Source organism: Polyodon spathula, chromosome 4 (assembly GCF_017654505.1).
Source record: "Polyodon spathula isolate WHYD16114869_AA chromosome 4, ASM1765450v1, whole genome shotgun sequence".
In the NCBI taxonomy this organism is placed as follows: Eukaryota; Metazoa; Chordata; class Actinopteri; order Acipenseriformes; family Polyodontidae; genus Polyodon; species Polyodon spathula.
Genome location: NC_054537.1, coordinates 27,369,163 through 27,441,251, shown reverse-complemented (window position 1 = coordinate 27,441,251; position 72,089 = coordinate 27,369,163). Strand labels below are relative to the sequence as shown.

Here is a 72,089-nt window from a genome sequence, read left to right as displayed (position 1 = left end):
AACATTGTGAAAATAAATTTAAACGAGAAGCTATAAAACAAGACAAACTTGCTGACTCAAAAATAATAAACATTATATAGCGTTTTCGCACCAGTGTAGCATGCATGTTTACAAACGTTAAAACTAATTAAATACCCGATCCTTCATGGAAACTGAAAGTATAACACACTTATCCCACAAAGAATTTGGTACTAAAAGACGTACAATAGAAAATATGTTGTGCTTTAAATATAAATTTAAAAAATATATATACAATAAGTAAAATTTCCTTCGAGCCGGATTTGAACCAGCGACCTAAGGATGTCTATGCATTTCCACTACAGTCCTCCGCTCTACCAACTGAGCTATCGAAGGCACACTAGATCTGTAAAAACTCTCGTATTCACCGTGAGTCTCCCATATTTGGACCCTTCTCCCAGGACAGATTTTGCTTAAAATTCTACTGTTAAACCTCCTGTCAGCAAACCTTTAATGTCTGCAGGTCATAGCCGTGGTTACTGCAATCCCAGGCTATACCTCGCAGGGTTTAGGACCCAGGGGAGCCCTGGGGCAGGGAGGCATTCATTACGCGAAGCTCCGGATTGCACTCCCCATAATAGTAGATATTGCGATTTCAACCTGCAAATAATAATAATTTTAAAAAAAAATCAATATATACTTAAAAGTATTCCTGGATAGTCATTTCTCAGTGTTATTGTTCACATTTAAAGTATATTGGAAAGTAGATAATGTACTCCACTTGCTGAAGGCACGCTTTTAACCTTTTCCTTCCAGTTTAATTTTCTGCTAAATCTGTGCGCCAGAGAGGGGGCACAGTGTCCTCTTTAAAATTCTCCCGGTCGTTTCAGATATATCTGCCCCACCAGTGGTACTTAAAAATGATGCCTATTAAAGAAAGACAAAATATTCAACAGTTGTGTAAATGTATTCTTGTTCACATCAATTCTTGTACTTATACAAACCCAGCACAACCTGATCTATTAAAACAATACTACTACTAATTGTGTGTGTGTGTGTGTGTGTGTGTGTGTGTGTGTGTGTGTGTGTGTGTACATTCCGAATATTAGCTAAAAAAAAAAAAGCAACAAAACAAAACAAAAAACAAACAAAATAAACCAGCGGTTCTGTTATTGTAAGTTGTGAGGACAAGGACGACAAAATCAGACGACTGTGCTTCAGATTGGACTACAAACATTTAAAATGCGCTATCAAAAGAAGAGATAAATGCCCAATTGGCAGAACTGTGCGAGATGCTATGTATTCCACAATAACAGAACACTTAATGGTGTTCTGCGTAATAAAAAGCAAGTGGTGGCTAGATTCTATCTGTATGTCTTCCAGTCTTTTCATTAGTCTACTGTGATATTCAGAAAGTACAGTAAAAAAAAATGTCACGCATACCACTACAGTTACCAAAGGCATCATTGCTTTGATCATGGTACTGAACACTAGCAAATTATGTTAATGCGAGTCTGTGTAAATGTGGTAAGCCGCCAAATTGCCGGCACTGAACTGGCAATATGGTCGTGTGTAAAAGGTTAATTTAAAAAAAAAAAAACGAAATGCGGCAACAGTGTTGGCACGAATCCTGCATTTTCTGTGAGAATAATCCAAGATAAAGAAAGCAGCGTGGGTTCGGTGCAGTGTTGACGTACTGCCCAGGTGACCGTGATGTCAGGGGCTTCTGTGGTTCTGGATTCGGCTGGACAAGATGGCGGCCTCCACAGGTCTGAGTTGTTTCTGAATTATTTAAAGAAAAAAGAAAGCCTAGCTTTAACAGCATTTTCTCTGTCATTTTATTTTTAATTTCCAGAAAATTGGGAATTCCTTATACAAACGGGGTTTTATGGCGTGTTTCTGCTATATCAAACAAGAAAAGATAAGAGTCTTTCAATGCACAGTCACTCATCACGCTGTGAATGAAACGGTGACAAAATCGTGAAAGGGTGCTGCCTAAATTATCTAAAACGATTAGAGACGCTAGAAGTACAAGTCGACATCTAATTGTTATTTTTTGGTTGTGGTTGTTTTATTTTTGCTTAATATTTAGGCGCGTTTGCGTGTGCAGTACCCGTTTTGTTGTTCAGGAAGTAGTTTTTCCTCGGGCCTGGCAAATTCAGTCAGACAAGGGGGAACAAAATACATATCGGCAAAACAATGTGAATTAGAGGTCTAATATTTATATATTAACTTAATGTGAAAAACAGTGTTTAAAAACAGAGTACATGCTTTCTTTCTTTTTTTTTATGTAATTGAACTCGTTACACAGGAAGTATCGGGGGACTTGTGTGGGTGTGACGGCTCTTGTCTGCATGTTTATTAAATTATAAAATTGCAAGGCAGTCTTCATTTTGTCAGCATTTAATTTATTTTTAATATTAAAACATCTTTTAATTCACTCGGTTTCATAGCGCTGTTCAAAATCTTTTGTAAACATGGTAGTGTTCTTTTTTTTATTACCATATTATACGTGGTAATGAATGATTAGTGATTAGCTATATATATATATATATATATATATATATATATATATATATATATATATATATATATATATAAATAAAATATGTGTGTATTATGCAGTGGCATTTACAAATGTAGTATCTGTTAATATGCAAAAATAAGCATTGCTAAAAAAAAATAGTTTTTATTTACAAAAAAATGTCATTTGTGAAATAGTCTTGCCATTTGTCTGCGACAGTATTTAAAATTCGAATCACATCCCTCAAAATCGAATTAAAATAATTTGTATTGTTGGTGAATGTGGTTGTTGAGTTTGTAATAACACTGAATAAAAATATTTTAATGGTTTTTTAAACTCAACACTAAAAGTTCTTTAACAACAGTAATGCTTCCAAATCGTAATAACGTTTCCCGTTACGTTATCTAGTTAGCACTTTGATTTTTTAACCATGAGTTCAACAATCGTAATGTTGTAGTAATACTGTACTATAATAAACTAGGCTTCTGTTACATTTTTCTTTCTGCAGGAATTAAAGTTCCTCGTAATTTCTGCTTGTTGGAAGAGCTTGAAGATGGACAGAAAGGAGTAGGTGATGGTACTGTCAGTTGGGGCCTTGAAGATGATGAAGATATGACACTTACCAGATGGACAGGAATGATCATTGGACCACCAAGGGTAAGCACACACACACGCACGCACTCTCAACCTGCCCTGTAAGACTTATAAAGGATTGCTTCTGGGTGTGTCAAAAAGGCAGAATTATTGAACAGGTAATGCCATACCACAATCCACACAATGCAATAAAATCCCTCGACCCACTCGTGTGTAGATGGTCTTTATAACCTTTTCATTGCCACATTCCCAAGATTAAAAACAGTGCATTGTTTTCAGAAACTCCTATTTCTAGTCCTGTATGCATTATTATATTTTACATTCATTTTTAAATGCAGTGTTTAATTTCAGTGGTATCAATGTTTTTCGTTAAATTTTGTAAAATATTTTACTGTTCATGATTTTTGCTTTGGCTTTCTGTTTAAATATTTGTTGATAGATGAAATGGTAACCATATTAGTCTGGAGCTGATAGACAAAGAATGAGATGTGGTGCCTTTTTATTGAACTAAACAAAACATAGTCCAATAACATAGAAAAGCGCTACTGCACTGTTTTAATCAACAAAAAGTAAATACAAATTTAAAAAATCAAAACAAACACTGCTCACAGAGCCAAAATAATAGGATTAAACAAAAAAAACTGTTCAGGCTGGGCAGAGCCTTTACTGAACTTCGTACCACACAACACAGAAACATTCACCCCAAAGCACCACCACCAAACAAAGTAATTTCCCCCTTTTATATAGCATGTGGCTGGAGCCTAATTATTAATTATTCAATTAGCTCCAGCCACATTTTCACATGTATTTTGGCAGGGATAGGAAATTAACCCCATCCCTGCCAACCACCACCAAATCACCACAGCACAATATTTACAGACAGGGCCCTGTCCTGCCACATTTACGCATTAGAATAATATTTTACTCACAGTTCATTGTTGGATTTAATGTAGGATCAAGTCTGTTCTGCTACACACAACTCGCTATCATATTGTCTTCGGATATAAAAAAAAAAAAAAAAAATCTAAACATCACTCTTTTGAAACATATTTACGATGATCGCAGGTTACACAGCACTGGGAACATTACTGTGTCAGTGATCATGCGTCGTTAATAAGCGTGCCTGACCAAATATTAAATTCTGTGCTGGAAGAAATTCAAGCATGAATATCGGTGTATGTTATCGGCTGAAATAACACAAACTGCCGATAGCCGATTGTGTTTTTATCTTTCTACCGGTGCCATGCCAATAAGCTACTGTTTATCGGTGCACTCCTAAAAAATATATATATATATATATATATATATATATATATATATATATATATATATATATATATATATATGAGAGGCATGTAAAATTCAATTTGAAGTATCATGCCATTCCTGCTACCCGCTGAGTAAACGCAGAGGTGTATTCTACAGTAACCTTTGTCAAATTCCTCTTACCCCTGCTAAATAACCTGCTCTCGGATGGGACCAATTTACACGTAGGTTTCTTTAATGTCAGTTCTCTGTCTAAAGGCTCTGTTAATTAGTGATTTTATTCAAGATTACAACATTCAGTACGGTTGCATGACAAAGTGTTTTCCGAAAACTAATGTTTTTGAAAAACTGAATCAGAAAACTGATTCTTAAAATGTCACTTCTGTGTTTACATGGTTAACGATAGAAAATCTAATTAGAATTCAGCTGTATACATGGATTGAAGTTTTCAGAAAATACAGGATATTTTCACATGCAAAGTACAGTAGTAGCCTAAGTACGATTTGAAGACTGGACATTTATCCATTATAGTGCTTTATCGAAGAGTCAGGTCTTAAATTCAAAGATTAGTATCGTATACCTCTGTTCAGATTCCCCACTATGTGTAATCAGCCTTTCCAACAGCTAATCTTGTTCTATATTACTGTTTCTTTTGCAGACATTATTTTAAATGATCCTGTCATTTTAAAGCTGGAAAACATTTGCTGCTTCAGTATGGGCTATTAACAAATACATACAGACTTTAACAAATGTATTACTTCATCCCTAACTAGACAAATGGATGCCTGCTGACTAACTACAGATTATTATGTTCTCTTGTCTAAACCACGTGCAGGAATGAAGGTTAAAGTTTGCACATGTGCAGTACACTATTAGAATAAGTTTTCGGAAAAACGTGTTTACATGATACATTTTATTAACTTTCGGAATTTAATCTGGAAATTTATAGGTGCTATTTTCCAAAAACTGACTCTCAGAATATTCCGATACATTTTCCGAAAATTGTGTTTACATGACTTTTGATATCGGAATTACTTTTCTGAAAAATATCGGAATTCTTATGCTCATGTAAACACACTGATTTATATTCACTCTAACTGAAAGTTGGCTTGGACAGAAAGTCAATGTTTCCTTGAGGCTTCTCCATCTAACTATTTTTTTTTTTCCGGAAAGCTCGCTCTACTGCTGCTTGCTACTTGCTCCATAGTGAACTTAGAATCAAACAGGATATTGTTGCAGGTTATTCATCTTTTGAAGTTTTAACCTTGACTTAAACAGTGCATTACCTGTTCATATTGTAATTATTTATCGATCACCTAAGTCAAACCCACTTTCTGACAGAATTTGGGGATCTGCTGTGTTGACAGTCAAATGTGACAGGATTCTTTTATTGTGTGATTTTAACCTTCATGCTGACATTGATTCTGATTCGAAGTCCTTGGAATTCTTGAGGCTACTGGATTCCTTAGATTATATCCTGCATGTCAAAGGTCCTACGCATAATCGTGGCCGTACTTTTGATCGGGTAATTTCTCACGGTTTAGCTGTTAAGAAAGTCTTAACCCTAGATCTTACTATTTCTGATCATCTTGCCATTCTTTTTTAGTTTAATCTGCCAGTCTACAAAGACTGGACCGTACCTTTAAATCCCAGGTAATTAATTCAAATGCTGTTAAGCTTTCTGGTGTATTGAGCTCATTACAGCTCTCTGAGTACTCATCATTAGATGAGCTGGTTAATACCTACAGCACCACCTTGACTGGTATCTTAGATACTGTAGTGCCAGTCAAAACTCAGAGTGTCTTTTTAAAAAAAGCTGACCGTGGTTTAACCCTTAGCGGTCCAATTTATTTTTACACACGTTGTTTATTCGTTAAAAATTCACAGTAAAACAGGTTTAAAAGGCACTGCATATCAAAAGGACACTCAGTACTGTGTCTCCAGCCAAGCCCCACCCCTTGTTCGCTGTATTTTTCACATACCTCTTCATGGTCGTGTATACTGATAAATCCTCTTCTAATCACTTGTTTTATCACCAAACTCCTCAATAATGTGATCCAAGTAATTTATTTTATTACTATAACATCTCAAACTCTGCAAATGTCTGTGATATTCTTTGAGCGCTGGATGCGGAAGCAGCTATCTTCTTTGTGTCCGCGTTATCTCTGTGGTGCAGGGGCTATGTGTATTGCTCAGATATGCTCCTTTTCTTTTTTTCGGCTCCTGTCTGTCTCACTCGACCATTGAAAGGTTTTCTCTGCTTTTTCTGGAGAAGAAACGACTAGAGACCAGTGCTTGACGTCTTTTTAATGTCGGACAGGGTTCGACATCGGACTGGAAAGAGAAAATTGTAATATAGGACCGCAAAGGGTTAAACAAAGATACAAAATGGAAGTACAGGCTGCTATACTCTGCTCACCAAGGTTCACATTTTATCTTGTTACCTTTTTTAAATCGTTAGTGTTATTTCCCAACCCAGGAAAAAAAAACAGAATATGATAGTTATCACTGTGGATTTAAAAAAAAATAACTTTTCTGTAACCCCTTTCTAAGGTCAAATGTAAAACTAGCTTACAACTCCTTACAGTGGACATAGGGTTATGGTTACTATACAGCACATTTAGGAACCCATATATGCTCTATTATAAAATTACGTTTATCGTAACCTCTCTAAGGTTAAATGTAAAATGAGCATATAACTCCTTAGTGTGTAGATAGGATCATGGTTACTGTGGTGTTTAACGTTATAAAGCATCGTGAGAATGAACTATTGCAGTATTTTGAATTGAAACTGATCTGTTGCTGACAACCTTTCCAGTTGGTATCAGCCTTCTCAATTCCAGCCGGCTGCCGCCTAAATTGCTGTCTACTTTGTCAGATGAGCCGACTAAAACAGTTATTTCAAAAAGAAAAAAAATAGTAGTTTACAGTGCTTGTATATTCCTGTGAATACTATTAAAAATATTTATTTTGTTCCAGTAAAATAGCGGTAATTTGCACAATTCATTACCTATATAAGTCTAGTAAAACATTCTTCTATGAGGACCTTTCATTTCCGGGCATATGTTTCCATACACACCATGAATCACAATGGACCAATCAGTTGTGAGCTTACAAGCGATGTTGGTGATGAAGGCTGACTGTTAGTCATATACGGAACAGCACAGTTATGAAATTGTATAACTTTTTTTAAAACAAACCACCTATGTTTTCTGAGTGTCATCTTTTTTTACTAACAAAATACAGTGAGTATATGTTATAGCATTGTAAAATGTCTTATGCATTGACTTAGAAGATTGATCTGAAACCTAGCATGTACAGTTAATTCAGGAAATGATATTCACATTGCACAGTTAATGAATATGACTGAGTATTTTATTTTTATGTGCTTTGTTTTGCTGATTCAGTCATTATTAAACAACAAATATCACTGTATGAGCTTTAAGATGTACCAGTCAGATCTTTTGCTGCAATCAGTTGCTGTAAAACTGTGATCAAGTAATATTATTGACAGTTTACAAACAAAATGCAGATATTTTCGCGCAAAAGTATTTTTATTTTTATTTTTTTTAACCCAGAAAAGGGAATTGACACTTGGGTATAGACGCGCTGGTGTGGCACTGTTCTACTGGCCGTCAAAAAAACCCCCCAAAAAAACACAAAGTACTGTTGTGTCCATGCCTTTAGGGTGCTAAAAGGCATGGTGCAAACACAGATACACAGTATAAATGAGGCATTAGTGGATGGGTGAACTCTGCGTTTGCTTCACTTTTAAACTTTTTACTCCTACACACTCACCAGCTGTATAGTTGGCTCATCGATCTGAGAGGCTCTCGTGGTGACACGTTCTGGCAAAATTGGGCTACAACAGTATTACGTTGAAAGTCTTAAATAGTGTATACAATCTACGTTAATAACTTACCTTTGTCCAGGGTACTACATAAACATTAATATGATTTCTAGTAAGCCATGTACTGCAGTGTTTTGTGGCAGACTGCAAGCACCAGCCAAAAAGGGAAGCCGCTTGCTATTTCCTATAGTAGCTCATGCTAATCTCCTAAGGAAGTGGTATGTTGGTTTGTACTAATCCTGTATTAATAAAAATTAATAACAAATATGTCATTTTACACCAAAGTGATTTTCCGTTTCAACATTACTCTTTTTTTCCATCTGAAGTAGTTTCCATGTTTTTTAATTTCATATACCTATAACTTGATATTTATGTACTGAGCTTTTACTTTCAAGCTACATTGTTCAAGTAAATGCCAATGCATTATTTGTTATTTGTATTTATTTTAATCAAGCAACAGTTAACAGAATTAAAAAAAATAAAAATAAACATTTTCCTTGTGGAAGTGATTTTGTATGAAGTAACTCGACAGCCTATTTTTTTTTCTTTTTCTTTTTAATAAATTAGGCATTCTTCTAAGGGGAGCTTGTATGAGTTTCAAACCAACCACTGCAGCATCTCCTGCTGCATATAGGCCTATTTAAGCCAGAAGAAACAAAACCCTTTTGTGACAGTTTTTTTGCAAAGCTGTCTCCACCTCAGTGTCAAAGTCTCATATCTCGGAAACTATTTGAGTTAATGACTTCATATTTTCAGGGTTATATAAATCTTAGCCCTGTTTCCACTGATGGTATAGCGGTGTTCCAAACTGGATTATCTGTACATTTTTGTGATTTATTGGCCAAATAACTAAAACATAAAAAGTTATTGTAATTTATCAGATTTATACTTGAGCAGCATGACAACTACCAGTCTAAGTCACTGAGTTTAGAAGAAAAAAAAGTAGACCGTATATGTGACGAGTTTCTAAATTTCTCAAAGTTGCCCACCAACAAATCTGAGTTAAAATTAAATTTTAATAAAAATATATATATATATATATATATATATATATATATATATATATATATATATATATATATATATATATATATATATATATATATATATATATATATATATATATATATATATATATATATTATATATATATATATATATATGTACATTGTTTGTTTGGGTAAATGCTTTAATTGGTACAATCGCACAATATCAATAAACACGTACATTCACCCTCAGTCACTTCCTGGTTTTGTCATTACTTACTACAGTGCATTGTGGGAGATTGCTTTGGAATAAGTGGCGCGCTTCAGTTTGCCAGTATGAAATCGTTTGGTTCATGGAACACAGTGAAGTGCAGCTCTGACACGTACTTCAATTCAATTTGGCACCCGCTGGAGCATCAGTGGTGTTGGACGCATATTGTGTTAACCAGGTCATTGATCTCTGACCAAATATGGCTGCCATTGATGTCATGTGACCTGAAATTACAGCTGTATGGAAACAGCTGTATTTGATTTTATTACTTGAGTTCTATTAACAGTGTAACCCCTTTAAAATGAACCCTTTCACTTTTGCATTGCTTTAACCTCTGACCATAACAGTGATACAGACGATGTGCTTTGTTGGTTCACAGTTCTAATCTCTCAATAACGTTCTACTCTAGGTGATGTTCAGTGAACATTAACCATTTCACTACCCACATTGTTTAAACTCTGAACCTCTCTACATTTTACTTCATGTTTAAGAACCATTTGATCTGATCTCTCATCTATTACACTAAACAGGGATGCTTTGTTATTGTTCACAAAACTTCTGTTTCTAGTTTAATCTTTTTTCTTTTCAGATTTATATATATTATACTTACAGAAAATGATATTATATAATATATATTATATATAATATATATATATATAATAGATATAATATATATATATATATATATATATATATGGTATATATATATATACATACACACATAATATATGTATATATAGATATAATATATATATATATATATATATATATATATTATATATATATATATATATTATATATGTATATATAATTCATTATTCTTTTATACCAAATTTTACAGAATGTAGGTACTGATACTTTTTTGTTTTTTTCCCTAGACTAACTATGAAAACAGAATATACAGTCTCAAAGTAGAGTGCGGACCTAAATATCCAGAAGTACCACCAACTCTTAGATTTGTAACAAAAATTAGTATGAATGGAATAAACAATTCCAATGGAATGGTAAGTGTATTTTATTATTTGTTTATCTTTTTAATCTTCAATGATCTATTCAGCTGGAACTCCCATACTACAACTCGCAGCTTGACAAGAGATGCCCACTAAGAAGAGGCACAGATCTATGTGTTTAATAGGGATACACTGGTTCTAAAAATTCTGCAGATACTGTTGATGATAATAGGATTTCTTTAAACATAAAACAAATATTTTACATTCTGACAAATTGGTAAGCCCATCTCAATTTAAGAGGGGGGAAAAAAGTGAAATAAAGATGTATTTACAAAGATACAACCTCAGTAAAGTACGTGAGCCATTTATACAAAAGCATTCTCCACTCTTTGCAATAAAATTCCACAAACTCATCAAGGCATATTGGTAAAGCATATTTTATATTGGTAAATTACCATGACTGTAACCACAACAAATTTCTCAAGCCACTTTCACATTGGCATGCTCTTCCCGGATCGGAGCCTACCCGCGTCAGGACCCTGTATCATGCGGGTCAGCTATGCGAAACGTAAATATTTATCGCATTAACGTCGGTTTTAAAACCCAACCAATTGTTCTCTATGGCATGGTTTCCATGAAAAAAGTCTCACCTTTTTCTCACGCTATTTTAGTAGTACCTATATGCATAATTCCCAACCCGTAATTTTCAAACAACCGTTAAAGGCAAGATAACGTATAGATTACAATAAATACATAAATCATGCCCTCATTGGACAACTGTAAAATATAATTAAATGTTTACATTGTAACATCATGTTAAATACAGCACATGCATCCTGGTATACATTCTGCTACAGTATGCCTTATAAAAAATGTAGTACAGAGTAGACATTACATAATTTAATGTCATTAACTGTAGAGTTAAAACTACTTTATTTAACCCTTTTTTTTTGTATATTGTTTTTTTTTTCTGTCAGGAGCTTGTAATTTTAGAGCCATAAAAAAAAGTTATTTAATATTTGTAGTACTACGCAGCAGATGAGATACGATTTTTCATTGTGCAACAAGATACTTTCGCAGCTACATGACCTTACATACCTGAAGCAACAGTTGCAATGTGACACATTTGAAAACTGGCAGATCTGTTAAATTACTGATCAAGACTGATACATGTTTGACAGCATGATGTGGAAATTAGGTGTCTTCTCCGATGGTGTTTCAACATATATGGCAGTAAATCATACATAGGGGTCTACTTAAATCGCGATTTTGCGGAAATCGTGAAATTAAGGGGTCACCGCAAAATTCACCTCTTTTAGGGGCCAATGCATACAAACAAGTATGGAGAGGAAAAAAAAACTACTGCACAACGCAAGCGACGCAAACTACGTATCTTCCTTCTGATAGGCCTTTTTTATTCCTTTGCTGTCCTGTGTGCATTGCACTTAAGCAAAAAACAAACAACAAAAAACACCCACAAATAACATTTACAAAAAAAATTCTCCCAAGTGGTTAACGTTGTTGTTTACTATTCAAATGACAACAAAGTTTTAATCAGCTAATCGGTGCGTCTGTACTGCTTTTCTGTGACCTGTAATGTGCAGTAGGGGGCGGGACAAAGTTGGTGCTGCATTGTTTTTATTTACTGTAGGTTGCTAAAATCTTATTTTCAGCATTGGAAGGTAAAATAGTAGAAGTGGACGTCAAAAAAACAAAGTATATTTCGGCTGATGATCATTTCAAGATATTTCCCAAAGAAACTGTACACGCAGATTGAGGTAATTATTTTGCATATCTTAATGTGTCTTTGGAGAAAATACGATAGATCGCTATTTAGCTTCAAAATCACACATTAAACAAAAGGCTGCTAAAGAGGCTGCTGAACAGAACGTAAAATTAAACAGCTTTCAGAAACCAAACTGCAAAGTTCCTGTCTGCAAGTTAAATCAGTACTAAAACAATCTAGCAGAGCCACCTCGCCTCAACCTGCTGCTTACTTTTTAGCAGTTGAAATTTTAGGCCCGAATAGCCACGTTCTCTATCTTTCTCTATGTAATAAAATAAATTATTGGATGGGACAAATAACATGACAACGAACATGCTGCATATATTGCCTTTTATTAAAGTATGCCAGATACCCTTTGGTAACCGAGTTTGGGGCTGTTTCTAATCGATTTCCACATCTGTATAACTTGGCAAAGCTTTGCCTTAACTTCCAACCAATTCAGTGGATGCAGAACGTGCAGTCTCAATGTATGGGCAACTCAACTGCAGGGGAATGCTGCATGCGTGCCTTTAACAAATGGCAGCATTCTATTTTAGTTAGGAAGCAAGTACCACTATTTTTAGGCTTTATAGTGTTCTGAAATACTGTCTACTTAGGTTTATTTAATGTTTAAACATGTCTGCGAAATGTCCGCAAAATCCTAATTTTATTCCGTAACCCACATTTTGTTTAATTTAAATGCCCGTTGAATTCACTGCAACTTAATTAACCCCTATGGTCCAAATAGGTCAAGGAAACTTTACCTGAGGGTATATAACAGAAAGTAGAGATAAAATATTAACACCACTAGAACAGTATTTCGAGACCCATAAAAAGTTATATAAAAAGGTACGTAACTTCGACAATGCATTAACGAACTTAAGAATCAACAGTATGGTCTTATGCTAAGTTAGGATACATAAAACGCAACGGGCAGGCAGGCAGGCAGCGGACAGCACTGTCGGACACCATACTTTCTACGAAGAGTTTTCATATCGAAGACAATTAAAACAACGAGCGACGCCTGTAAAAGTGACGCCCTTAGTGACAGATGAAAATCGCCGGAAATCACACCAAGTATAGACATTGTCATGTTTGTTGAAATGTGCAATTGTTCAGTTGCATAATTGTTGATTTTGCGCCTTTAGTGTGGTTTATCGATCTGTAACGTACAATACTCGCGGTTACAATTAACAATTTTCTGTATTAACAACTTTCGTAATTTTGCTGTATTGTACTGTCTAATTATTATACGTTTACTAAACTAAAAATAGGGTTTGTTTTCAAAGCAAAATTCCCTTTAAACGTTACGATTAATCCTGTCCAATTGATTTTGAATCTATAAGTAACGTAGTCTTTCTACAGTATTCCTAGTGTATGGCAAAGTCGATAAAGGACAGGTTACATTAACTTATTTTTCAATTGCATCAGTAAGTTGGTTGACCACATTTTAATTTCAGCTAAAAACTTAATGTTTTATAAATGTAATACCAGTCATGCAAACCCATGTACCTGAAACAATTTGCAAAATTACAACTAATTTACCGGAGATGGATGACAGTTTTCCGTCAAAATGGCCTCTCTAAAGTCCATCCTATGATTTTTTTACAGAAAAGCCCCCCCAGGGGGGTGGCGCTCTGCAGCAGAGGCATCGCAGAATGTGCAAAGTGCCAACGTGGAGCAAATTTTCCAACTTTCGAAGCTCCGTCACCGATCTAAATGTTTAGATCTATTTTTCAGCAAGCTCCGTCTATCGAAATGCAGCCGGTTTATAACACAGGTGTGCTGTTATTTACGACATCTGATTGAATTAAGCATAATTGTATGTGAGGTAAGTCACTTGGGCTGTGCTTTCACTTTGCAGGGGTCGCGGAGATGCTGTACAAAAAACTATCTGCATCCGTGCGACTAACTTTATCTGATCCGCTCTCTGCACTCCACCTGAGAGATCCATCCGCAGTAATGTGCACAAATTGCAAAAATATGTTTGAAGGTATTGGGAGCGTGTTAAGGCCAGTTTGCCTGCATGTGTATGCACAAAAAACGACAAATTTGGATAGCCTAGCTGTAATTTTGTAAATGTTTTATAGCTGTGTTTTCACCTATGTTAGTAACTGTATAGCTTGTTAATTAACAATTTCCGTACACAAGTAATTCCATTTATATCAGGAAGACATTTTACGACAATTTTAACCAGTCTTATAAGGACACTATCTCAAGAAAGAACAGTGACATGCGTCAGAACAATTAACATTTTGTGTTACAAAAAAATAAACAGGCAAATAATCAAGGCAGTAATACTTTCGGTAGCCACAAAGCTGAGCTACAACAAAAAATAAACTGATGGCTTGACAAGGCAAGATAAACACAAGCACATTGTGGTGACGAATATAAAATATTTTGTTAGTGCTGAAAATAAAATTAAAGTAACCAAAACGTTTTATTCTGGGGCCGGTTGCACTAAAAAGGTGTTGACTTAAGTCTCAGACTCCAGTTAACTTATCTAAGGTAAGAACTTGTGATAAGACTGTTGCACAAAGCAAAGCCTTGAAAAAATAAATGTTAAATTGACAGTGTTACCATGGATTACAAATCACAATGATCTGACTGGAAAACTACAAAGCATGATGGTTGATTAAATGTAATGTGGCCAGTGAACTAAATACATTTATTGCCAATACTGTTCAAATCTTTATGGGTCTAAACTTCCAACCATTTTCATTTGTACTAGGATGAGATCATGTACAACCCCAGATCTTGGGCCAAAAGATTTGTTTTGCAGGAGTTTGTGAAAATGATCATTGGCCACTTTCACCCATGTAGAAATTTGACGTTATTTATGCCATGGCTGTTTTCTGGCATTTTATTTATTTATTTATTTATTTATTGTAATTGTATTTTATCGTCCCATATTTTGATGGAATATAATTAGGCTTGCTGCTGTTTGATTTAAAAAAAAAAAAAAGTTTTGCTAAACCGACAATTAATATCGCTGTTTATTTTAGAAAGAATTTACCATTTTTTTCGATCTTTATTTTTCAATTCAAGCAGAGAATGGGTGAAATCGACCTTTATCTGTTCAGCATGCAACAAAACCATGGTTACCAACATTCTGATTGAAATAACGTTTGGTCACAGCTGAGCTATACATTTAAAAAATGTCTCAAATAAACTAGTAAATGCAGCATATGAAAGTGTATTACCCAGACTTTTATAGCATACATTTACAAGTAAAAATATGCACAGAACAAAACATGAGATAGTTGAACAGAACTAACTTATTATTCTGAGTCTGAGCTCCCCTCCCCCACCTCCTGCTTTAGCACAGCCGGACAGTTACAGGCAAGGCAGATGGGCCCGCTTCGTCCTGCTGCAGAGACTTCAGCAGTCGGGCAGGGTATTGTGCACAATATTCATTAAGTGTTTTTCTCTTGTGCCCTGTTTTCAAATCAAACTAGTAATTGTCACCGTATACATAAAGCAAAAGCTTACATACACCACAACCCGCTAATGTCAAAATAGGCGTTTTGAATGACAGGCGCTGTAGCTGGCAAATGAGAGTATTCTAGTACTGCTTCAGTCAGTGAGGTCTGACCGCTGAGATGACTGACAGCGACCCCCAGGCATTCAGAGCGGAACGGAGTCGGGACATTCAGCAAGTATATACATTTATTTGTCGAACTGATATTTTTGGGGAATTCAACGTTTAACGAGCTTTACTGATTTTAATATCAAAGTAGAAATTCTAAATATAATTGATAAAAAGCAGGGAATTTTTAGTATGATTACAGATTGTGAACATTTAAGAGTGATTTTCCAGCTCCATCTGACCTTTAGGGAGCGTAGGATTTTGTTGGGTTTGTCTACTGCTACCAATGTTAATTTTACAGGGTTGGATTAATCCTTAGATACCGCCAGGCTGCATGCGGTTACATTCCTTTAGAGACATTGAAGCGAACAGCCAGGTTTGCAATGCCAGTGCTAAGACCATTTCAGTTACAGTACCAAAGTAAATCGAATCAACCAACTATATTATCTCATTTAGTTGATGGTACGTTAGATTAAATCAGTAATCTAATTTTTAAAATAGCCAAGAAAACAGTACTTTTTGCTGCAGTGTTTGTTTCACATTGAATTGTTTTTTTATTGTATTTTTTTCATTACAGGTGGATTCACGTAGCATACCAGTTCTAGCTAAATGGCAAAACTCCTATAGTATTAAAGTTGTACTTCAAGAGCTAAGGCGTCTAATGATGTCCAAAGAGAATATGAAGCTTCCGCAGCCACCTGAAGGACAGACGTACAGCAATTAATTCTAATAGATTGTTATAACCCTCTGTCTTAAAACCTTATTCTCCTAAAATGACATGTACATTTTCACAATGCTTACCACCCACACACAATTTCATTAGGGGGTGCAGGAGTGGGACATTTGAAAAAGTGAAAGTATTTGACATTATGTGAGGCATAGTTTAAAGTAAAAAAATTAGAACGGCACAAATTTATTATTTTTCTTTAATCAAGGCACTGTTTGTGGAACATAAGCTTGAAGTATGTTGTATGTGAAAACTTAAGTCAGGCTTTTACTAGGAGAAAAAGTGTGATCTGAAAGTTTAAGGTCATTGCAGAGCTGTATATATATATTAAGTTAAAAATACTGGTAAACAGAAATAGGATGTGTAATATATAATGGCATGCTTAAAAAAAACATCTTAATAAAATAGAGCTGCAAAAAAAAAAAAATTGTTGGTGAAATCTAGCAGGTACACTGAAATATGTTGCTGATATTGTTAATTAATATTAGAAGTGTGGGTGTAGACTACTAGTAGTGTCACAATGTTTTAAGGGTTGTTTTTGATACCTTTATTCATGACAATTAATTTCTGTAAAGCAACTCTTGTGTGACATGTAATAGACATTGCAAATATTTGTTTACAGTCTTTGTTCTACTAAAACTTGCATTTAACTTTTTGTGAAAAAAAGTAATAAAGACAATAGGTGTATGGAACTGTGATTTTTCTGAGATGCAAGTATGGATGTTCTTTTTGACACCTCGTTCAGATTCTGAGAATTCCTTTTTCTACATTTCTGAAAGACTTGTAGACCAGGAAGATGTTTTTGTTGCAATTGTAATGCATCCAGCTTCAAGTTCAGCTGCATGCAGTATTGTCATGGAGATGTAGTGAAAATGTGGAAGTTGAACCTACAATTGCCAGACTGACACATTTCCCCTAGTATATTGACTCCCAGAGATCAAACATAATAAATAAAATATATACCGGTAAATGCATTAGTCTGGCTCTGATATGAAATGTAAGATAATAATGATACACATTTTATTATGTGCCGTTCAGGTTTTTTGTTTTTAGTCGTGTCCCCCCCCCCCCACCACACACACACAAACACAATTTATTTGTTTTTTAATCTTGTCTATTGTAACAAAAATAAAGCAAATTCTGACATGTGGAAAATGTGTTAAGAAATGTAAAATACAATTACAAGTGCAATTTGAGGTTTCTAATCACGTAAAGTGAAAATGGGCCTGGATTCATTTGTTTGTTTGTATTTTACTGTTGGGTCACCCACATTAATGTCTGTATGGTAGTTGAATTTATGGTAGCTTTTATTTATTTATTTTTTTCTTATCTCCGTTATGATTGCCCTGATTTTGTGGAATACAGCTAGATCTGGTATTTTACTTTCAGATATTTTAGTACAACACAAATGTGTTTGAGAGACAGAATGTGTGGGTTTGCTGGAATGTATCACTGGTCTACAATTCCTAAATTGTTTTGCTGAAATTTAGGACTGAATAGCACATGAATTTAGTTTTAACCTTTAAATGTTTTTGTGCATCTTAATTCCAAGCTATATTTACGTAAACATTGGCATTTTTGGTTAACTTGAGCATCTGCTGCCTTTGGTATTCCAAATCATAAAATGTGTTCAGTCAGCACATTTGTTAGTAAATTTAGATAAATATTTAAATTCATTTTATATAGTGCCTTTCATAGTCGACCACCATCGCAAAGCACTTTAAAAGATAGTGAGGAACAATGCATAATACATTAAATACAGTGAAATACAGGGCATAGTACATTAAATACAAACAGTAAATAGCAATTAAGCAGCTAGTAACAGATAGGGGGCTTAAAAAACATTGAAAGCAAGAGACAACCAGTGGATCTTGAGTATTGATTTGAAGAAAGCGACTGGAAGCTACTCAAACTAAAGCTGGGAGAGAGTTCCAGAGAGTCGTGGTCATGAAGTTAAAAGCATGCTCTCAGAGTGTGGTGCACTTTTCTTTGGTATAACAAGCAAGCCAGGTTCAGAGTACCTCGTCTTGTGTGCAGGGACGTAGTGGGTCAGCAGGTTGGAGAGATACGAAGGGCCTTGTAGGCAAGCAGGAGAATTTTGAAAGTAATCCTGAACTTTACAGGTAGCCAGTGCAGCTGGGCAAGATAGGCAATATGGTCATGTTTTTTACATCTGGTAAGGATCCTAGCAGTGGCATTTTGAACCAGCTACAGTCGGGTTATGGCACGTGACAGAAGACCACCATAGAGAGGGTTGCAGTAGTTGAGTCAAGAGGAGATATATGCATGATAAGAGTATCTGCATCCGGGACGGACCTTTTGAGATGTTTCGGAGGTGTTAGAAGGAGGATTTCATTACAGGAGATTTGGGCAACAAAGGAGAGCTTACTATACAGAAGTACACCAAGGCTTCGTACAGTGGAGGAAGACAGCAGCAGACAGTTTCTGAAGGTTCAAGGCAGCAATATTGAGATTCTTGAGTTGAGTTTTGGATTCTTCTAGAAGTTCAGATTTCTTGGTGTTGAACTGAAGAAAATTGGCAGACATCCAGGCCTCGGTCTTGGATGCAAGCCAAGAGCCGGACCATGGCAGTGGGACATGCAGGGTCTAGTGTTAGGCAGAGATGGGTGTCATTTGCATAGGTGTGAAACATGAGGCTATGTTGGCAGATGAGATCACCCAAGGGAAGCATGTTGATGTTGAAGAGAAGAGGCCCAAGAACAGACCCTTGAGAGACACCGCAGGTGACCGGGTCTGCGTCACCACTGCTTCTATCATAGAAGACAGACCGCATTTGTCCAGATAAGTAATAGGATAGGTTCCAGAGATCCCAGCATCCTTTTGAAGGCGGTCAAGAAAAATACTATGATCATACGCAGCAGTTAGGTCAAAGAGGACAAAGACAGGGAGCAGCAGCATCATATTTACCATCCGGAGCAGAGCAGTTTAAGCACTGTGATGCGGCCAGAAACCAAACTGCAGAGATTCAAGCAGATTGATATGTGTGAGATGTTTCATCAAAAACTTTAAAGAGTTTTGGAGAGAAAAGGAAGAGTGGATATGGGACGGAAGTTAGATAAGACAGTCGGGTCAAGGGAGGGTTTTTTGAGCTCTGGTGTTACTCGGGCAGTCTTGAGGGCAGCAGGAACAAAGCCTGAATCCGGGGACAGGTTGAGAGTGTACATAATGGATCAAAAGCACAGAGATGGATGAGATTTGTTGGCCAGTAGTCCAAGGGGCACATGACAGTAGTTGATTTCAACAGTAGGTTGGAGACATCAGTAATGGAGAGAAGGAAGTGAGAGGGGCAGTCGGAGGGGAGTCAAGGTGGTGAAGTACTATGCTGGGTTGTGGTAGGAGAGCGTAGAATAAATAGATGATAATAAAAAAATACCCATAGGAGTCTACATACATAGCTCACTTCTAGCAAAGGTTTTGATTTGTCTAAAGAATTAGCTTGCCTGTTTTAGGTGACAACATGGACAGTGTTACAATAAATGTTTCCAACTGCTATGATTGAGGGGCAGAGTGGCCTGCCTTTCTCTGTTCAGACACTTGATTTGCAGATCTATTGAAGTCTTGATCTTGGAAACCTCTTTCCTCTTGTGAATTAAACCATGCAGCAACATTTATTAGAAGACACTTCCTTGCAGCACTTGTGGCTGGTTTCACAGATCCAGACAGGTAAGGACTTGCTTGCCTAAGGTAAGATTAGGTAGTCCTAATTGGGTCTGAGAAGTTAGTCTTTAGGCAAATGACATGTATTTGCATTAACAGCGTCAAATCTTAATTTTTCTATAATAAATTAACGTTGATTTTCAGAAGCAATTGGAGAATTAATCGGAAATAACAATGTCGGTTCAGTAGAAGAGTATCACCCTAATTTGAATGACCACATATCGCTGACAAAAAAAAAAAAAAGGATTTATTTGTTTCTGTGAATTAGAAAGATTCCTTAATCATTCCATTTTATTTTTTTATAAAACAAATTTTCACTGCAAGTATTGTCAAATCCATTATCATGATAATGTAATGTTTAATCTCTTGTCTTTTCATATTTTATTTTTCGGAGTCCATGTATTATCTAAAAAAGATACAATTTAAGGTATGAATAGCTTCACTTTCTGTGGTCTTTTTGTGAAATAAAACAGTACACCACTTCTGATTTGTTTAGTTTTTTGCATACAACATATTAGTAGAAATGCAGTTTGCAAATCCATGACGATCTTTAAAAGCTTCAGTAGCCTACAGTCATGTTCAGAAATACTTTTCATTTTATTTTATTTTTATGTATACTCAACATTCCACAGAAGATCCTTCAAAGGGTAAAAAGTTTCCTCTAGTTTGAAATGTTCATTAATTATGTGAGTTGAGATCAGGAAAAGGCATGTACAGGTGACAGTCTGCAAAAAGTAAAACACAACAAAAATATAAGACAAACAGATTGTGCCCGTTTTATAATATATTTGTTTTTTATTTACTTTTCAAAATTTTAATTTTTACTTTGTAGAAATATCTGACTATGTAGCACCTTTCGGAATTCTCTAACCCCATGCAAGCAATAGAAAGCTGGTTCATGTTAAATAATACATACAACAAGAGAAAGGTCACAAGTTTTGACAAAATAGCACATTTTGATGTTCATACTTGTCACATTTTAATACCTGAATCAAAAATAATATAAAAATACAAAATGCCCAAAAAGTCACTGTTAATCTAACAACATAAAAGCTTTGTGTTTTCAACGCAGGACTATTACATTACTGGGAGATTATTACATTAATGGTTACAATCATAGTTCTGATTAATTCTTCATAATCAGTTAAATGTAGACCTACAACAATCACTGCGGCAAGAATGTTGAATCCTGAATATAGTCAGCTGCTTACAGTTCTTTAAAATATATTTTGTTTAATGCTGAAGTGACTGACCGTATTTGGGATTCAATAGTCTGACTGCAGGGATCGTGGTAAATAAATTTTAAAAAGCACATCAAGCACTTACAACCCTATGAAGTACATTCACAAATAAGTAATATAAATTTTAGGTCAGAATAAAAAACATAAATAAAAGCACAACAAACAAAGACAAGCATTTAAAAACAAATATATATATATATATTTTTTTTAATTTAAGAACACAATTTAAAAATTGAAGTGATCATAAGCGTTACACAGAGCCAGTCGTTAAAAGAATTATCATTTGCAACAGGGTGGTACTTCTTTATTTTTCAATTGTCACGTGATAGGGGTGTATGCCTTCAGGGTCAATTGTCACAAGGTAGGGGGTGTAACGCCTATAGTGATGATGTTTTTTTAAAAGCTGCACGCGCAAGACCTCCCACAGAGACGGTCCTCCCACAGAGCACGCCTCCGGCCTGTAGTTATATACTCTTGGAACAATGTGGCTGCATGCTCACGGTGTTCATTGTATGTGTTTGTAATTCCGGTTCTGGAATATGAAATAGATACACTGTTGCTTAATCTGTAATAAATTAGAGTCACTCTCCTAGATGTGCCTTGGATAGCTCAGTTGGTAGAGTGGAGGACTGTAGAGGAAAACCATAGGCATCCTCAGGTGGATGGTTCAAATCTGGCTCGAAGAACTTTTTTTTTTTTTATAATCAACATCAACACATTTAGGACATGTATCTAGTTATAACATGTTAATAAAAAATAAATTAAAAAAAAAAAACTTGTGCATGTTGGAATGTGAACAACAATACAAGGTGTATTTGGGCTAGACAAGCACAGGTGCACAACAGAAACCAGTCACTTATTTTAAACTCATGCATGAAATAATGGAGAATAAATAAATACAGAAATAAATACATGTTTATATATTTATTTATGTGTCCCAAAATGTATTTATTATGTCGATGTATATTTAATAACATTAATAATAATATACAGTGGTTTGCAGAAGTGTTCACCCTCTACTAGTAATGTCACATTTTGTTGAATTATAAATAATGTATGCACAGTTCTTCAAACATACTTTTTTTTATTCAAAGCTGTAGTGGTTAAACTGAACACTGTTATATGAGGAGGATAAATGTCAACAAAACTTGCAAAGAAAATGTACAAAATGAAATTTACTGGTTACATAAGTATTCAGTCGGTATTGTCTACTAGCTTTACAGTAGGATGGAGAAATTTTTTACCATTCTTCACAGGAAAATTGCTCTAGTTCCGATAAGTTTGTTGGGGATCATGAATGGACTCGCCATAAATTTTCGATTGGATTCAAGTCAGGACTTTGACTGAGCCACTCAAGAACATTAATGCTCTTCTTGTTCAACCACTCCATATACAATACAAGTTATAAAAAAAAGACTTGTGAAAAGTCTTTATAAAATATTTTCTTTATAGTTTGTAAGCCAAATATTTCCATGACGAAGTGAAAACAGAAAAGTTCTTCAGTTTCTTCTAGCAACACCACAACAACAATGACAGGGTCCTATATATCTATATATATATATATATATATATATATATATATATATATATATATATATATATATATATATATATATATATATATATATATATATATATATATATATATATATATATATTATAGAAATGTTAATACAGTGATGTGACAAAGAAAGTACATCATTAATAAGTGGAGGATGCGTCATACCACCCAACACTACCCAGATCAGGTCACCCTCCCAAACTAAACAGCCGGTCAAGCAATAAACTGGTTCGAGATGTCATTCTGACCTGTATGGTCGGGTGGCAAGAAAGAAACTTTTCGGTCTAAATTCCAAGCGTTACGTCTGGTGCAAGCCCAACACTGCACATCACCCAGGCAACAACATCCCAACTGTCAAGCATGGTGGTGGCAGCATCATGTTATGGGATGCTTCTCTTCAGCAGGGACTGCAACACGTGTCAGGATAGAGGGGAGAATGGATGGTGCAAAGTACAGACGAATCTTTAAGGAGAACCTGTTTGAGTCAGTCAGCCAAGACTGAATGGGGAGGAAATTCACATTTCAGTAGGATAATGACCTGAAGCACAAAGCCAAAGCCACACTGGAGTGATTTAACAAGAATTAGTGTCCTTGAGTGGCCCAATCAAATTGAAAATTTATGGCGAGACTAGAAGATTACAGTCCTTCGACGATCCCCAACAAATTTATCAGAACTGGAGCAATGTGTATATATATATATACACACACACACACACACACACACACACACACACACACACACACACACACACACAGTGGTTTGCAGAAGTATTTACCCCCTACCAATAATGTCACGTTTTGTTGAATTACAAATAATGTATGCAGCCCCTTAAGTCAGTACTTTGTAGAAGCACCTTTTGCAGCAATTACTGCTATGAGTCTTTTTGGATAGGTCTGGATAGCTTTGCACAGTAGGATGGTGAAATTTTTAACATCAAATATATTATGGTTTAAAATCCAGATTAATAGTTTTGAATAAGCAAGTTACAAAATCATCAAGTACCATAAAAATGTAAACAATTTACTATCTATTCTTACAGTAGAAGTGTGCAAAACAGTATACCAGTCTATTGCGAAACACACATTTAAAAACACTATTTTTAATTCCTAAATATAACTATTCAATTGCAACATGTATGTTAGATTAATAACTAAAAGGCACCGCTGGGATTCGAACCCAGGATCTCCTGTTTACTAGACAGGCGCTTTAACCAACTAAGCCACGGCGCCGTACAAGCGTTTTGCCCTCTTCTGTTTGGTCTAAAGTCATATACCTTTCAAATGGTATTCCACATTTCATCAGTTCACACATGGTCGCCTAGCCACAATATGTTATATTTTATCTCGCCATGTGCATTTGTTTTACCACATAGATTATCTCACAGTACGCGTTTCTTACAACACAAAATATGGTACGACAAGCCATGGCTTTCTTTAGTTCATACAGTTGCTATTGAGTTGATCCGACGCCCGATCAGTAGCAATGATAGGTATCTATCATACATCGCATCACAAGACCAAAGTTTTGGTTATGTAAAAAAACATATTTTGTTAACTCAAATAGATGCGATGGAATTGAGTTTGCCATATTCTGTAAATGTATTGTTACGATAGTCTAGATTCCATTTTTTATTTATTTTTTTATTTTATTTTTTTATCTGCAATAGTCTATATTTACGAAAAAAAAAATGTTATCGAAATATCTAAATTAGTCATGCAACGTTATCATTAACGATGGATATCTTTACTCAATGGCAAAGCTCAGGCTGGTATGTGTTCCTGTCTGATCTCGTTCCTGTTGATAGTTTCTCTGGTGCTATTTAACCACACACTATTCAATTTCGTACACAGCTAAAGACCACTCCCATTTATCAAACCTTGCAGTCCTTGGACAGCACGCTGTTCTGTAATGTTGCGTCCTGTTGTGTGGGAAAGGTAAATAACACAGCAAATAGCACATTTTTGATAAGAGCTGTGTAAAAAAAAAGAAAACTTTTGAAAATGAAAAGGTGTAACGCTGTAACATAGTATGGCAAAAATCAACATAGACGTAAAGTTGGTCTGCCTGTAGCCGATTGTTTTTTTAATTAACTTGTTTGCCGATTTATTTTTAATTGACTTGTTTGTCGTTACTTTTTTCATTTACAGACATTTCTGTGTACAAAGAAATACGAATCGATTACTGTTGCATTGTCTGATACTTAATGTACAGTGGTGTCATTAATGCAAGTGTTTATATGTTGTAATAATGGGCTCGGAACCACTGCGGCAGTTGCTATTCGTTGTCTGTGAACTGCGCAGTGATCCCCACTCAGAGCTATTTAATAGTGCTTATGGAGCTGATTTTTCAGTTGCAGGCAACTGGCAGAGGTACTTTTAAAACCTAACTTGCTGGTTATAAAGGGGCTGTATCTCCATCATCAAAGCTAATAAATAAATAAATAAATAAAAAGTTTAAAATAGACGTGAAAGATTGGCTTTATCATGTATGTATTGTGATAGCCTTATGTACATAATAATAATAATAATAATAATAATAATAATAATAATAATGCTGTACCACGTTTCCTGTAGAGTTTCATAGAAATATAGGGCTAGTTGTCAAAGAGATATTTTAACCAGACACACAAGTCTGTTATTGAATGGTTCATAAACTGTTTAAAAGTCTGAACTATATGAAACAGATCAAGCCTTGGGTATATTCTATATAACTTGTTTTTAAATCAATACACAAATCTCTCACGCTTATGAATATTTGTTCAAAAGTTGTTTACATAAAATCTGTGATTTTGAAAAATCACAAAAGAATCATGTTCAGAATTACTGTAAAATGTAAAATGAATGGTCAATATTGTGGTTGCAGTTTATTTTATTTCCTTTAATGTCTTGTATAACTTTCTTATGCATTGTTCAATTGTGTGACAGTACATGTTAATTGTAGCATGTCACATAACCTTCTGTGACATTCCCTCTACTCCAGGCCTAGCTGTTATGCCAAGTGTGAATGCTGCTGTATTAACCACATACTTACCTTCAAATCGCAGGCTAGGAGATATAATGGTTCCGCACCAACTAATGATATTAAATCAAGTTTTGCAATGTTTTTATTTCAATCACAGTATATTTAAGATCTTTCATATTGGACCTGCCGATGATAATGCCACTTCTGACTGAAATCTGCAAAATCCTTATTTTATATTATAATATATTGTGGTAGACACATCACACAGGGCAATGCAATCCACACAGAGGTGGAGGGAGGGTGCAAACCTGGAACTAAAGCATATCGCTGATACGGTTGTACAAAGGAACCAGATCTGATCAGGCTATAGGAATAGATCAGGCTCATGTCTTTATGTGTGATTATCAACTACCAGCCCTGCTGCTGCCTACTCACATGGACAGTACACACTCCTCTGTCAGCCTCAAGTCCTCCCCAGACTTGCTCACCAGGCTAAAGTCCAACAAGTGTGTGCTGGGATACTTACACCCAACTCTGACACCAATGTGGCAAACCTCAGTTCTCACAAGCAGGCGCATTGTCCATGGCGAAGTGGTCCACACACAGGAAGTGGGGGCGTGAACCCAGGACCTCTCGCACTAAAGCATAGCGCTGATACCGCTGTACAAAGAAGTTGGCTCTCTTGCAAGTAGCGTATTTCGGGCTTATGCCTTTGTGTGTGATTACGTCACCTACCAGCCCTGTTGCTGTCTGCCCCGTGCACCCTACAATATTACAAAAGCATAAATAAGTGCTGCACATTTATTAAAAAAAAAAAACACTGGTAAGTAATGTTAGAATCTATTTATTTATATGCTTTGTTTGTTTTTTGTTTGTTTTTTTCTCACAACTTACAGTACCAGAAACGCTGATCTGATCCAGGAAGAAAAAAATAGTCAGAATGTATACAATTAAACTGTCCAGAACTGTCAGCAGATAGTCTTTAAAAATGCATTTAAAAACCAAATGTAATTGTAGCCTAAAATGTATTGGATGCAGAGCGCCAGAAAAATGACAGAGGAGGACATAAAAAAAAAACATATCCATGATAAAAAATAGCCAAAAAATAACCAAACCACCAAAGACAACATTAACATTATTTCAAAACATGCCAGATTTGGATGGAAAAACATCAGTTTGGCAGCACCTATTAAACGTTACCTCAAGCTCAATGTATTATTATTATTATTATTTATTATTATTATTATTATTATTATTATTATGCTTCCAAGCTGGCTTGGGAAGCCCATTGTTACTGTTAGGATTTATCTTATTATTTTTTTTTCTATTCCTTTTTTCCTAATTATATATTTATCATTATTTTTTTCTTGATGTTACTCTTTCATTTCTTGTTTTATTACTGTACTTGTTTTATTACTGTTTAAAAGTGAACTACAATAAAATATTTTTTCAATTCATCCAGGGGAATGCTACCAAAGCAATGCATAACAGACATTAATCTCTGTAATAATTATATAAACAATTATAAACAATTCCTCTGAAATCAAGAGGCTACATCTAACAAATTACATGGAAGTTATTAACACAAGTAAGTGGTCCAAACTCAAGCAAGCCAGTTGCTGCTGTGGGGTACATGGGTCTGTGGCTATGACATATGCAAAATTCCAATAAACAGTTGCTTTACTGGGATTTTGAAATGTAATTCGCTACATGTTTGGCCAATATCAATGTCTATGAAATACTTTCGTATAGTCGTTCCTTAAGATAACTCTACAACCAAAACTTTACAGGACCATACCAAAAATACTACTAGCCTGCCATTATGTTTATTCCAATAACTAAGGCTACATTGACTGACACTCTACGAACATGGTTTTACATTATGTTCCACACAAACACACATTACAAGTGTAGATGTAAAGTCTAGCTAGTTCACGTTTAATTATTTTTACAAAGCGCTGAAGTCAGCTATATTGCTTGTTGTCATGTGAGTGTATAGATGTGGCACCCTCTGTAACAGAGGCTACCACTACTATCATTCAATTACTATATATATATGTGTGTGTGTGTGTGGTGTGTGTGTGTGTGTATATGTATATATATATATATATATATTATATATATATATATATATATATATTTTCAGTGATGTCCAGGAGGGAAGTTTAAAGTAAATGCAGCCACTCCTCTCTCCCTCTCCATCAAAAACACAAACCAAGTTAGTAGAAACAACTGGGGCAACCTCGACCCCCACCGCTGTTGGGCCTATTTGTTTTGTGCTGGGCAAGGTTGTCCCAGTGATTTATTGAAACGTGTGTTTTTGATCTCTCCACTTTAAATGGCTGGGCACTTTTGATAACTTGGTGTTTTTTTTTTGTTTTTTTTTTTCAGATTTCCAATTTGTTTTTGTTTCAGAAGTGAAACCTCTGTAAAAGCAATCGGCAAATCTTATATCGATTCGTCTCTCCTTGTACACTGAAATGCCTGTAAATTAAAAAAAAAAAAAAGTAATCAGCAAACAGGTAAATGAAAAAAGCAATAGCCAATAGGCAACCAAGTTAACGTCCCTAAAATGAACAGATTGTTTTGTTCATGCATGCCTTTTAAAAAATAAATTGTATGGTTTCTTCCATGGTTATGTAATAGTTGTACCTATAATACATTTTCCAGACAGTTTCAAATAACTCGATGTCAAAATGGTAGACACGGATATGAAGTTAGTTTAATCATGACAAAGCTTTTCCAGAGAAGCATCTGCAAACCGAGCGCCCTCAATCTCTAACGGCTGGTGTCACACACGCCAGCACTAATCATGGACTACCTACTCAGCAGTACACGTCAAAAGTCAGCGATATTTTCATGTTTGTTTATTTATTTATTTATTTGTTTCTTTATTGGCTTCTGACGGACTCCTGATCCATTTGCCGTGGCAAAAATAAAATCACAAACAACCATCACATTAGGAATTTACGGAATCATAGTAAGATTCCTTCGGCAAGATTTTACTGGAGTGCAATATTTGAGCATATAAATTGGAAGAAAGTTTGAAAGGTCTCCAGTAGGTATTGTCTCATCAACTAAGAGGTTATAAGATTGTTGATAGGATTTATCCTGTAAAACATGTCCTGGCTAGATTTACACTTTGAAATAGATTACAGTTTCAATGTGTGTTTTGTAATATTAATTTTATCAATGTATTTACAAAGTTATTTAGGAATAAGAACATAAGAACATAAGAAAGTTTACAAACGAGAGGAGGCCTTTCGGCCTATCTTGCTCGTTTGGTTGTTAGTAGCTTATTGATCCCAAAATCTCATCAAGCAGCTTCTTGAAGGATCCCAGGGTGTCAGCTTCAACAACATTACTGGGGAGTTGATTCCAGACCTTCACAATTCTCTGTGTAAAAAAGTGCCTCCTATTTTCTGTTCTGAATGCCCCTTTGTCTAAACTCCATTTGTGACCCCTGGTCCTTGTTTCTTTTTTCAGGCTGAAAAAGTCCCTTGGGTCGACACTGTCAATACCTTTTAGAATTTTGAATGCTTGAATTAGGTCGCCACGTAGTCTTCTTTGTTCAAGACTGAACAGATTCAATTCTTTTAGCCTGTCTGCATATGACATGCCTTTTAAGCCTGGAATAATTCTGGTCGCTCTTCTTTGCACTCTTTCTAGAGCAGCAATATCTTTTTTATAGAGAGGTGACCAGAACTGCACACAATATTCAAGATGAGGTCTTACTAGTGCATTGTACAGTTTTAACATTACTTCCCTTGATTTAAATTCAACACTTTTCACAATGTATCCGAGCATCTTGTTAGCCTTTTTTATAGCTTCCCCACATTGTCTAGATGAAGACATTTCATGAGTTATATTACAATTAACACTAAGTGAAACAGTTTGGTAGCGACGATATATTATTTAATTTACAAAAAAAAAATGGAACCCAGTGTGGTATATATAATTTATATTTTATTAGTATTTAAGGTAGTAATAAAGTGACATAGTCAGGCCATAAATCACATTTTAATCTGTTTAAAATAGAGGTGGAAGATTATATCAGCACCATCTGAACCATTATGGGAAAGAAAAAAAACATACCGATATGCTGTGTTTGATTTATTCAATTTATTCAAAAAGTGAGAATGCAATATCCCTGGCAATGTGTAAAGCTGATGTCATTTCTTTAGAGAGGATATAAAAGAAATCCTCTTGTTGGATATTCTTGTTATATTTTTTGTGTTTGTGCTAAATAAATAAATAAATAAATAAATAAATAAATAGAAACACACAGTTTGCCACAAAGAGAGAGAGGCTGTCGTGTACCTTACGTAACTCGTCATAGGCTTGTCGTAAAGACAGCGCGTCTGTTTGGTGCCGTTGTGCGGAAATCTTAGGTGACAGAAAATGAATTTCATGTTGAATAAGTAGTTAAATATTTATCCCCGTGCCCTAGGGGAATAGAGACAGACGACGATCCCAGATATTTAACATTAGTTGGTAGCAGGGGGTTGGTTTGCAGATTGTGGTCCAGTTCCTGAATAAATGTTTGCTTTGTTTTGATGCTGTTGTTGACCAGGCTTGCTCTGACGGTGTGTTATGTGTTGACTGTAGAGTGCAACTGAGGTCAGTGCGTCACGACACAAGATGGACACCGCCGAGGAAGGTAATGTAACACAATGCGACATTGTAAAATTACAATAACTAAACATCGGGTAACGTCTGCAATAAGGCAATTGTAAGCAATCACACAGGCAGGGGTTGAAGATGTCAGAGTAGGGAGGGTTGGTCTCGATTGGTGTACATGTATTATTAAAGCACGTAGTCTGCAGTGCAACCACACAAATAAATAAATGAAAACACACATCCACTGACTTGTCAAAATTGTGTAATTGCTGTATGCGTATGTGTGTTCGGACTGCTAAGGTATATCCGACGTCTTGATGGGGTTTCTGTAAGTTACTAGAATGGTCTTAGAAGCAGTATATCCTGCTGTATATAGTGTGTTTTTTTTTTTTTTTTTTTTTTTTTTTTTTTTGTTTGTTTGTTTAGTTTTGTTTAGTTTGTTTTTAATGTATACTAAATATTATACGAGTTGCCACTTTCATAGTGTCTTACTTTTTTTCTGTAAGTTGTCAATTCAAATAAAACATCTTTACTGTGACAGAGTGTTTCGTACAGTGCAGAAATAATTATTGGACAATTGGTTAAAGTCAGCGTATAGAACAGCAGGTATGAATAAGCGACCTAGATTTCAAAGGCTTATTTCCCGTAGTCAGGCCCTATGGACCCTTATTTCTTAGCGTAATCCTGTAGGTGTGCCACAGATAGCATCAGTTACAATGAATATGTGTCTTTTGTATGTGCAGCTGACATATGCCGTGTCTGCCGGTCGGAAGGTGCCCCGGACAAACCTCTTTATCACCCTTGTGTGTGCACTGGCAGTATTAAATTCATACACCAGGAATGGTATGTTCATCTCATCTAAACATGTAGTCCTTATATTTAAGCTATCTTTTCTAATTTGTTTTAAATACTTTGCATCATAATTTAAATGCAGGCAGTAACCCAAACTGGGCAATATCACTGGTAAAAAATTGTGAAAAGGTCAGGAGTTTCTGTTAGGTCTTAGGTCTTTTTTTTGTGCGTGTGTGTAAACACAGCAGTCCCAGGTCCAGTCCTCCTAAAGGTGTCCTGCTGGGGGGGGGGGGGGGGGGGGGGGGGGTAACAGAATGCTAAGACACAGAGATACTGTAACATGGAAAGACATGTAAACTTGTATAATTTGTGGGATAAATGTGAAACAAGCCTAGTTGTCACAACTTTTCTAACAATAGTCAAATGCTGTGAATGTATGTAATCCCCATGGAAATAAGCACACAAATCTGCAAAGAGAACTGTATTTGCTGTAAAGAATTTGTACAGTTCTGCAGCAATGATTTTTCAGTGAAAAATAATGTGAATGAGTATTAATAAATAAGAAAAAAGTAAGTCACAGTTAGTTAAGTAAGCAATAACACACGTCAGGGTGTGTGGGAAGACATAGCCCTATCTTTTACACAACCTGGGTTCGTTGTGAGGCATGAGACCACCATAGGCCAAAATATGTTTTAGCACACACACTGGAGTGAGTTGTTGTGCTTCTAAAATTATTTTGTAACAAAAAACCATAGCATTTTAAACTAAGTTTTATATAATGCATCCTTTCACTGGCTAGTGCAAAATAGCTCCAAAAGTTTTTACACTTTTGGTGTTAAAGGTTTTTATTTAAAATAAAAAAATATGTAATTGCTTATTTACATGTTTTATACATTGGTAAGTGCTGCTTACATATCTTTTCAACACTTTAACTTCAATTTCCACTAACTTCAACAGAATCACCCACTTAGTCAGTATGTTTACATGAGATCAGACTTTCAGAAAACTGAATCAGAATTGGTTTTCTGAAAATGATACATTGCTGTGTTTACATGATTTGGAATAGATAATCCAATTATACTTCCGATAAATTAAACTCTGTACGTGGATTTAACTTTTCGGAAAACATAGAGCATTGCGCATACGCACTAGCAACTAGGATGTGAACAGACAGGGCTCGGCTCAGTCTGCAGTGAATCTGCGGCATGAATTATCAGGTATTTTAGATTTCATGAAATTACAAATTCTTATGCTGTGTTCAACAGATTATTATCCTATACATCTCTCCTGTTCTAATTCCCCAGCGTGTGCAAACTGTCCACTCCTTGCAACAGCTTATTTGTGTCTTCATAAGCTATTGTACCTCACATACGGTACTGTAAATGCTAACTATAGTTAGCACTCATCTTGGCCTGCCTAATGTTAATTTAAGTAAAGCAGACCAAGGTTAATGCTAGTCTAGGTCTGTGAAACCAGCAGTAAAACTTCAATTTCATTATAATTTGTTATGACAAAAGTTTTGTAATTCATGAACATTTTTTGTTTTCCAGTTTGGTTCAGTGGCTGAAGCACAGCAGGAAGGAATACTGTGAACTATGCAAGCATAGATTTGCATTCACGCCAAGTAAGTCGCCTTATTACGGGTTTATGATTTATGCTGATACCTTATGCACAAGATGCTTTTTATTCCTGTAACGTGGTTTATTTGGAGGAACTTGTGTGTAGATCATAGTGGTGTTAATGGTCACATTTTCTGTTTAAATCCTCCAAAAGTGTATTTTTAACATCCTAAGATTCCCCAGATCTACAAATCTAGTAATCTATAGTCTGATTTAAAGTAAAGCATTCAACGTGTGTTGGGGCTAATTCAACATGGATGTTGCTTTAAAAAAAAAAAAAAATAGCTTTATATGTATTAGAGCTGCTCCAGATTATGGCGGCACCCGCTTTGGAGGACAGTGTGTGTTCGTCTTCGCGCTCCCGAGTCAGCGCAGGGGTGGTAGCGGTGAGCTGAGCCTAAATAATAATTGGGCATTTGAAAGTGGGAGAAAAATAATTGGCAACAACTAATTGTATTTAAAAAAAATAAATAATTTTGATTGAGTGACAGCCCTAATATATATAACGAGAGTCATTTGTGCACTACAGTGCTTACTATTGAAGAGGTGATGATCAGTAAAAGGTAATTACATGCAGTGAAGGTTTGTTTTGTTTTACAACCACATTTTTAAAGAAATAGAGATTTTTGTTGAAAAATACAAGCGAAGAAAAATGCCAGAAGTGCGAGCACGAATGTCCCTACGGAAATTCTTTTGGTAAGCCATCAAAACTGAAAGTTTGGCTGAAGGAATTCTGGACTTTTGTGTTGCCATAGAGACTCTACCTTCACTGTGTGTATATGTGTGTATGTCTTCAGGTTAAATTGATCACATGTTTCTAAACCACTTTTGTTGAACAACTTGCTTCTTTTGTCTTGTAGAACAATACACCACTATTATTACCAATTATTGTTAAGCTGTTAACCATTTGATATTTGAATAAGCTAACTTATTTAAGGAATTACTTTTTGATCTCTTGGTGTCACTTTTTTTTTTTTTAAGTTTATTCTCCAGATATGCCTTCACGGCTCCCTGTCCAGGACATATTTGCAGGACTGGTAACAAGTATCGGCACAGCAATACGATACTGGTTTCATTATACACTTGTGGCCTTTGCGTGGTTGGGAGTTGTACCTCTCACAGCATGTAAGTAGCACACATTTATATTACTACTTTCTTTAAAGCGTTTTTGCTGTGCTGTTGGGATTGACTAAAACATTGTTTCAAATGTGATTTTAAAAATTATTTAAAATATTTAATCACTGCCCAGAGGGCTTGTTTGTGAAGATTCTTTAACACACTTTTTAATAACTAAAAGACTCTGTTCTGAAAAGAAGAATAATGTTGGAATATAGGGCCTTATTCACAAAGCACAAGTTATCCGAAGAATGTTTATGTTCTTAAATTGCACTGTTCTTAAAAAGCCAAGGACAGTTCCACGAATGTCAATCTGCCTTTAATTCATAAAAGTAAATTATGAAAAAGCATTATTTAAATAACTCATGAGTCAAAGCTTTGGAAATAGGTGTAGGTCGAATTATCTCTCTTTTAAATGATTGAATTTATGGGGGTCACAAAATGGGAACTCATTGCGTTAGGGTGCCAGATACAAATATTAACTAAATTGTGAATGTTTACATAGTATTTTTAAGTGCCTTTTAATTATATTGGGTCATGGTGTGCTTTGTTCTCCTCTTGCAAAAAAAGTCAGTGTTCCTTGCCTATCAGTATTGTATTTAAAGTATTAACTTATGTTACTGTCTTTTCCAACAGGTCGTATCTACAAGTGTTTGTTTACTGGCTCTGTGAGCTCCTTACTGACACTGCCATTAGATATGTTATCAACGTAAGTTTCATTGTCTCTTTAATGCCTGACTAATTTTTTTTAATATGTATTGGTAAATAGATTTGTAGGTTTTTGTCCTTATTGTATTCTAAAAAAAAAAGGAACAGTAGTTGGTTTCTGTTACTGGTCCAACTGTGGTAAAAGGAAAGATAAGAGGCAAGTATTTGGATAATATTTTTAAAGTACCAATAGGCCTCTTCCGCTTAACTATACCAGTAATATTAACATTAAAAGTATGTGAAAATATCTGTATACATAAAAAGCTGTATAATTGCAAAATGGATATATTGCCTTCTGAAAAGGGTAATATACATATTATGTCAATTGTGATAATATAAAATATTCTTGAGTATTTCATTTAAAGTATTAGTTCAGGGGTCACCCCGAGTGGCTGTGCGAAGTAAGCAGGTCTTCACTGGGGACTCCGAAAGGAGCATCTCATTTGTTCTGGCCCGTGGGTTAGGGAGGCAAAATCTCCAGGGACTGTTTCTCCTCATCGCGCTACAGTGAACCGTGCTGGCCTGGTGCCCAATGAGCTCAAAAGCAGAAACAGCTTCAGGGCTGGTCTTTGTCCTCCAGATGTCAGTATCTTGCTGACATCCACTTGAGTTCCTTGTTCAAAAAGGAAGCGGGCTTGGTCGTGGGATCAGAGGACACCCATTGAACGTTCAGGTCTCCAAAGCTGTGTGGAGAATTGCTGGCTGATGCGAAAAGCAATTGGGCATTCCAAATTGGGATAAAATGGCAGGGGGGGGAGGGGGGGGGTTTGTGGTGGTAATTGGACATACTTTTTTTTTTTTCTTTAATTTTAAGAGTGAACCAGATTGTCTGGTTATGTGCAGGTGACCAAAATGCTGTTTGGCTGTTGATGCCCATACAGCTGTTCAAGTGTGTGTGTGTGTGTAATTGGTATATAATAAACAAGGTAGGTTGTGTCTGTGTCAAGATTGCTGTACTTGCTATGTTTGTTCACTATTTGCTATTGTAGAATGGCAGCACAAAAATCAGGTTGGAAATATAGAGGAACACTGATGTTTTTGTGCTAGATTATGTGCTTTTTCAAAGGCGACAATTGAAGAGGAATACTTTATTCTTTGAATTTATGCTGGATGTTACATTTTCACTGGCATCAATCTGACATCAGTAAGTTGTAGTGCCTCTTGATCCGTGTTTATCAGCCTTTCTGATGTCAATATGCTCTTATTGTAATGACACGTTACTGCTCGGCAAGTACCCCTTTATCAGTAAAGAGCTGTTAAGTGTGTCAAGGCAGAAAGAGAGAGAGAGAGAGAGAGAGAGAGAGAGAAAGAAATCAAGTAAGCATAGCAAGAGAGACCAAGTCATTTATATATGTAACTTTTAAACAATTTTTATAAAATATGTAGAAAGACTGTGTGTGTACACATACATACATACATACATACATACATACATACAAACATACGTACTTCACAAAGGTGCAAGCTGTGTGGGTGCTTCTGTAGAGCACCCCCCTAATGTTTATTTATAGGTGCTAAGCTCCCTGGAGATGTGCTTCCCTAACTTTTGTATAGAAGGATTGAATTTTGGTTTTTTATTTTCCATTTCTCTGCCTTCCTGGTGTTAATCTTGAATTTATTTTCTGCTTGTACGATTCTCTTATCTGTCATACCTGTTGGTCGTACCCCGACGTCTTTAACGTTTCAGTTGTGTTTGTTCTGTGGTACTTCTTGGTTATGTTATACATTTGTTGAGGGAAGGTGGGGTCACTGGGAACTTTTTGTGTATCTTGGATTTAGTGAACCATTAAAGCAACACAAGACTAGATCCACCCCTGTTAATCACTAATTGATTGTGTTCACTGTTAAATAAAACCAAAATCCTACAAGTTATATTCCACTTTTTTTATGTGTTTTGCGTGACGGGTAGAAGGCAAGTAGATTTGTATAGCATTTTTTTTATTTTTAATTTTTTCAAAAATTGCACACCCCTGTATATCTATCTGTCTATCTCATTCATTCACATAAATATGATTTTGTTTTGTTTCAGGGAAAATGTGTTGGCAGACTGCTTACAAGGCTGTTTTGTGGTGACATGTACACTCTGTGCGTTTATAAGTTTGGTCTGGCTACGAGAACAGATTGTTCATGGCGGTGCCCCCCAGTGGCTAGACCAGAATCAGCAGCAGCCTGCCAATGGAGCTGGTCTGCCAAACGAGGTAAGTGCAGGAACAAACCAAACTGAGAGAGGAAGTTTGATTCTGAACAAACCAAACAGCGAGCAGGTTTGATTTTGAAAAGCAAAAAATGAGCCCTCGCTTATAAGTAAAACCATAAGTGTACTTTCCTTGTTTTTGTGATTTTTTTTTTTTTTTTTTTTTTTTTTTTTTTTTTTTTTTTTTTGTTTGAGGTTTATATTTGCAAAAAAAAAGGCTGCATTTAAAATAAATAAATAAAAATTGACAAACTGTACAATATTACATCCTCCTTTTTCCTACCAGGCCCCTGGTGCATGGCATGGGGCTGCAGAGAATGTGCCAGTGCCAGCACCCCCTAACCCCCCTGCAGAGAATGCAGTGGTGGCAGAGATACCAGATATCCAGGTGGACCCTGCCGAGGACATGGAGGCAGACAACGGTGATGAAGATGACCCAGCAGCTGAGGATGCCGCTGATGCAAACAATGGCGCACAAGGTCCTGCCCTTTTTTAACACCTTTTAATTTTTTCAATGCTCATAAATTTTCTCTATTGCAGTTTCAAAACAAATAGCACACCCTAACATTTCTTCTAAAAACATAGTTGTCAGGGACTGTTCTTTAAGAAAATGCATCTGCTTATTAGACATTGACTGAAAGTGAAGTCCTGAACAGAGCCTGATTAGCACCAAAACAATAAGAATGATTTCATCAGGATAACTTTTGATAATTCATACCAATGTCAAGTTGATTTTAACTTGTTGAAGTGCAAATCTAAATGCTGTTTTAAGTCTACTTTAGACTGGTCTAACCCATTTTTCAGTACTAGTCAAAATTTAGACTTGATAATTATTTATTTTTGGGCTTACCAGCCAGTAATTGAATACAAAGTAAATATTTTAAAGCCATGTTCTTACAACCACAGTGAAGTTAGCCTTTCAGTAATCATTTTACCAAATAGCAGTAAAAGTTTAAGTATTTTAATTTTAATCTGTGTAACCCAGATTATGCCAGCATTAAAACCATGTAGGTTTTCATCAAATCTAAAGCAAGTTTAGGCTAAAGTTAACAACATAAGGCAAATTTATAACCATGTAGGTTTTCATCAAATCTAAAGCAAGTTTAGGCTAATGTTAACAACATAAGGCAAATCTATTTAATTTGCCTCCTGATAGATGACATGAACTGGAATGCACTGGAGTGGGACCGGGCTGCTGAGGAGCTTACATGGGAGCGTGTAAGTGTTTGAAATAACATTGACTGAAATTCAATAAAAAGTTATAATTTAGCCAGCTGTAGCATCTGAATTAATTTTTTTTTTTTTTAATGTCCTTTTGTAATGTAAACCTTGGGCCTTGTATATTTTGTATATTAATCTTCTTTTTTCTTTTTCTTCTCACTTTAGATGCTCGGGCTGGATGGTTCTTTGGTTTTTCTGGTATGGAAAAGAGAAAATTAAATACGTTTAAAAATGTATTTAAATAGCATTAAAGAATGCAAACTATTTTTGCTGTCCTCACATTTTAGGTTTTTAGAATTATGTAAAAAGTCAGACACTTAAACAACTGAATCGTCTTTATAGCCTCAGTAGACAGCTGTTCCATGTCTTTATACTGCAGAGTATCTTTGAATCCATTAAATATGTTTGTGCATGTTAGACACATGCAAACATAACTAATCTTAACAATAACATTCAGCATTTCTAGGTTTATTGGTGATGATGATGATTTAATTATTTTAATAAATGTCCCTGCATATACTGAGTATTGTACATTTTTTAATTTTGTTTAGGAACATGTTTTCTGGGTTGTTTCATTAAATACACTCTTCATTCTTGTGTTTGGTAAGTATATTTCATATTTTTGATTTAAAGCTTACAGTATGTGTGAGGTGACACTGCAAGAGTACTAAATTTGCCACATTGAGTCTACAAATTTTGCATTTCCTAACAGGTGTGTTTTTTGTTTGTTTGTTTTAAAGATTTTTAATAATGTATGTTGATTGATTTTGCTCTTAACAGTTGTGATTATTCTAAAGATCAACAAAAAATGTTTTTTGAAATATGATTTATGTTGATAAATAAGAGTTTACATGACTAATTAAAAAAAAACACAGCAGCAAATGCATTTAGACCTAGACTTAATGTAGTTCACTCTATTATCTGTGTACTGTTCTTGTGTATTTCAGCATTTTGTCCCTATCATATTGGTCACTTTTCTGTGGTTGGACTTGGCTTTGAAGAATATGTAAGTAATAGCATTGTCAGATTTTAGAAACCTATGGAGATACAGACTTACTATTTTGAAGGGTTTTATAAACTCTTGAACGTTTAATTGGCTGGTAGCTCTGTCCTTTTGACTAATATGACTGTTCTATTACGTGAATTTTAGTTTTGCAAATGTAAAAAGACCAAACACTGTTTGATATTTCTATTGCATTAGGTATGATTCTCTGTCAAGTGTGATTATGGCTTTTTAAAATAACTTTATTTTTTGTGGCATTCTTGTATTTCATATTTCCTCATATTTCAAACTGTAAATTTGCTGGCATATACTGGGTATGTGAATTAACTTTTTGTAAGCCATGGTGACGTGATTGGAGGCTGTATATCTTGCCCTAATTTGAATAAACCTTGACAGAACATTATGGTGTAGCACACTGTGTTCTCTGTAAATCAGTGTTGTGACAAAAACAAAATAATGGTAAATAAAAATGTATGTAAGATAATGATTTAGTGTGAGAGCATGTAAAATGCTTGTGTTTGAGTAGAAACCACATTTGCATAGCGCATGTCTTTATTTAGTTCTTGTTATGGTAACCCTATGTTAACGACGTTCAGAAACAAGTGTTTCTGAAAATTGGGGGGGGGGGGGGGGGGACAATCAGCCTTCATGTCCTGGGGGGTTTATAGAACTAAACGACAGACCAAAAAAATTCAACCAGATTCATGTCTTTTTCCTTTTACTGAGTATGTGTTTTTGCTTGAGTACTTCTGATGTCACACACAGAATATAAAACTGCACTCTTGAGTTGCCTCCCTTGCTTGGACTATGTACTTGGGTCTTGCTCATCCAGCTGTGAAACTTGATATTGCTGTGCCTTTTGTACAGTTTGAGGGTATCATGGTCTGGCTTCTAACTGGCTAATTAGTGCTGTGTCATTTCAATTTGCTGAGGTTTTGTGGAGACATTTCTTACTAGAACCTATTCCACATAGTGAGTGGTTTTTTGTTTTTCTTTTCTTTTTTTTTAAATGTATTGTTTAATCACAGTACTGACACAAATTGACTAAGCTATTGAAAGCTATCTTGAGGACCACTTACCTGTTATTCAATCAATCAATCAATCTTTTATTTTAATAGCACCTTTCATAGTGGACCACCATCATAAAGTGCTTTACAAGATGCAGTGACAAGAAGAAAATCCATACTACTTTAAATACAGAGAAATGCATAATACATGATAGTAGCAATTATTCAATACCGTTAATTATTTTGCTGTTTTACATGGTATGGCTGAAGATTCGTAGTGACCTGGTTTTCCATTATTCTGACACCTGTAACGTGGTGTCCTTATATGTATTTTACTGATGTACCATGTTTTCTTTTTTCCACAAGGTCCAAGCTTCTCACTTTGAAGGCCTGATAACAACGATCGTTGGCTACGTCCTCTTGGCTGTAACTTTAATAGTATGTCACGTATCCTTTTACCCAGTACCGGATTCTTCTGTTTTAACTGTGAATTGATTTAGAATGAAAGGAATGATGTGCATTATTAAGTTCAATGCCACTTGACTTCAGTAACCACCTATATGCTTAGTATGTATAGTTCAGATTGTCTAATTTTACAGTTTTTAACAAGGACATTGCTTTCTAGCATAAGAGACAGGGTCAGCAGTACATCTTTTGTAAAGTGCTGTATGCACTTTGTTTCCAATTCTAATAATTTTACAGAATGTTTTCAAGGTTTGGGAGAGTGAGTTAATGGTTTATTACATATTAAAGACAAACCTGTGGTGGCAATCCTAAGTTGCAATTCCACTGCCCAAACACCATATTCTGATAACAGTTCTCAGTGAGCATGCTGATTGTGTTGTCCTCTCCTTTGCAAGCAGGTTGTAGTGACAGATGGTAAAATTGTTTTCATTGGTGTCAGTTTCTAATTAAATACAGGTCTGTGCCTGACTGCAGATGGAAACAAGAATAACTGTCTGTTGGCACTGTACATTTAGAATCCTTCATTTGGTGCCTACTTCTACTAATTTAATTAGGCAAACATTATTTTCCACAAAAGCAGTTTAAAAATCCAAGTGATTTGAAGTCCTTTTAATCAGCCTACATCCTACTGTTTTTTGTTTGTTTTTTAGTGTTTTCAGCAACGCCTACTTTTTCACCACTTGAAGTACACCTGTTTAATCCTGCATGTAAATCTTTATATTAAACTTTATTGCTTGAAGTTATAGAAATGTGTCCATAGACATTCATACTTGATTCTTGTGTAACACATTGTTCCTTAATTAGATTGAACAGGGACTAGCAGCAGTAGTGAAGTTCCAAAGATCCCGACGTTTATTGGGAGTTTGCTATATCGTTGTCAAGGTAACTTGGTTAATTTATAGGATTTATTGTTTATTTTTTAAGTTGAAGACTATAACGGTCAAGCTCAGATAATGAATTAACCTATGACCATGAGACTGCAGTTTGTTTTGTGGTTGCAGAATGTGGCACATGGTAAAGTTTCACATTAATGAGAAGGTTCTGCTGGGCCATATTTTGTTGATATTTACATATGTTTTTTTTCAGCACCTGTTGCTAAACATGTAGAGAGAAAACATGTCATAGTATGTACTGGGATATAATTGCAGGTCTTCTTTCTTTTAAGGTTTCGTTGCTGGTTGTTGTGGAGATTGGTGTGTTTCCTCTGATCTGTGGTTGGTGGCTTGATATTTGCTCCCTGGTAAGTGGATTGTTAACATAATTTCATGACTGTTTTTATTCCATTGTAATATTTTAAACCATTTAGGTGTTAACACAATTAAATGTGTTTTTATTGTGGAAAACAAATGTATTGATGTTTCAAGCAAACTAATGGGTTGATCTTTATGCACCCTATTGAGGTAAGCCACAGGGCATCACCCAATCACCCCCCCCCCTCCCCCCCAATAACCAAGACAAGATGATTCATGAATACAGAATTGAAATACAGCTGTGGCTTATCCCTGTGGCATATAGGTTAATCACATGCAACAAAAAACAAAATAAATATGTATTTGTGTGTAACACAACCTGTTACCTACTATAAAATCATGTTTAAATCATACTAATAGGCAGAGTTGTTGTTGGGTCTGCAGGAAATGTTTGATGCTTCATTGAAGGACCGAGAACTGAGTTTTCAATCTGCACCAGGCACTACTATGTTTCTGCATTGGCTAGTGGGAATGGTCTATGTGTTCTACTTTGCATCGTTTATTCTCTTACTTCGAGAGGTAAGTATTAACCCTTTGCAGTCCATTTGTTCAGCGCTTGTCAGGCACGTCAGATCCAATTTATTTTTACACACGCTGTTTAAAATATTTTTTGTGAGTAAAACAGGTTTAAAAGGCATTGAATCGCAAAAGGACACTCAGTACTGTATCTCCAGCCAAGCCCCACCCCTTGTTTGCTGTATTTTTCACATACCTCTTTATAGATATGCATACTGATAAATCCTCTCCTTTATCACCAAACTCCTCAATAATGCGATCCAAGTCATTATTTTATTACTGTATTATTTAAATTAATGTGAACCGTGACAGTAACTTTTTAGTTCTCAAATTACATTACAGGTACTGAGACCGGGTGTGCTGTGGTTTCTGAGAAACCTGAATGATCCAGATTTTAATCCAGTCCAAGAAATGATTCACCTTCCTATATACAGACATCTCAGACGGTTTATTTTATCAGTGGTAAGAACTTCCTTTTTTTCCTCCATGTTAAATCTTTCCCAAATGTTTTCTACTGTATCAAATACTAATAGGTATTGACATTTTTTTTTTTTTTTTTTTCAGGTCGTATTTGGGTCAATTGTCCTCTTAATGCTTTGGCTACCAATTCGCATTATCAAACACATTTTGCCTGATTTCCTTCCTTACAATGTGATGCTGTACAGGTAATTCTTCAACTGTGTCTGTCTGGGGAACATTTTGCATTGCAGATGTCATAATTGTATGCACTTTAAATACAATATTGATGTGGTAGTGCTCGCTCAGACATACTACAGCCTGTAATGGACATGTTTTTGGCACACTGCTGTAATTGAGAGACTGAGCTCAGCAGCTAAACTTCTCTTCTCTTGACCCACAGTAAACTTTTCATTCTAGTAATTGGTGGTTGTTTCTTTTTACTGTCCATTGTGTACAGTTAGCATTTCCTTATCAGTTGCTGTGATTACTGCAATGTGTTATGTTTGTTACTACAGTGTGCTGTCACTGACGTGCAGTACCTGCAACTAGTTCAAAATACAGTAGCCTAATCCCACAAAACACAAGTCAGCTTTCAGTCATCTCTTGAAATAACTAGATCCAGGGGACATTAAGTCTCCTGGAACTAGTAAAGAGTAAATAATTAACAGCATCCAACGAATTCTGGTTATTTTGAAAATATTACATTCTATATTTATTTTCTGTAGTTACCAGTGTTTCAAAGCCCATGGAACTACATTGTCATTCAGCAAGTTGCTGCAAAAGTTTCCAGAAAGATGCTTGTTGTTTCATGTCCTTAACATCTGAAGTTTATGTGTTGCTCTAACAGCATGTTGATCTCCACGGTGGAGGAAAAGTTCAGTTTTACCAAGTTGTTGGCTCAGCTGGCAGTGTGCTATAAAGCTGAAGCAGTGTGTGGTTTTATAATGTTCGTGTTTGCTTCTCCCAGTGATGCCCCAGTGAGCGAGCTGTCTCTGGAGCTGCTTCTGCTTCAGGTGGTGCTTCCAGCTCTTCTGGAGCAAGGGCACACCAGGCAGTGGATGAAGGGTCTGGTCAGGGCATGGACTGTCACGGCAGGCTACCTGCTGTAAGTACATGTCCACTATACACTACAGTATTGCATTCCATTTTTTCCTTTTAGAAGTATACTTTGAGATACTACTTTTTTTTTTTTTTTTTTTTTTGTTATTTCTGATCATACAGAGACCTTCATTCGTACTTGTTGGGAAACCAGGAGGAAAACGATAACAATGCCAACCAGCAGGCCAACAATAACCAGCAAGCTCGCAATAACAATGCCATTCCAGTGGTGGGAGAGGGTCTCCATGCCGCTCACCAGGCTATTCTGCAGCAGGGAGGGCCAGTGGGCTTTCAGCCTTACCATAGGCCTATGAGATTCCCTTTCAGGGTAGGTACATGTTACTGAGAAATGCCTTATGCACTTAGTGGTCACAGCTAATACAGTCTTTTGTGAGAATGGAAAAATCTGCACCAGCACATAATTTTTTTGGTTTTGTTTTGAGTTAAGGATACGTGTTTGCATTAATTTGCAATTAAACCACCAAGCTGCTTCGCAGAAAATTGTTTTGATCTCCTTGTTGTTTTTTAATTTAAACATGCTCCACTAAAACTGAAATTTCCTTTACCTCAACCTCGACTTTTGCTGTAGTTATTGTATTGATGTAATGTTTTAGTTTATTTTATAATTAGGCTAGTTCCATTACAGAATATACAATGAGATAATGTACTAAACATAGCAATACTGTAATGATCTGTAATAGTGAAAGCAATGTTATGATCATGCACTTTTAAATGTAATTGATTATTACTATTTTTGTTTTTTTAGATTGTGCTGTTAATCGTTTTCATGTGTGCAACATTACTGGTTGCCAGTCTCATTTGCCTCACATTACCAGGTGTGTGATCTGATTTTTATTATTGGTATAAATTTTCTATTTTAAAATCATTTTTGAAAAAATCTACATGAATTAAGAGCAGTGCTGTATCACGCAGATTGCTTTATTATACAGTTTCACCTTTAAAATGTGCGTAGTCAGTTGGTCTGGAGTTTTTTTTTTGTTGTTTTTTCGTTTTGTTAAGAATGCGTAATTTTAAGAATGTTCCATCTTTGATATGTTTACGAAAGCCTGCAGATTTTAGTTACACTAACATTAATTTACTGGTGTCCGGTAATAGTGATTTTAATAGTGAATTAAATTTTTTTATTGTCAGTATTCACTGGCCGCTGGTTAATGTCTTTTTGGACGGGCAGTGCCAAGATCCACGAGTTGTACACTGCAGCCTGTGGGCTGTATGTGTGCTGGCTGTCCATCCGAGCCATCACTGTCCTCCTTGCCTGGATGCCACAGGGACGTCAGGTTATTGCACTTAAAGTGCAGGAGTGGTCTCTTATGGTAATCACTTGATTTATCATAAAAATAAATGTAATTTTATCCATTACTTTGTCCATTCAAGTCTTTGATACTATTTATTGTTTGTCCCTCTAGCAGCTATCAGCAGGTATCTTGTTGGTTTTGCAGATAGTGAAGACCTTGATTGTGGCTGTGCTGCTGGCTGGGGTTGTCCCCTTGTTGCTGGGCCTCTTGTTTGAGCTGGTTATAGTAGCCCCTCTGAGGGTACCTTTGGATCAGACACCACTCTTTTATCCATGGCAGGTATGTACTGGTATGCAATGTTGTAGCCAGGGTTCTCCCCTGGCCTTTTCAGCCGGACGGGCCGCCCGTCTTGCAGATGCTACTGTGCCTTTAACAATAAGGATTGATTGCGCTTCTAGCATACTAGATCACTTGCTTTGCTGGGTGAAAAAAAAATGGTGGAACCACATGACAGCTGTGTTAGGTCTAGACACACCAGTTAACCAATCAAAGTTGAAGGGGCGGGTTTTCTGTGTTAAGCCTTTGAGAGACTAAAACGTTAAATGACTGCTAAAAAATATAACCAATTATATTCAAAGCAAAAATAGTGACAATGAATGCATGGGAACAAAATAAGCCGGCGATCGGCGCAATCCAACACCTAATACTATGTTTGCGCCGGCTACTTTATTAAAAAATATTAAGATTATTATAGTCCAGTTTTTGTCATATTATTGTACTGTAAGGTGATATATAGTACATAATAGAGGGAGAGAGAGAGAATGGAGTGATAGGATATCAGATGAACACTTGTCAGCTGACATACAAATGCTTAAGTGCAGATGTGCTGCATTATTACACTCCGGTTTCATGCAACAGTTATGATGGTGACCAAACGTGTGTGGGTACTGTTGGGTTAAAATGAACAGCTGCATTCAAAAAATGTAGAACAGCAAAAAAAAAAAAAAATGTGTATTAACAAAATGCCCAGAAAATTTAACAAGGAAAACAATTTAAATGAAACAATAAGCTCAATAATTAATCTAAAAAGGAAGTGAAAAGGTTACTGTTGTGTGTGTGGTGTGTGTTTTTTTATTTTATTTTTTTTGGTTAACTTATAACCCTGCATTAACTTTCCCCAGTCAAATCGTAGAGTGCCTAAATAAACATGGTAATAATAAAAAAAAAACAACAACAATAATGAAAAAGAAAATGTGGAACATAAAGTGCAACCAGATATAGTTAACAAAAGACAACACATTATTCAAGTTCTTTGTCGTATTATATATTTAAGGTAAGGCAAAATGTTCTGCCGCTCGACTGTACAGAATTCCTGGCGAGAACCCTGGTAGCTGTATATAAAACAGGTTTTTATATATATATATATATATATATATATATATATATATATATATATATATATATATATATATATATATATATATATATATATACACACACAAACACAGTGGCTTGCAAAAGTATTCAGACCCCTGACCAATTCTCTCATATTACTGAATTACAAATGGTACATTGAAATTTCGTTCTGTTTGATATTTTATTTTTAAACACTTAAACTCAGAATCAATTATTGTAAGGTGACATTGGTTTTATGTTGGGAAATATTTTTAAGAAAAATAAAAAACTGAAATATCTTGCTTGCATAAGTATTCAACCCCTGTGCTGTGGAAGCTCCCAGTTTGCACTGATGAAAGAAATTGCCCAAACGAGAACACAATTACCCTATCATTGGCCTCCACCTGTGAACCATTAAAGTTGCTGTCACATTTTCTGGATAAAAACCCCACTGTTGAAGGATCATTGGTAAGGCTGTGAGTCTGAAGGAAAATGAAGACCAAAGAGCATTCTACAGAAGTTAGAGATAAAGTAATACAAATGCATAGATTAGGGAAAGGGTACAAAATAATATCCAAGTGTTTGGATATCCCAGTGAGCACAGTTGGATCAATAATCAGGAAGTGGAAGCTGCATCACACCACCCAGGCACTGCCAAGAAAAGGCTGTCCCTGAAAACTCAGCGCTCAAACAAGAAGAGTGAGAGAAGCCACAGAGATGCCAAAAATCACTTTGAAGGAGCTACAGAGTTCAGTGGCTGGGAGTGGAGTAATGGTGCACCAGTCAACCATATCAAGAGCTCTGCATAACACTGGCCTGTGTGGAGGGTGGCAAGAAAGAAGCCGTTACTCAAAAAGTACCATCTGAAAGCATGTCTGGAGTTTGCCAGAAAGCATGAGAGTGACCCAGCTGTGATGTGGGAAAAGGTTTTGTGGTCAGATGAGACCAAGATAGAGCTTTTTGGCCAAAACTCAAAGCGCTATGTGTGGCGCAAACCTAACACTACCCATGCCTCAAGACACACCATCCCTACGGTGAAGTATGGTGGTGGCAGCATCATGCTGTGGGGATGCTTCTCATCAGCAGGAACTGGGGCACTTGTTACAATTGAAGGAAGAATGGATGGAGCAAAATACAGGAAAATACTGCAAGAGAATCTGCTTTAGTCCGCTAAAAAACTGAAGCTTGGGAGGAAATTCACCTTTCAGCAGGACAATGATCCCAAGCACAAGGCCAAAGCAACATTGGAGTGGCTCAAGAACAAAAAGGTGAATGTCCTACAGTGGCCCAGTCAAAGTCCTGATCTCAATCCCATTGAGAATCTGTGGCACTATTTGAAAATTGCGGTCCACAAGCGTCGTCCAACCAACCTGAACAACCTGGAGCAAATCTGCCAAGAAGAATGGGCCAAAATCCCTCCGCCACTGTGTGCAAAGCTGGTACATACTTACCCCAAAGACTTAAAGCTGTTATTGCAGTGAAAGGTGGCTCTACCAAATATGAATGTGTGGGGGTTGAATACTTATGCAAGCAAGATATTTCAGTTTTTTATTTTTCTTAAAAATATTTCCCAACATAAAACCAATGTCACCTTACAATAATTGATTTTGAGTTTGAGTGTTTTAACATAAAATATCGAACAGAACGAAATTTCAATATACCATTTGTAATTCAGTAATATGAGAGAATTGGTCACGGGTCTGAATACTTTTGCAAGCTTGTGTGTGTATGTATATATATATATATATATATATATATATATATATATATATATATATATATATATATATATATATATATATAGATATATATATATATATATATATATATATATATTAAGCATAAAAAAAAATATATAACATTGGAACACCCTCAAGTGTTTGTGAAATTAACTTGGTTTATTATTGTATTTATTTTCCTATCACCTCTCCTTACTCTTTTTTTTTTTTTTTTTTTGTATTTTTTTTTAAATGTATTTTGAAACACAATCCTACCTTTTCAATGTGTGTGGGTAATAAATGTATTCGCCTAATTTCATTCGGTGGAGTTAACATGTGGATCTGGTTAATATGTTCACACAATTCAATTAAACGTATATATTTTTCTAGGACTGGGCTCTTGGAGTTCTACATGCCAAAATCATTGCTGCTATTACTCTGATGGGACCCCAGTGGTGGCTCAAGACTGTGATTGAGCAGGTTAGTTTGAGGACTGAAGTGCATAAAGTTGACACCGCATTTTATTTATTTTTTACTTATTTATTTATTTTTTTTATCCTTTGCCATTGCCGTTTCTTCACAGTAGACCGTGGCCATAGATGCATTTTCATAAATAACACAAGGTTAACTTGTGGCTTTTTTCTAGTTGAACAAGCAAAATAAGTTAAATTTAACTTTAAACACTTCAAATAAAACAAACGTGGAAATGGCGTTGTAAAATGAAGGGTAAAAAACGTTTTATTACATTCCACATAACAAAGTTGCAACAAAAAAAATATGATATATAAAATCTATATAAAAATCACTACACAACCTGTCCAGCAAGTTGGGCACTGTTTTTAAGCTAGGCATTTCATAATGACGGGCTTGCCTTGTATCTGTCCCATGTGATTCTGAATTAATCTAAAGCAGCACAACACATTTTTTGATGCTGTGTTTTCTTTTTTTTTTTATTTTTCAAATATATTAATCTCACATATCGCACAGAGCTCTTTTTAATTTGCATTTTTGAATGTCGCGCAACTTCTGTTGAGGTGGTAAGTAAGTGCAAGGTATTTTTGTAATTTCTAGCAAATACGAACATCTGATTTTTGTATTTTTAATATTTGTCAAAATAATATTTGTTTGAATATTCAGGTATTTGTCCCAGCACTCACTAATCCTACTAATCAATAATGCACTTAGATTTTTTAAATTTTGTTTAGTGAAATATGTTTGAAAAATATTTAGCTTAAAACAAGTTCCTCTTTGAAATTAATAGTAAATGTTAGATCATGTCATCGCCCTCACGGCTTAAGTAAACATTTAAATGACACTTAAGGTTTAATGTATTTCTTTTTTTCAATTGAATTTTGTATTTAGCATTTCTTATCAAAGACAATTGTGGAGCTTTCTGTTGTCCATTTTGTTACCACGTTTGAAACTGTAAAATAAGATTTACTTCAATTAAATACATTAAATGCTTGTTACATTTCACAATTCTTATAAGCATTTCATATTACATAGCCCTTAGTTCTTCCCCAAACTCTGTGAAACCTACACAGCCTAGATCTTTTGCATGTAGTGGTACACTGCATAGAATCCTGGCTTAATATAAACACTTCCCAGCACAAGAGTAGAGTTCAGTCCCCAACAGTAAAAGTGGCTACAAATCTGCAAAATATTTTGTAAACATTAATCTTGATTTATTTATTTTTTGTTTTGTTTTTGAAAGGTTTATGCAAATGGAATTCGCAACATTGACCTCCATTTTATAATCCAGAAACTGGCAGCCCCTGTCATTTCTGTCCTACTCCTCTCTCTCTGTGTGCCCTATGTCATTGCTGTTGGCATTGTACCTGTAATAGGTAGGTTTTTCAGACCATTTCAGCATGTTGCATTAATTCCAGACACCTACAAGGTATAAACGCTTACAGCCGTGAAATATCATGGCACATTTCCAGAATCCAAGGAACACTGCTTTAGTGATGACTAAAGATGTTTTGGGAATCCTAACAAGCCAGCCTTTAGTGCAATTTATCTGCAAGTCTGTTACCATTCTATACTAATGGATCTGGTTTGTCTCACTAAGATGCCCACTCCTAGTTTCTTATAGGTTTTACTATGGAATCTGTGTGATACAATGCAGACTAAAAGTATTGATAGATGAGTTTTCTTAAACTGTCCCTGTTTTGCTTGATTTGTATACAGGGCTGGGCTGAAATCACTCACCTAAGGCTCATACACAGGCACACACACATACACACAGTGAGCATTTAAGACAAGTGTTGTGGTAGGATTTAACAGTTACTCACGGTAGAAAACATATCTGCTTTTATGGTATGACACTCAGTCCTGGAATAGACAAACAGTTAGGCATACATAATAATGTTTCCTCTTTTTAATTATACATTTACTCTTTGATCTTGATTCCTTTATTTCATACTTTTTTTTTTTATACCAAAGAAATTTTACAACTTTTTGAAGTGTTCATTAAGAAAAAACAATTGAACCAATATTGTTTGTTTTCTGCAGGTGTAGCTGATGAGATGCAGAACTTGGTTCAGCGTCGGATTTATCCTTTTCTTCTAATGGTGGTGATGTTGATAGGAATCCTGTCCTTTCAGATTCGCCAGTTTAAGCGCCTTTATGAACACATTAAAAATGACAAGTAGGTGCTTATTTAATTGTTCTAGAAAAAACTCCTATTTACGTAATGGTGGTGTGCTCTCTGACTGTCTGCATCCAAGTTGCACATGAAGCTGCCACTAAAGCACAGAATAGTGTTGTTGGGGTTGCGTGGTCTTTATCATTGAGTAAGGCTGGATGTTTTTCACGACTTTCGTGAAATTTACCCATTGTTGCGTAAGTAAATACAGCAAACGTTTGCCTTATTGATACAATGGCTTTCTTTTTGCCACTCTCCCATAAAGGCCAGTTTTGTTAAGCACCTGGGCTATTGTTGCGGTATGCACAGTGTCTCCCAGCTCAGCCATGGAAGATTGTAACTCCTTTAGAGTTGCCATAGGCCTCTTGGTGGTCTCCCTGATTAGTAACCGTCTCACCCGGATACTCAGTTTTTGAGGACGGCCTGTTCTAGACAGATTCACAGTTGTGCCATATTCTCTCCATTTCTTAATAATGGACTTTACTGTGCTCCAGGATATTCAATGCCTCAAATGTTTTTATATCCTACCCCTGATTGGTGCTTTTGAGGAAACTTATTCCGGATTTGCTTTCAATGTTCCTTAGTCTTCATGATGGAGTTTCTGTTAGGAAATGTATTAACCAACTGTGGGACCTCCCAGAGATAGGTGTATCTAACCTGAAATCATGTGAAACACCTTATTGCATACAGGTTGACTCCATTCAACTATTTGTGACTTCTAAAGACAATTGGTTGCACCAGAGCTTATTTAGGTGTGTCATAGCAAAGGGGGTGAATACTTATGCAATCAATTATTTTGGGTTTTATATTTGTAATTCATTTAGAACAATTTGTAGATTTTATTTTTTTCACTTTGACATTATGGACTTTTTTGTGTTGATCAGAGGCAAAAACTCCTAATTTTAAATCCATTTTGATTCCATGTTGTAACACAATAAAATATGGAAAAGTCCAAGAGAGAGAGGGGGGTGAATACTTTTGAGAGCCACTGTATGTGTTCTAGTTTAGTTTTTCAGCAGTGTTTTTAATGGTTACATTTTTCTTTTGTGCTTGTTTTTATATCCAGGTATCTTGTTGGTCAACGACTTGTGAACTACGAACGGAAGGCGGGCAAAGTTAGCTCGGCGCCACCAACCATCTCTCCTCCAGAATAGTGGTAGCTCCTTTTAGATCTGAACTCCCCATCACAGCCTTTTTCTCCCGGGCCCGAAGTTGGCTACCTTTGGGTCTATATTGCTCTTCTGTTGCTCTACATCCTAGTTTCAGGCAGTCTTGTCTTGTCTTGCCTTGCCTTGCCTTCTGTTATCCTGCTGGTCTGTGCTGCCTGAAATTTGTATATGTGTAAATAGAACAAGATACTGACCCTAAAAAGAAACTTGGATAAAAATAAGAATGTGCTTTGTACATCTTAAATAATGTATTTTAATTTATTAAATCTAGTTGTCACTTTATTTTGGGCTCTTGTCGTTCAGTCTAAATGACACTGTGCCGCAAACTAATAAGAGTGAGGAAGCACGGCGTTTTTTGATATTTATTTTTTTAAAGTTTCTGTAAAGAACAAGTATTGTGAAATCACCAATAGTGCACAAGTTGTACTTTCCCCAAAAAATCGGGGGTGGAAGCCTTCGCTTGTTTGGGAGATATTGGCAGGGTTTATTTTTAACAACAGAGACAATCATAGGGATTCTGAACATTTAGTTTTTTTGTGTGTGTGTGTGTAAGAAGACATTTAAATAAGCATTTTGATTTCATTTTTTGTAACAGAATTTTCACATAAAGTAGCACCAAATGTATACATAAAAATTGTGCGCAGTACCTTTCCCCATAACTACCAGTAGAGTGGTAATAATGTCACCTCACCCTTTTTAATGTTTTTCTATTTTTTATTGAAACATTTAAAAGCTTTAACATTGAGGTATACAGCACAAACAGAGGGCAAAAAAAAGCAGTTATGTTTTTTTGTGTTGTATCCATAGATGTTCTTGTTTACTGATAACTTAAATCCAATTATGGGGAAGGCTGTGTAGTTATTGCAGACTAAAATTATAGCAGTAGTTGAAGTATGATCTGTGGCATCATTTACTAATCTAAACTTTTAATGAGCAACAAGGAAAATTTACATTTTTGACTAACAGTAAAATTAAAATTGGGTTGTATCTTTACGATACTGTTTTGTTTATATTGCTTAAATGGTTAGTCAAAGCAGTGTGTCTGTTTTGCTAGTAGACAGAAACATAGACTGCATTCAAATACAGCTGTGGTTTGATAAACTGAAACTGGATAATCTGATACCTCATGTGACCTTTTAATAATATACATATACTTGCTGTAAACTCCCAACTATCTGAACAAAATGTGTGGTACAGAGCAGTTTGCTTAAAATAAATTGTCTACTGTTTGCTAAGTCAACCAAGTACTTAATCAAGATTATGTGTTATACATCATCAGTAACCACTGTTGTGAAATACATTTCTACATAAATGCAGGGGAAAAATCATGATGGTTATCAAAACTCTGAATCTTAAGCTTATTAATATTGTTGTAGACATACAACACAGTTTATAGATGAAAGCATTTGTTACAGGTAAATGTGTGTCACAGTACAGACAATATAACGTGAATAAACTTTGAATTTCCATTACTTAATTATAGTCTTAAAACAGAGGGAAGTAAAACCCTGCTCATTTCTGGTAATTCTACTCTTCCAAGTTCTTGTGAAGAACAAAGCTAGGTTTATTCCTTGTTTTTAAATGTCCACAAAAAAAAAGCAAATAAATAAATAGAATATCTCTTTAAGAACTTCTTGCTATGACTGTCTGAAATTCCTGGCAACTTCCTTTTTTTTTCCATGCATGATTTCTGGTTGCTGGAATGAGGGGAAAGAGTTATGTATTCCTGTAACTCGGAGATGCAGTGATTGGAAGGAAACTTTTAAAAGCAACAAGCAGTCACTGTGCCTCTTATGAGTCGCATGGTTTTGAACCTGTTGACTTAAGAATTTCATGTAACTATAAAAAAAATCAAAGTGTTCTTTTGTGTTTAGGAAGAGATTTACTATGTGTTAGCTTTTAGTCCTTTAAATAGAGTACACATTATGCAGGCGTAAGAGTGGGCAACTTCCAAAAGTGGAAAATAGTGGAGGGCGGGAGTGAGAGAGTGGTTTCCCCGTCACACTATAATTTTTTTGTTTTGTTTTTAAAGTTAAAACGTTGCCTTCTGAGACACCGGGTGGTTAATAATAGAAGTGGAGCATAATGGCATTAAGTAATTGTTAAATATCTACTGTAACCGTTTGTTTATACAAGAACTTGTCTAACAGTTTCTGTTGCATTTCTGTACTTCCATGAAAGTCTTAGTTGATTTTTGCAATGCAACTGTTAACTATGCTAAGGTGTCTCAGTTAATAGCACAACTTCACAGAAGTATCAAGGTTAACCAGTTTCATTTATAACTAATTTCTAACATCACTGTAAAGATATAAAAAATGTTAGTGGTATAACTTGATATTAACTGAGCAGATAAAATTAAATACAGGTATAACTTACCTGGGAGTTGGTAATTGGTAATTTTCGGCCTCTTGTTTTTATGTTTCTGTGTTTTGAAGTGATCATCTATAGCTTGTTTTTCTCGATCGCCAGTACGTCTTGCTTGCCTCGTCCAGCTTCCGAACATACTTTCCAACAAAAACCCCATCTGTTTCTGTGTTTAGCCACTTTCGGTTCTTAACACCTTTGTCAATCTCCTTTATATTGACCTCTTAGTCGTGCTCTACAAACAGCCTCGGGATTGTCAAATCATGAAATTGCAGGAGCAAAGAGAAAGCAGCATTGTGATAGGCTGAATAATTTTTCAGCTTCCAATCAACAAATGGGTACACCATACGCCTTGTATAAGTGTTAAACCGAAGCATGGCCGATTTTTAAAATAAAGAAAAAGCGGAAATCTGCAGAAACGTGGACGTTTCTCATGCTTGAGTATGCAAGTGACCTACAAAACTACAAAAGCAAGGCTGCATTTTGCTTTTAGCTTTAAAGGTGTCGCCATTTTAACCAAAATTGGTTGTTTTTTTTAGTATGTATGTTTAAGGTGCATGGCTATTTTAAGCGAGTAAAACTCTGTTCAGGATGCACAAGAATTTGTCAATTTATCTTGGTAGCTTGAATACCTGAATTGTGTATATATACAATTAATATGCTTTGGCATAGCTGTCAGTTTTCATAAGCATGCCCTTATAAACACTTACAAATAATCATGTCAAATATGCAGATATAAATGCTGTACTCCAGAACTGTTGTCTTGGAATTGTAGTTTTCCTTCCCAGTTGGTGTGTGAAAAGTAGTCGGATTTATAAATAATAAAAAAAAATGCACTGCTGGGTAAGTCAGATGCAAATGTAAAATACTTTTTATTTTAAATTTTATTAAATAGCAATTAAGACACGTGTTCTGTTTTGTTTTCTGGGGTGGGAGGGGGGAAACAAACTTTTTTTTTTTTTTTTTAGCAAAGAAATATGGGCTAGCTGACTCTTTGTATTTATTTATTTTCTTTTTAAACCCTTTGCATTATAGTGTATTCAGTGTCCTGACAATGCTGCTCAGTACGTTTAACTGGCTTATAGAGGTTACTACCTTGTGACCTGATTACAAAAAAATACAACCCGTTCTAAGTTAACTAAACTTACTAAAGACCCTTTTCACACTGGTGCTCCTGCCTGGGTCACAATCCAGCATAGTGTGAAACCATGTACTCCAATCGACAGCGACCCACCCCAGGATGTGGGTCGATTTAGATATGCTTTGACCGGGTCGACCGATCCAAAACGCATTTTGGGCATTCGTAAGCAAACAAACACAGTAACAGTCACGCTTGTGTGACAGAAAATTTCTGTTTGTTCTCTTTAGCCATATTTCTGTTGATTGAGACACAACATGAACCAGATTGCAGCAGGGATGAAGAAATATTTGCTCTAAACAACATTTGGGCCGACAATTCAATCCAAAGAAGCTTGTGACACCCAGGTCGATCCGGCTTCAAAAAGTAGTTCAGACATACTCTTCACTCCATTTCCAGCGGTGTCCTCTGGGCCTGGTCTTTGTGAAGAAGGTGATAGAGACAAGGATTGACTTTGTTGACTCTCAAGTGACATTGATTTTAGTAAGTAGTAAGCTACTGGGGATCCTTATTGTTACATATCTTGTAGTAATGTAATACCTTTCATTTTAAACTTACAAAAACAATTTGGACAACAAACAGTGAATGGCCAGCATAAACACAACATAGTAAATGGGAACACCTCTAAAACAAAGACATTTATAAAATCTTACCACTATAATATAATGCTGTGTATGTCACCACTTAGAAATACAGTTTTGTATCCAGGATTTATCATATTTTTAAACAAATGTATTTAATTACTAAAAATGATTGTTTTTCCATAGAAATTTCTATGACATCAAACATTACATATAAACCACAAACATGTTCAGGGCTGGTAGACTTCGGTCAGCTCAAACCACCTTGTTGAGCAGGTACTATATATGTAATATATGATAGATGGTGGGACTATGTCGAGATCTTTGGGAACTAGGGGGAACAAAAGCTATATTCCAGACTTTTCCTTTCGAATAACAGAGTTCTGTGTTCAATAGCTCTGCAATGGTCTGAGTCCCTTCACCCAGGAGATGGGTGGTCATCAGCCTGTGCCCTATGTAGGTAGTCCTTCTGCTGGGCAGGTGAAAGGAGCACAAGAACTTGCAGTAAAAGATTGAACAGGGTGAGGTCAGGTAATAGATGCGCATTTCCTTGAAATCTTTCAGACAACATGCATCCAGTGTAAATTTGTAAAGGTCCTTCCAACAGTTGTGTCTTATCTGTCATCATCCCTCATTCCCTTACTCCTGCTCTTTACCTCCACCTTGTGGCCACTGTCCCTTCAAGAACTAAGGTTTCACCCTGCCTGCAAAGACTCAATTTTCGTGGCTATGTGCTAAATCTGTTTACAGCGCTAGTAGAGACTGGAATCCACCTCTAAAGCCAACGTCACAGAGATGGGCTTGGGGCGGTCAATACCCCTGTGTGTGCGTTCTGCACCTGGGCAGACAAAAGCTTAACTTCAAAACCCAGCTGGGATAGGAGCCAGCCAAAAAGTTGTTGCTCTCATAGCAGAACCCTCCACGGCGCTGCACAACATTTAAAAAAAAAATCTGAGGTAGTTTCAGCCAGATGTCCTCTCCAGAATGAACTGGCAGACTCTCAAATAGTACAGGTGGTAACGATGGACCTGCTGCAAGGTCTCCAGAGTGGCTGCCATGGGGCTGGCACAGCCAATCCTGCACAGATACTACCCAGCATCCAGCATCAAACCCTGCTCACTGTTTCACCTGGCAGTATGTGTTAAACATGGAAATCCCATCTCACTAATGTTCACTGAGGACACCTAGAGAGAGACTTGAAAGAAAAAAACGTTTTCTCTTTTTCTTTATAATATTTTTGTCATAATAACTCACCATCTTGTCAAGTAAAAAGCATGTTTCCTATAATTTCTATTTTTTTTTTTTTTTTTTTTTTGCTGAGCTTTAAAAATACCGAAATCACAATTGAACAAACAAGGTGTTTCACTGGATACGGAAAGGGAAGTAAGTGCTCATTTCCATATTGCAAACAATAAGTGGTCTGTAAGTATCACAGTAAGGAGGACCCCAAGGATGTCCCAACCGTAATGTTGATAAATTAACCATCTTAAAAAATAAATGAACCATACTGTTGATAAATTAACCGTGCTGTTTATAAATTAAATATACAGTTAATAAATTAACCATCTTAAAAATAAATTAACCATGCTGTTTATAAATGAATTATTTCCAGAACGGCGGTAACTCGTAGTTTTCCTTTAATTTTAACTTTCATTAAACCAAGTTACTATATTTGGCATAATCCACCTCAAGCTCCATACAGACAGTTTTTTAAACCTTCCAAAAAAAAAAAAAAAAAAAAAAAAAAAAAAAACAGATAAATCTAACATTTTATCGTAAAGATACAACAAAAGCGTATCACTTTTTTTCTGTTATAAACATAGTATAGCGGTCATTGCTATTTTGATTTCGTATTTTTGGTAAGAATGTTTTTATATGCGCCAACAAAACAACCAGTTCACATTTGTACATTATGAAAATGTTTGTATACAGACCGTCACCTAAACCGTTCTTGATCTGTACAAGTTTATTAGGAATTTTGTTAAAAGTATATTTTCATCACGATCGACTGTCAAAAAGGGTACATCAATCAATCAATCAATTTTATTTTATATAGCGCCTTTCATACTGAACCACCGTAAAGCATTTCAAAATAGTGAGGGGCAATGCATAATACATTAAATACAGTGAAATACAGTAAATTAAATACAAACAGTAAAAAAAATGCAAATACATTAAATACAGCCTTAATACATTAAATACAAGGATGCGTGTGTCATACAGAATTATACGAATAAGATGGCGTGAATAACAGCTAATAACATTTGTCAGTTAATTTGAAGCGAGAGACTAAAGCTGGGAGAGAGTTGCAGAGCCGGGGCCATGAAGCTAAAAAAGCGCGCTCATGTGGTGCACTTTTGCTTGGGTATAACAAGCACGCCAGTCAGAGGACCTCAGTCAGCTACCGTGCAGGGACATAGCGGGCCATCTTGTTGGAGAGCTAGTCAGGACCTGTTTGATGAAAGGCAAGCGGGAGAACATTGAAAGTAATCCTGAACTTTACAGGTAGCCAGTGCAGCTGAGCAAGACGGGGTAATGTGATCATGTTTTTGTTTTTTTTACATTAGTAAGAATCCTACCAGCGGCATTTTGAACCAGCTGCAATCGGTTTGTGGCGCGTGACAGAAGACCACCATAGAGAGAGTTGCAGTAATTGAGTCGAAAGGAGGTCATCAGTACATGTATTTCTGCATCTGGGAGGGAAAGTTAGGGACTGATGTGGTAGAGGCTTTGACTAGAGGAGAATTGGGCATCAAATTGAGAGGTTACTATCCATAAGTACACCAAGGCTTCGTACAGTGAGCATAAGGCAGCAGCAGACAGTTCAGACCGAGGTTCAAGGCAGCAATATTGAGATTCTTGAGCTGATTTTTCTGTCCTACAAGAAGTTCAGATTTGTTAGTGTTGAGCTTTAGAAATGATAGAATAGATAATTCAATACAACTCAAAGATGTTTCTTAACGTTTGTTGAATAACACGACCTCTTCGACTATGGAGAGGATAGTTATTTTTCTTGTTGTTTAATGATAGCTTACAAAACGGTTTGAATATAGCGCCAAAGGGCACCGATTGATGTCTTTCGTGTTTTGTTTTTGTTTTTGTTTTTTCTTCAAAGCATCGCTGTTGCCACCTTTTGGTCGGAGGTAAGTATCTCATTTTTGGAAGGCAGGCTACTATGTTCTTGGCCTCGTTAAACATACTTAAATTTATGCGAAAAACATAAAAGATGCACTTTTAGCTTAATGGTATTTTTGGTATGTCCGTTTACCTGTTACCAGTACTATAACAAAAACACACATCCATAGCTTCAAACACTCAATAGCAGATCCTAAGGTAAAACAAACGAAGAAAGTTAAGAAGAAACGTTTCAGCTAATTCCTTTAGGCCAAGTATTTTCCGATCTATGCTATTATGATCTCTGTGGCTTGAGCAAAGCGTGAAATAAGTCACGTGATCATAGAAGCTTGAGCAGTTGCTTGGAGATGGGTTCTATAACACCACCGTTGCTAGGAGACTGTCTGCAGTTTGATCCAGGTGTACAATTTTGTCACTGGCGAAAAGAGGAACAGCAGAGACGCGTATACAAACTTAAACATTATTTTTTGACGTTCGTCTTAAAATCTTGAGTCTAATACAGCACGTCAAATCAGGTAATCATTGCATAGATATAATAAATACATTTAGCTCTTGATTTGTTTACAGACGCTGCGTAGTAAAGCACGACTTGAAGTAACAACGTTTTTTCATAATACATTATTGCTTACTTTAGTTGCTGCTGTATTATGTGCAAAGTCATAGCACCTTTGATTCCATTTATTTGATCAGTTCGTTTTTGAAGATTGTTGGCATACAGCGTGATGTTTGTAATTTAAGGTTTTGCTTTTATAAATGTGTTTGAGCTGCAGCTCTTGTAAAGTTACAATATATTAAACTCAAAATATATTATGTTTTTATTTTATTTTTTACTTCTAGAACAGTTGTTTAATTGTAGTCATAACTTTTCAGCAAAGGACTTGGAGCAGTTTTACCGTGAGTGATAGTGTTACCATGTGGCCTGGTACCTATTTTTTGTTTGTTGGTGTTTTTCATTCTTTCATTAGATTTATAAAGATGTTAATCGTTTTGTCCAGAATTCCCTTTCAGGAGTCATGCCCCTTCCAGATACTATGTTCTGTGCCCAACAGATCAACATACCTACAGAACTGCCCGACATTCTGAAACAGTTTACTAAAGCTGCTATCAGAACCCAGCCTCATGATGTACTTCAGTGGTCAGCTGCGTAAGTGAAACCATCTTTCTAAGGCTTGCAAGCAAAGTAGTTGTGTCAAGTTGTTAAACTAGTCTGTATAGTAGACTAATCATTCTAACCTCTTATTTTTAGGTTTTATACTATATGGAATCAATATTACCATTAATGTTATGTTTGAAAAATAAAAAATAAATGAGATATTTTCAATGTACTGTGATCATTTACAGGTATTTCTCAAGTCTGGCTTCTGGAGAAACCCTTCCTGTTAAGGAGAGGCTTGAAATGCCAGTAGCAACACAGAAGACAGACACTGGGCTTACACCTGGCCTTTTGAAGATTTTGCATAAACAGGTAGAACCCCTGTTTCTTATATCTTTCTGGGATGGCATAGCCCTACTGGGGGATAGAGTGAAGACTGTCTTGCTGTATGTCATTTTAGAGTTTTGCAAAAAAAAAAATCTAGAAAACTATTTGTGCAATTGTAATGAAACTAGCTAACTAAAGACATTGTTCATAAAAAACAAAAAAAAATTAGCAGATCAAAGTCTTGGGGTATATGGAGGCACCCCATTTCTCTGTTTGCATGTCAAACTTACATCTTCATGTGGTTATTCAGAACATAGTGATCAACCTTGTCATGTTCTCGATTGCTCGAATTTTGAATGTACAAGAATGGCAAGGGAGGAATGTCACTGATATGCATGTTATTATTGGGAATCAAGTCAATAATGGGAAAGATCCAACTTGTTGCACTGCCCTCTGTTTGTTCTAGCTTTCTCCCAAAGGGACTGTGGAGAAGGCAGAATTGGAACAGCGATGGAAAGAACTCTGCCTACCAAAGGAACAGCTTAACAGCATTATAGAGCTAGGAAACTTTGGCACCAGTATTGTGTGGATTGAATTCTTTGCTTTGGGCTGCAGTGCACTGAATGGGGTATGTACAGGGAGTTTATGAAATTAAAAGAGAATAATGTTGCCATCTTTGATTCCAGTCCAGTGTAAATAATACATTTCCGATATTGCTTCAGCATAACTACAAACTTAGTTTAAAAATGCTTCCTTTTGTTATTCAACGCAGATCTATTCATTAGGTTTATGCCAGTGTTGCTAGCAAAATCCCATAGGTGTGTTGTCACTGCTTGTATTTTTTCTACACTCCAGACAGTGCTTTCATACTGTAATATACAGAAATGATTTTAAGGTTGAAGACTCAACTCAACATGAGTTTATTACTTCTGTATGTGTAATTAAGCAATACCCACAGGGTTCATTGTGAGTAATAGGAGACTGCAGTTTTCTGAACAGCTCAAATCGTGTTATTTTGGATTTCAGTTGAAAAAGTCAGTTACGTCCATTCTGCTTAACCTAGTCAGTCATATGCCTCGTCAATTTACCCATTGTAACATTTGGTGTGTTATCGCAAGATAACAGGATTTGGCATCCCAATGAAAGTGAATGTAAGAGCAAGTTCACTTGCATATAGTTGTATGTTCATTTTTGTGTGAAAAAAGATTGCACTTTAGCTTCATAAAATATACAAAAATATACAGCAAAGTGTTACATTAAGTGACACATCAAATGTTCTGTTTTGATTAGACATACATATACATAAGCGCAGTTTAAGAAAATAATATCTGTATTGGATTAGTCAGAACAAATACCAAATGTTATTTTCTTGGGAGTATGATAAAATGCTGTTTCAGAAAGATGATGTTATTAGGAAAAAATTGTAATGCAGAAGAAATCTTTTTTTCTTCAGATTTTTACGGTGCAAAAAAACCCATCCCTGCTAGCCTCAGACACTAGATGGAGATGTGACTCCAGCAACAGCATGCAAGCACACTCAACTGCAATTTGTTCTTTAGGCCATGGTTATCTTTTAATGAGAAGTAAAGATTAGGAAAAAAGGAAAGGATGAAAGGTCAAAACAGTAGATCTAAACACAGTAATGTCACTTTCACTCTATTAATAGGGCTGGCGTTAGAGAAGGGTCCGTGTTTGCATTTATTTAGGGTGACAGTATTATCTTCTGCAGTTCTCAGTCACCTAGGAGATTGTTTAGTCTTATCCAGTTTGTATCAGCTGTTAAGAGTTTCGGTGTACCCAAAAGAGCTGACAGGTAGGAAGCAGGCAAAGGTAAGAGAGGTCTTGTACAAGCCACCATCCCTTGATATGCAGTTGGATGCACGGCAAAAACATTGTAAAATATTATTGCAGACCCTTTTCTGGCATTGATTAAAAAATAAAAAACATGTCTTAGTTGCTGGCAATTTAAAGTGTATTTAATGTAAGCGTTCTTTTTATTCAAGCAAACATCAATATCAATGGACAGGGTCTGCCACACACTACCTACATTACATTATATAAAATCAATGTTCCTACTTAAGCCTTGGTTTCATTTAGGCCATATAGAGACTTCCAGAGAAGGGATCATTAACGTACGGTTACAATACCTTAAGCTCTTTGGCTGCCAATATTGTTATAACTCTGATGAAAAGGCCTGTATTTTATTTTTTTTTTAACAATTTTAGTTTTTATATAGAATTTAATTTATTAGGAGGGTTGCAAATTATGGAGTATGTGCAGTATGATAACCAAATATTATTCAGTTTTAAACATAGGAGAAAGTGTCTTTTTATACTGACTGGACAAATAATAGTGACCTGCTGTTCAAGCCCACAATGCTTAGCTCCTGGGCCCATTAATTAAGTGGAAACAGGTGTGTCTTGTCTAGCGTTGAAGGTTTCTATAAGTCATGCTACCGTAACATGTCCATTGCTTGTCACAATACTTTGCACACATCTGAGGGCTCTGTCCATCAATTCCCATTTGTGATCAGAGTTGTTCTTTTCAGTGGTGGTTTTCTGAAAACCTGCCAGTGTGATGATGTACACATTGATCAATGTAGCCACTGCATTGACAGACAAACCAGTTGCACAGGCACCCACTATTTATTTGTCAGGGACAGATGCAATAATAACATGTTTCATTTACTTAACACAAGATGCATTTAATTTTCAATTTAGCCGATTGGCTAATTTCCATTGATAGTCCCTGCCCATTGTGCAGTCAGTGAGATTCTTCTGATCCTTCTTCCCATAGTTCCTGCTGAATAGTTGCACACAACTGCCACATAGCTTATGCAGGATGCAGCAATATTTAAGGGTAGTCTCACTACCATGCTTGCTTGCCTATCATGTTTTTCTTGTGTTACAGACTATCACAACCTCTCTGAAGTGTGCATGTGAAATCCTTACAGCTGACCCAGAGGGAGGAGCAGCTCGCATTCCATTTGAAACATTTACATTTCTCTTTACCTACCTGAACAAGTTTGATGGTGAGATGCCTCAGGACCAGATTGACAGCTATCTGAATAGCCTTGAGGAGGAAGCGTGAGTACTGTGCAACTTTATTTTGCAAATTTGTATGGCTACAGTTGTAAGTTACTAGAGGTTTTCAAGTACACATAGAGCTTGGGCAGGAACAGATTGTTTTTACATCGCCAGTGCCTGCTCAGAACCACAACAGAAGGCTGGTTGTAACCTGAGATCTGTGATTTAAAAATGGGGACTTTGATCCCTAACAGATAATAAGATAATTAATTCAGTATTTGGGGAAATACAACAACAAAAAAAGAATTTACACTGTATTGTGTAGTTACACAATATTAATGTTGTGCTTTAATGTTTGGTTTTGTGTGACACACAGGACAAAACATGAGGGAATGATTAATGTGTCAAATATCAACCGTAGAAAATAGAAGTCATAGGAAAGAAGGAAGGAGATAAGAACTGAAGAAAGAAAGAAAGAAAGAAAGAAAGAAAGAAGGCAGGATAAACACAGGAGAGAAACATAGATGAACTGCCTTTCTAATGTGTGGCAGTTGTAAACTAGAATTGTTCTTTTAAATATATCAAATATTAATCACATCCTGTGGTATTTGTCTTTTATTGACTCTTTGCTCATGTCGTTTGTGTATTTTGCAATAGCTTTTCCCCATTCTTTTTGGCACCTGAGAAGTATAGCTAGGTTGAGGCCTATGCTGTCCCAAGATTCACACTTTTGTAACCTCAAGGCTTTATTATTCTAGTTCCTTGTTTGACTGCCTAGATGCCTCACTGAATAGGTTGCAGCTAGTTGAAAAGGTCACTATATTGGCTTCCAGTAAAGCATTGTATTGATTTTAAAATGTTGCTCCTTTTTTATAAGACTAACTGTGGTTTTGGTCCTGCCTATGTGCGTGAGACAGGACCACAAAACCACAAGTTTTCCAATATTTAGTATAGTCATTTTTTTAAAAAAATTATTTGGCCTATTATTTGCAAGTAGTTTAGGGATCTTTTTTAAGTTTGTCATGTTTTTGTAAAGCACCCTGCAATGCTTATAAATGATGAACTGCATTCATCATATTGAAGACTGCAGATTGGTTTAATGGTGCAGACAAACGTGGCAAACAGACCTTATAGAGAGCAATATCTTGTTACGCAAGTAAAAAAATAAGACTAATCTACTTTAATATATTGTGTTCAAGTTCAGTTTGTGGAAATACTGATTAATGAATATCATAAAAGATCAATCTCTCTATGTACCACCTAGTGGCTATTTTTATAAATTACAACATCAGTGCGCATTACTGGTTGATACAAACCAGTAGATTTATATTTAAATGGTAGTTCATTAATATTTTCTTTTCTCTTAAGCATTTTTTTACTGCCCCCTTTGTGTTGAGACACTCTTGTTCTTTTCATGATATGCAAATAATTCAAATGCAACACTTCAGGTAAATCGCTCCTTATATCAAAGCCGTACTGTAGTTCACATGGCCTGATTGCAGCAAAGCCGCTGGAATGAGTTTGAACAACACATGGTATCAGGTAGCAGCAACAACTTTTCATCTATAATGTGGGCTTTTGAGATATCTGCATTTTCCGGATTGCAATATAAACTATATGCACATGAACAGAATACATTTAACAGTAGGAAAGGGGGACCAGTTATAATACAGTTAGTGCTAATAAGATGTAAAGCATTGGTTGCCACACCTTTACCAGAATGTTACCACTAACATCTTGTATATTCTTAAAATAATGAGTTTGTTGATACATAGGGGCTTTGAAACATTAAGACAGAATTTCAGAAGCAGGATCTTAAAAGTCAGGAAGACTGAAAAGATGTTATATGTTTGGATAATTTAGTTCTGATTAGTGAGAAAGTAGGAGCAAAAGTGTAAAAATGACTTCTATGACAAAACAAGTTGTTTTTGAGTGTTCTTTTATAAACAAAATGAGTTGTTCAACAATTGCTTTTTGTTTGTTTTTTCTCCAGAAAGCAGCAATTTGGGATGGTGCAGCCATCAAACTTCACAGGACTGAACAGACCCAAACTGCCTAACTAAGGAGAACTTTGTTTCACCTGCTGTCATGTTGCTGGGGTCTAGTTCAATTATGTAAACTGGCGGATCCTAGTAACGGCATCCTAAAATGCAAGCCCTGTATAAGAATATCTAAGTTGTAATTTGTCATCATCTTATTGAGTTGCAATGTTTTATATGAACACTTAAATGAACCTCAGTCAGCCTTCTCGCACGAAAGAAAACGACCTTACTTGAAGTATAATAGAAATTATATGTTAAAAAGATCAATAATTCCTTTCGGAATCGGAATCAAGTTAAAATAAGTAGGTCACTTGCTTAGACGAGATAAAAATTTCCTTTCTAGCTTATCTTAGAAAGTGAATGTGCCCAACTCTTAAGTCATGTATACTGTACCAGATGAACAATGGTCTGTGTCTATTGGTGCCTCCAAGAGTTTCAAAGTGCTTTTTTTATATTTGACTTGCTGGGTTCTGTTGCTCTGGTATTGACTTGTTACCTGGCTTTGAACTTGTCTGAAGACCAATAAATCCTGGGTCACCTTTCATCTACCATCTACCATACAATGTAACAGGCCCAACTACTCTTGCTGCCTCTGTCAAGTAGGTGAGGCTGGCAGAGTTGAAAGTCACCTTGTCACAAAAGGAAGGCTGTTCAGTCCCAGAATTTGGGATAATAACAGTTCAAAGTAAGTTGAAAGCCAGGTAAAGGAAGATTTGGAGATAAATGTTTACTCACTCCACTCAGAATGATTGTCTACAATATATAATTATAAGGGGATTTTTAAATCACATAAGCTACTTACTATTTAAATAAACAAGCACAATACAGTTATAGAAAGATTTATAAATATGTTGTGCCAGGTGTGTTTTAATGCTAATTGAAGGGGTTGTGGGTATCCACTGACAGAAGGGAGAGAAACAAAAGCTGACGTTGTAATGCCACTCTTGCCCATGTGGCATTTACAGTATTTACTAATGCAGGTAGCCACCACTAGGGTAACAGCATAGGAAATCCCTTTGAGGGGGTCAAGCATGTGTAACTATCAGCAGTGGTACAGCACACAGGCACATCTACAAAAACTGGATTGTAAACAAAAAAATATAAATGCAAAATAAAACACAGCTACAAAATAAAAGCTGCCTATAGCCAGCACAGTGCTGCTCCCACTACAGGAATCTTCACTGACAAATACAGCGTTGGTATAGTAAATTGGGATTTTAAATCCTCTGTGCTAGTTCTTATACTAAGTTATTATTGCCCCAGTTGCACACACAGTGGCGCATAGTGAGTAGTACAGTGTTTGCTTTCTGGCAGTTTCCGTCATCAAGACCACCACAAGGGTGTGTCAGCAACTCCCTTTTATAATGAGATTCTCCACTGGGATACACCCACAGGCCAGTTAGAGATCTGCAGCTGCCCAATCCCTGGCTGCCGCCCCCTGTAAACAAATAGTTCTCTAGTGGAGCGTTTGGCTCTTTCCTGTAGATCAGTGGCTATGGAGGGCCGGTGTCTCTCCTGGTTTTTGTTCTAACCATACCCTAAATTGGATAATTGGACAATTAAGCTTCTAATCAGGTCCAATAAAATACTTTAGAGTGCAGTTGGAATAAAAACCTGCAGGGAGACTGGCCCCCCAGGACCGAGTTGTGAACCACTGCTGTAGACGCACGCATACACCGGAGAAGCCAGAGGGGCAGTGTTGAATCTGATACAGGCCCTGATAACAAGGCTTTTACGAGTGAGTTATTTAAATATCCCCTTTGGACACAATGATGTGTTTCATATTAAAAATGACACTTGTGTAAAATATTGAAAAGTATCTTAAAAATCTTTAAAAAAAAAAAAATATGACTTCAAATTTAATTCAATGGATTTTATTTTCACAGCTGCTCCATTTGATGTGAATGTGATTAAGCTTGTGATTAAGGTCATGAGATTGGGCCATGCTCCCTATGCTTTTAAATCCTGCACAAAATGATTGTGCCTGTTGAAGCTGCTCAACTATGGGAAGAATCAAGATGCTTTTGAAGCAATTACGCAACGAGATGTAATTTACAGTTTCCTCTTCTCTGACTTATATCAGACAGCACAGAAAGTGGGTGGCATTGAATACAAAAAACATTACATTAAGTTCAAAAGCATTTAGTACTCTGCATGGGAATCACCATTCAGGCCTGAAAAATGAGTTACCCTATATTTATCCTTTACTACTCATCAGTAAGTGATTTATTTGACAAAAATTGCATTTCTGTACATTACATGGTAACATCCCTTTCTCACTCCAGCATGTTTGTTGGAAACAGGTCCCTAGTGTATTCTTTTTGGAAATCACCGACATAATCCTTTTATAATACCCCAAAGGGTTCATGTCCATTTTTTACATCTGTGTTTGAGTCGATCATTAAAAATGGTCAGAGTGGGACATGTAGTGTAATGAGGGGAGTTTAAAATAACTAGATCACAACAAAGAGGCTGACATTCCCATAGCATGCGTTGTAGCAGCAATGTTGCCAGGCTGCTTGAAAATGCATGCTTCTGTCAGGTTTATGGAGATAAGAACACTGATTGGGGCGGGGGAGGGCGATTGCCAAAAAATATGAACATTAACATACAAAAATGATTTTATGTAGCATCTTTTGTGCAGACACCCCATGCTAACATGCAAACAAAAAGGTTTAATATTCAGTGACAGAGGAAAGGGAAGGAGGCATATTACCGGCACAAAAATGCAGTCACAATTTGTTTTTGTTTATTTATGAAACTTCCATAATATGCTTTTGTTCCCCGGTGTGAAAGTTTTCTGACCTCCATAGGATGATGCCTATATATTCTGCCACATAAGCAATTTCACCAACCCTAATAAACATCCTACAGCTTTCACCATTCTGTTACTTTTATACAGTGGCTCATTGAGGGCTTGGGGAAAATTTTATTAGAAAGAATGTGTTATGTCTCGATCCTGAGAATTTATCTTGCGATCTTGACAGCGATTTGAAATTGAGATCCTGAGATAAAAAAAAATAGAAACGTGTTTTGTCGAGATCACAAAACAAATGTCTTGTGATCTCAACAAAACACGTCTTTTTTTTTTCCACTGTCCTTAATGCGCCCCTGTACTTTTATAATATCTAGTTCCAGTAAATAAAAGGATTGCCACATATCTTACTGATCAGTGCAGGATATGTCTTGTGAGTCTGATGTCAGAGACATTGTAGTGGCTCACTGAATCAGCAGAGCCTGATGAAACAAAAAGCCTTTTTGTTGGGATTTGTACTTTTTCATGTCAAAGCATGGGCATCTCTGATATCTAATACAGCAGCTGCTTGTTTAAACTAATGTTGGAAATCTGTAAGACACTTTGTTGCCAGGTGAACACAGTAGATTAAACTAAATCCCAGATGACTCCTCAGAAAAAGGACAAGCAGGCAAAATGTGGCTGATACAGAATAGCGGTTCAAAGAGCCAGGCCAAACAAACCAGAGGTGCTAGGCGATCTCACAACTGACAGTTCAGTGCTTCCATTTTCTGAAAAATCCAATTAAAAAAAAAAACAAGGCAATATAGCTAATTACTGGACAAGGACAATGTGATAATTGACTTAGTAACAGTCAAATGGCACAAAGGCAATCAGAAAAGCCCTACAAGATAAACTTCTTTTAGTAGTGCACTTATTTTATAAGCATGTGAAGTGCTCCAGTCAACAGGGGCCTAGGGTGAAAATGTAGCTGATACAGAGGATCTAAAAAATTAAAGCCAATTCTTTTATTTGTTTTTTGGGAGATTCAGTCTTAGAAAAGAATAGGAATACTTAGCCTGGGTTTAAATCAATGTTTATGGTGCCGCCATGCTTTATAATGGATATGGTCATTTTGATTTACTCCAGATCAAAGACTTCCATCATTATTATAGTAATCAATTGTGAAAGGAGCTGTTAGAGTATCTCTAAAACATTACACAATTTGTTTTAATGTTAATGTGAAACTTCAAAAGAAGTACTATCGTGAAATTAATCATACCCTTAATATTCAGTGCAATAATACAATTTTAATTTGTAAATATCACATATATACACACACACACACCAATCAGTTAAAATCATAAATCAGTACCAGTATGTTAAATTGAAATGTGTTGAGCGGAGCAGATAGATTTAATGAAACTATTTTCAACAATATATTTTTCAATCTGTCGAGAGGGATTTATAGATGACAGCATCTGGTTTCCCAACATGATAATGCCGTGCTACAAACACATACTGGGAGAAATGTGAATAGGGAGTCCCGATCCCTCATTTACTGTAAGTGACAGTAAAATTAAAATGTCCTATTTATGTGAAAAGTAATTGAAAAGACATAGCACGTAAGTACTACTCTAATCATAACAAAACTGTCCTGCACTTCTGTAATGACAGGACCCAAAAACCCACGAAGTGCTGGGACACCAGAAGTTCCAACACAGGTTTGTGGGTAGTGCATATATCCAGTTACTGCATGCCTTTTCCTTTTTCTTCAACTTTTCCAACTAACGTGTCCCATGATAACATAAACAAGTTGATAAAATGTATTGTGCTTACATGTGGGCAGAGGGTATTTTGAGCACCTATCATTGGGTGTTGTAGCTTCAAGGGAAAGGTGAAGGGGAGGGTGTACATTGATGCAGCTTATTATCAACATTGGCGATACACACGAGATCGGATTCCTGTGACTGCAGGAATATCAACAGTCAAGAGAGAAAATAGGAAGAATGGGTAGCCAGATGGAGGGATGCTTATATGGTTCTTTTCTGTCCCAGCAAGCACATATTTTGACTTAATGACTCTCCAGTTCCATCAGCTCTATATGTACCATGCCCTATGGGATTTTGATGGTTCCTAGATTTCTGGGTCATCAAGTTTGCAATCAGAGCAAATAAAGGTTTTTATAGCCTGGCTGCTCAGCGTCACAGTGGTCTTTCAAGCCACTAAGTCCCTGTTCTGATTTCACACTGAGCCAAAGGATTCAGGTGATCTATAGCTGCCTGTTCATCATTTTAGTTTCGTGGACTCTAGTGCACTATTTAATTCCACATGTACAAGTTAAATGCCAACACATATAGGACAACTCTTTTGGCAGAGCATCTAGCGGCTGCTACTTGCTGCAGTAGCTGCTTCAGGCAGAGGTACAACATACCAACCAGTCAATGTGCCTCAAGATGCACAAATGAAGAATCCAATCAATCTAAAAAGGATAGGCATAATATAATGATTTAACGTTAACAAGATTTTCAATTAATAGTTTTCATATCATCTGAGAACAGCACAGAGCACACGGTTATTTTTCTATCTTTACCCACCTGTCATTGTGTCCTAAGCAAATCCAGACATCTTTTGTTTTCTGATTTGTGAGATGCTGCTCTTTGTTGTATTAAAATGCGTAACTCACTTGAAGTACAAGGAGTCCGTCTTGAGTAAAAAAGAATGATGTCATTAAGTGAAGTCTATTTTTGGCGCCCTCCCAGCCTGTACTGCACTGTCAGTTTGAAGCCTTGGAAGATGAATGGCTGCTTATACAATAAGACGTTTCCTACTTCTATCAGACTTCATCACCAGGATGTTCAAAGTACTATTATAGCTGTAGGTGGTGGCTCAACCTTTTACTAGTAATTAACACATGGGTGTGCTAAAGGTATATACCGCACACTGTAGGGTCAACAGCCTGGGTCACGCACAATCATATATGTCAAATCTACAGGGATTTCATTTAGAAAGACTGATGACTAATAAAACCCCTGCTGGAAATTAAGCCTCTTATACCCCCAGAATCTAATTAGCTTATGAGTTGTTATGTTGTGTGTAGGGAGCCTCTAACACAACATAATACATACCAGTTGTGTGTAGGCTATTTCATGCTGTGTGGGCAAACAGGTGCTGAATTGTGTCTGAGATGTCCCTTATAGTAAGAGTTTTGTTGTTTTATTAACCCTAATTCTGCTGTGTGTTCTATGCACCCTGTCGTGATTGCCGACATGTGATTTATAATAAGGATGTCGATATCAATGTCTTATCACAACTGGACCAGCAGTTCTAAATATATGTAATAATAATAATAATAATAATAATAATAATAATATAAATAATAATAATAATATAATAATAATAATACATGCAGACAGAGTCCCCCATAAAAGGATGCCCTCATCAAAAGCTTTGTAATAGTCACAATAACATTAA

General features: G+C 36.0%; 3 protein-coding genes, 2 non-coding genes and 1 pseudogene across 13 annotated transcripts; 3 read left to right on the top strand and 3 right to left on the bottom strand.

Moving 5' to 3' along the window:
- Positions 1 to 266: 266 nt before the first annotated feature.
- trnay-gua lies at positions 267 to 354 on the bottom strand. Its single transcript is given in 2 exon segments — positions 267 to 302; positions 318 to 354. It is a non-coding gene; the product is annotated as a tRNA-Tyr (tRNA).
- A 1,268-nt stretch (positions 355 to 1,622) lies between these two features.
- Positions 1,623 to 17,546, top strand: LOC121314369 (ubiquitin-conjugating enzyme E2 variant 2). The gene is made up of 4 exons (XM_041247550.1): positions 1,623 to 1,727; positions 2,991 to 3,139; positions 10,328 to 10,453; positions 16,331 to 17,546. The coding sequence occupies exons 1-4, from the start codon at positions 1,712 to 1,714 to the stop codon at positions 16,475 to 16,477; spliced, it is 438 nt and encodes a 145-aa protein (XP_041103484.1). The 5' UTR covers positions 1,623 to 1,711; the 3' UTR covers positions 16,478 to 17,546.
- Positions 17,547 to 24,116: 6,570 nt separating this feature from the next.
- On the bottom strand, positions 24,117 to 24,190 carry trnat-agu. The gene has a single exon. It is a non-coding gene; the product is annotated as a tRNA-Thr (tRNA).
- A 6,083-nt stretch (positions 24,191 to 30,273) lies between these two features.
- Positions 30,274 to 52,457, top strand: LOC121314368 (E3 ubiquitin-protein ligase MARCHF6-like). 4 transcript variants are annotated; one of them, XM_041247545.1, is made up of 27 exons: positions 30,274 to 30,313; positions 30,531 to 30,582; positions 31,286 to 31,385; positions 32,885 to 32,958; positions 33,935 to 34,078; positions 34,706 to 34,778; positions 36,807 to 36,975; positions 37,258 to 37,450; positions 38,128 to 38,189; positions 38,358 to 38,390; positions 38,744 to 38,795; positions 39,140 to 39,198; positions 40,569 to 40,649; positions 41,481 to 41,549; positions 41,833 to 41,907; positions 42,302 to 42,436; positions 42,776 to 42,895; positions 42,998 to 43,098; positions 43,860 to 43,997; positions 44,114 to 44,318; positions 44,757 to 44,826; positions 45,143 to 45,324; positions 45,418 to 45,585; positions 48,750 to 48,839; positions 50,074 to 50,206; positions 50,874 to 51,009; positions 52,073 to 52,457. In XM_041247545.1, exons 2-27 carry the CDS (start codon positions 30,564 to 30,566, stop codon positions 52,158 to 52,160), a joined length of 2,769 nt encoding a protein of 922 aa, XP_041103479.1. In that variant the 5' UTR covers positions 30,274 to 30,313; positions 30,531 to 30,563; the 3' UTR covers positions 52,161 to 52,457. The 4 variants fall into 4 exon arrangements, with proteins under 4 accessions (XP_041103479.1, XP_041103480.1, XP_041103482.1 ...); XM_041247546.1 differs by lacking the exon at positions 30,274 to 30,313 and having other exon boundaries at positions 30,320 to 30,582; positions 40,569 to 40,640; positions 41,472 to 41,549; XM_041247548.1 differs by lacking the exon at positions 30,274 to 30,313 and having other exon boundaries at positions 30,320 to 30,582; positions 45,451 to 45,585.
- A 4,031-nt stretch (positions 52,458 to 56,488) lies between these two features.
- LOC121313912 lies at positions 56,489 to 57,364 on the bottom strand (annotated as a pseudogene).
- Positions 57,365 to 58,049: 685 nt separating this feature from the next.
- On the top strand, positions 58,050 to 67,692 carry ropn1l (rhophilin associated tail protein 1-like). 6 transcript variants are annotated; one of them, XM_041247540.1, is made up of 7 exons: positions 58,050 to 58,763; positions 59,374 to 59,401; positions 60,389 to 60,537; positions 60,735 to 60,858; positions 61,280 to 61,441; positions 63,724 to 63,899; positions 64,216 to 64,313. In XM_041247540.1, the coding sequence occupies exons 1-7, from the start codon at positions 58,717 to 58,719 to the stop codon at positions 64,265 to 64,267; spliced, it is 738 nt and encodes a 245-aa protein (XP_041103474.1). In that variant the 5' UTR covers positions 58,050 to 58,716; the 3' UTR covers positions 64,268 to 64,313. The 6 variants fall into 6 exon arrangements, with proteins under 6 accessions (XP_041103474.1, XP_041103475.1, XP_041103472.1 ...); XM_041247541.1 differs by lacking the exon at positions 64,216 to 64,313 and adding an exon at positions 65,833 to 67,692 and having other exon boundaries at positions 58,452 to 58,763; positions 60,443 to 60,537; XM_041247538.1 differs by lacking the exon at positions 64,216 to 64,313 and adding an exon at positions 65,833 to 67,692 and having other exon boundaries at positions 58,452 to 58,763.
- The last annotated feature ends 4,397 nt before the right edge of the window (positions 67,693 to 72,089 follow it).

Excerpts from the sequence above, each read along its gene's own strand:
- LOC121314369 (XM_041247550.1), top strand. Across the intron at positions 3,140-10,327 it reads TGATCATTGGACCACCAAGG|ACTAACTATGAAAACAGAAT; the intron begins GTAAGCACACAC and ends TTTTTTCCCTAG. Across the intron at positions 10,454-16,330 it reads TAAACAATTCCAATGGAATG|GTGGATTCACGTAGCATACC; the intron begins GTAAGTGTATTT and ends TTTTCATTACAG.
- LOC121314368 (XM_041247545.1), top strand. Across the intron at positions 36,976-37,257 it reads GAGCTGGTCTGCCAAACGAG|GCCCCTGGTGCATGGCATGG; the intron begins GTAAGTGCAGGA and ends TTTTCCTACCAG. Across the intron at positions 38,796-39,139 it reads ACTCTTCATTCTTGTGTTTG|CATTTTGTCCCTATCATATT; the intron begins GTAAGTATATTT and ends TGTGTATTTCAG.
- ropn1l (XM_041247538.1), top strand. The coding sequence starts at position 58,717 with ATGAAAGGCAAGCGGGAGAACATTGAAAGTAATCCTGAACTTTACAG. Across the intron at positions 58,764-59,373 it reads AGTAATCCTGAACTTTACAG|CATCGCTGTTGCCACCTTTT; the intron begins GTAGCCAGTGCA and ends TTTTCTTCAAAG. Across the intron at positions 63,900-65,832 it reads AATAGCCTTGAGGAGGAAGC|AAAGCAGCAATTTGGGATGG; the intron begins GTGAGTACTGTG and ends TTTTTTCTCCAG.